Below are 72089 nucleotides of genomic sequence, written 5' to 3' on the forward strand. Positions count from 1 at the left end.
AACAGAGGGATACCGAGAGGGGAAAAACTGGGGGACAGAGGTATATATAGAGAGAGCACACTGGCGAACAGATGAATATAGAGAGAGCACACACTGGGGAACAGAGGGATATAGAGAGAGAACACACTGGGGAACCATAGAGAGAACACACTGGGGAACAAAGGAATATATAGAGAGGACACACTTGGGAACAGAGGGATATACAGAGAGAGCACACTGGGGAACAGAGGGATATATAGAGAGCGCACACTGGGGAATCATAGAGAGAACACACTGGGGAACAAAGGAATATATAGAGAGGACACACTGGGGAACAGAGGGATATATAGAGAGGACACACTTGGGAACAGAGGGATATACAGAGAGAGGGCACTGGCGAACAGATGAATATAGAGAGAGCACACACTGGGGAACAGAGGGATATAGAGAGAGAACACACTGGGGAACCATAGAGAGAACACACTGGGGAACAAAGGAATATATAGAGAGGACACACTTGGGAACAGAGGGATATACAGAGAGAGCACACTGGGGAACAGAGGGATATATAGAGAGCGCACACTGGGGAACCTCATTCTGCACTGTATGTTCTATGAAACAGAGGGATATGGAGAGACGACACAGTGGGGGACAGAGATATTTTAAGAGCGAGATCATTGTTCTGGAAAATACAGAATGTGTCATTTGAAACATAGAGGTCTGCCAACATCTGATCGGGGAGAGTGCAGGGAAAGATCCCACAAGAGGTTGGTGGCAGCTGAAGGGCACAGAAACTGTGGGCAGCAATTTCAGTCTATCAGAATGGTTATTACAACCTGCAGCAGGAAAAAGGCAAAAGAAAAAAGTTTTAAAAAATCTCTTTGTGTTGTTGGAAAATTGTGATGGACTGCCCCTTTAAGACCCGAAGTCCGATCCTTATCAGAGGTCCCGATCAGAACAGCTGAAACAAAGAAACCAGCGTGGACTTCAGACTCCTCCCCTTTTTCTCCCCACGAGGCAAGAGGCAGAACAAAGACACCAGAGGCAGAACACCAGCGGCACCCGAAGAAGCAAGAAGGACAGCAAGAGCCACAGCAGCCGGAAAAGAGAAAACTGCACCAGGAGAGAAGACCAGGAGGCTTGAAAGTGAAAGAGAGAGAGAGAGAGAGAGTCTGAAGGCCTCACCAACCAACCAGACAACATCAAAAAGTAAATAATGTTTTTAATTTAATGAGATAGAAAGAGTATGTTAATAATAAAATAATTTAACCTGAAAAAGTGGTTATTAGCTTACTTCACTTCCTTAAGAACGCAGGACCCGTGACATCGATGCCATTAAGGGGTAAGTAAGTAAAATTCTTCAGTGAAGGTAGGAGTTATACCGGGGGATAACTTGAAAGGAGAGTTTGACCCGAATAGCACTCTCAGAGGCCTGTACTGGAGTAAGGGAGGAAGTTCCCTGTTCGCGGTTTTTAGAATAGTGGCCCGTAAGGTTCGTTGGTATAAAGGGAATTCTAAAAACATATAGGTGAATTTAAAAAACATGGCGCCCAGCGTGGAGGCCTAGAATATTAGAAGTTTCTAGGTAAAGCGAGGCTAGAATATTAGAAGTTTCTAGTTAAGCGGAGTAGGGGCTAGAATATTAGAAGTTTCTAGTTCCCAAGAAAAGCCTAGAATATTAGAAGTTTCTAGGTAAAGCGAGGCTAGAATATTAGAAGTTTCTAGGTAAAGCGAGGCTAGAATATTAGAAGTTTCTAGGTAAAGCGAGGCTAGAATATTAGAAGTTTCTAGTTAAGCAGAGTAGGGGCTAAAGAATAAATCATCCTCAGAGTAAGGCGGATTGTGCGGACATTTTCTGGAAAATAGGGACGCTTATATTCAGAAACCAATAATCAATTGACCCTTAACTAGAGCAGGAAGATAGTGCCTTGGTCAGCCTTGGATAGGGCCCAGAAAGGGTACTTATCCTTAATTTCAGAGTGCACCTGAAAGGGACAACCAGGAACAGAACTAAAAATCCGAAAATGGCAATTAGGGTAATTCTCATGCCCTGGGATACGGTCAAGAGAAATGTAGAAATGAAAAGGGAATGGAAGAAATTAAAAGAGCAAAAGAAATCCTGGACAGGAGATATGTATCCAGACGGAGATATCTCCCTCTTTGTTAGAGTGCCAAAAGCCCTGCAATATACAGATTCAGTCCGGGTCCTTAAAGCACTTTGTCAGTTTGCATTTGAAAAGCGAGCTGAATCACTAATCGTATTTGGACACAGACAGAAGCATGCAGCTGCTCAAGTGGGCAAAGTGTGTTCCAAACTGATTAAAATCATTGACGGAGTAAACAGGACAGAAATAATACAGATCCATAGTAAACACAAAATTAACTCTGAAGTGGTAGGCAAATATATAAAACAACTGCAGAAAAATGAACCATTAGAAATGGAAAGTGACGAGGAATCAGGCCTAGAATCAGATAGCCGAGAGAATTCGGACTCCTGTGAAAATTTCCCAACGGGATACAATTTTCCATACCCAGATCCAAGTCTGTTTCAGGAAGAAAATTGGCCTCAGCAATCTGCCACACATAAGAAAGAAGCGTTTATCGATCATTTCGTTGAACCACAAGAAAGTGAAGAGGAACAAGGCATAGTTGGGATTATGGCGCCTCCTGTGATGGGACAGGAAGAATTATCATCCTCATCCGAGAATGAGGAAATAGTCAAACCAAAGAGAGGAATAGGGAATAGAAAAAATTCTAAACCATTAGAAATAGGGGATTATAGCGATCACTGGAAACACCAACAACCTTCCACTTATCAACCAGTAAATAAGGATGTACCGTATTATATGTATAATCCAGAAGCAGAAATGGTACACCATAGAGATCAGGAAGGATGGGAAAGAGAGGTTACAGCTAGGGGACTTAAAATAGGAGAAATATTAGGCGGAAGTCAACAAATTGATTCTTCGAAATTACTAGAATTACCAAACGTTACCCCCAAAGCTAAAATTTGGCAAATGAGCAAAGGGTATGACAGTTTCGGAAGAGCCATGAGTAGGGTAAGGAACAGCACAGAAACACAAGGCCAGATAATAGCAGCACTAAGACCACAGGAAAGGATACAGAATCGTCCAAGACCCCAAAAAACTGCTCCTACTCCAATGGATAGGGCAAGTTATGCTCCACGAGATAGCCAGGTACCAAGTGCAAGGTTTGAAGAATATATAGAATCGGTGGAAGAGTTTGCACAACATGGTACCCCCTATTTTGAGGAAGAACCGGTACGACGACGGATACATTTCTCCGAATATAGGGACCCAGATAGAGGTGCCCCTTTGAGAACACCATGCCCCAGAAGTGAGAAAATAGTTCAGTCATTTACACCAGGTCCAGAGGAAGGACAGGGAGGCATGGTACCGTATAAAATAGTAGCAGCCGTAATGAAGACAGCAGGCCCAAAGAAACATGGGGAGAGTAGAATTGAGTATTCACAGAGGTTAAAACAGTTAGCGAAGAAAATGGGGGCATCAGGAGAATCCACCAAATTGATTGATTTACATACAGTGGGAGAAATAGTTACAGGCGAAGTCGCAGATTTAATAAATGAGTTAGATTTGGGAAATGAGAGAGCTAATTTAATGAAAGAGATGACAGAGGCAGCATATGCAGGGGAACACCTCACACCATATATCGACCGAATATATGAGGTTAATAAGGAAGAGGGGGTCGATGTAGTCAGATTCCTGAGGGAATTAGGACCCAAGATTCCAGGAGGAAAAAGCCTCTCAATAATACTGTTAACGACCTCTAGAAGAGAAATAGGAAGAGAACTGGTTAAATTTGATTTGGCAGGCAAAGCATTTAAGGATAAACACACAAAAGGGGAACAAAAAAGAGCAGCTGCCCAAAATAATGTTTCAACACAAAATGCTCAGATTAGACCACCAAACCGACAGATACCTGACAAATCGGAACAAAATCCAGCACAACCAGCAATGCCACAACATGGGTATAATTTGCGGTCACAAGGGCCACCTCCACCACAAAATCTAGATTATTTACCAAGGGGACAATTCCTAGCCCTCAGTCGGGAGGAAAGAGACAGATTCATTGAGGATAGGAGAAGAAGAGCAGCTGGTCAGGGGAGGATTGAGCAAGGTAGATATCAACCACCAGAAGGGTATCCGGGACGCTCGCGAGGGGGATTCCGAGGAGGAGGCAGAGGAGGCCCCGGTATATATGGACAGGATTCGGCTTCTCCCCTTAAACAGGCTATACAAAATCTAACAACAGAAACAGACAAAGGAGAATTAGTAGTAGTATACAAGGGGGAAAGATGTATAGTGGACACAGGGGCTGAGATATCAATGATAAGGGAAGAAGCTGGAAATCCGACAGGAAAGAAATACATAGTAGAAGGAGCATTAGGGAATAAGGATATTAGACCAGAAGTTAGATTGGGAGAATTACTGGCAATATCAGGAACTGATAATCTGATGGCAGGGAAAGATTTAATAAAAATAGATACTGGAAAAATAAGGATATTAAAACCAATTGATAACATGGAGGAAATAAGGAAACAGAAAGAGAAAAGTATTTTAAATGACGAAGCTTGGAAGAAGATGGAAGAAGTACTGATGGGAGCAAACCTAGCGATAGGTAAGAATGACACAGGTTTGCTTAGCCAGCAATTTCAACACACAATTCACGGGGGACAACACAGACCTCAAAAACAGTATCCTTTGCCTAGAGGAGCTAAGAGTGAGCTGGAGATAATAATCAAGGAATTGGAGCAGCAGGGGATTATTCAAGGGGTCACATATGCCTCAACAAATAGTCCACTTCAGGTAGTAAGAAAACCAGATGGCACATTTAGAATGGTAACAAATTACAAAGCTTTAAATAAAGTCACAAAGAAGGACAAGAGATATTTAATAAATCCACAAGCTACCTTAGAGCAAGTCGCGGGAAAAACTTACTTAACTAGTATAGATTGGCGAATGGATTCTGGAGTGTTCCATTAGACCCAGACAGCAGGGAGAAAACAGCATTCACCTTTGGAACTAAGCATTATGTATATTGTAGACTTCCACAGGGATATGTTAATTCTCCAAATCACTTTCAGGCAATAATCAGGGAGCTGATTCAAGATGATTTGGCCTTAGTATATATCGATGATATATTAATTGGAGATGACGATCAGGACATACATGTGGAAAGAGTGGCCAGGATCATTAAGACACTTGGTGAAGCAGGCTTTAAAATAGGGCTAAAGAAATGTCAAATTGGGAGAAGCGAAGTCAACTATTTGGGTTATTCAGTATCGAAGGAAGGTAGAGAGGCCAGTATTGAAATGAGGAAGAAGATAGCTGAAATTACTGCGCCGGTTTCGAAAAAAGGGGTTCAAAAAATAATGGGAATGTTGGGATATCTAAGGCCAGTAGTGAAGGACTTCAGTCTCTATGCTAAAGCCATTTATCAAACCTTGAAAGGGGATTTTATTTGGACCCGCGAGGCCCAGAGAGGGTTAGATCAGTTAAAGGCAGCAATTGCGATATCGGGGTCATTAGTTGGGAGACAAGAAGAGGATGATTTAAGCATTAAATTAGACATATATAAAAATGGATATGGTATGGTACTTGCTAATCTTAGCAATCAGACACCTATCAAACATCTGACAGGAAACTGGTCGAGAGCTGAACAAAAGTTTTCAAACATCGAGAAATGTCTAGCAGCTATAACAAAGAGAATAGCAGAGATAGAAAACTTGTCGGGTGGTAAGAAAATTTATGTCACCACTGAGTTTTTGGAGTTAAAGGAGCTAACCAAGAGACAGATTTGCCAGCAAGGCGCGAATACAGCTCGATGGGAAAGATGGGAAACCATTCTTCTAAACCCTGACTTAATGTTTGTTCATAATATTCAAAAGGGACAGAAACTTGATGAGCCAGTTAGTAAAACGGAGTTGGTGAATGCTTGGGTATTATATACTGATGGTAGTAAAGTCAAGAAGGACGAAGAACAAGCCAGATGGGCATTCATTTTAAAAAATTCAGGAAACATAGTAGTGGAGGAACAGGGAGTAATCATTGGATCAGCTCAGACAGCTGAGGTAGAGGGAGTATTGCAAGGGCTAAAGGAGTGTCACCAGCGAAAGCTGCAGGAAGTTACCGTTGTAACCGATAGCTTTTTCGTGCAGCAAGGATTGGAGAAAGATTTGGAGTTTTGGAAACTAAACGGTTGGACGAACGGTAGAAATAAACTACTGGAACAGAAAGAACAGTGGGAAGAGATAGATAAAATTTTAGCCGATATGGAGATCCAGACAATTCATCAAAAAGCACACACAAAAGGAATTGGGGAACTGTGTAAGGGGAATCAGGAAGTGGATGAATTAGCCAGACTTAGGACAATAATCTTGGGGACTCTTGGGAACTCAGCAGCCGACCATCAAATGATAATTAAGCAAGTACATGAAGCCACAGGACATGGGGGTCATGTTGTAGTCTCAAGGGAGTTGAAGAAGTTGGGACTTAAAATAGCCTATTGGAGACAACATTTAACTGCAGTAAGGAGAAAATGTGAGAGATGTATGGCCTGTGGAGGACAGAGAGGAAATAAAACATATGGGAGCATAAAAACTGAGAAACCAATGCAGGAATGGTCATTAGATTATGCAGGACCACTTTTTCCCAGAAGCAGCAAAGGTAATTTGTATTTTTTAGTCAAAGCTGATAGCTGCACGGGAGAAATTGACCTTAGAGCAACCAGCAAAGCAAATGGAGCCACAACCAAAAGGGTATTGGCAGAAATGATGACCTCCAGAGGTAGACCAGAATCGATCCGAATGGACAACGCGCCACACTTTAGAAACAATACTGTTATTAACTTTTGTGCTGACAGAGGAATAACAATCAATTGGGCCGTGAAATATGCACCTGAGAGTAATGGAATGGCTGAGAGGTCTGTAAGAAAAGTAAAGGATTGGATCATAAAGAATCAGAATAATAAAGGCTGGGATAAAGACATTGAAAGAATAGTATTTGATCTTAATAGCAACCTTGGAACCTCTGTCCCCCAGGGACAAGGAGACCCAAGTGAATCTGGGAATTATCAAGTAGGAGACGAAGTTTGGGTGAAGTTACCAACTAAGACTGCGGGGAAAATCATTCGCGAGACTGTAAAATGTAAAGACAAGATTGTTCAGATTCTGGGTACACATACAATTGAATTAGAGAAGCATGGTGTCTGGAGCAAAAGAAATTGTGTCACGCTTGAAACACACGACCCAGTGAGCATCAGAGGAGTTTGAGATTCTTCGAATCTCACTCAGGGGTGCAATGACAGAAGGAGGCTTGACTACATCAAGGATATGGAATATAAACCAGTTCAAAAATGATGGCAAAAGGAATCCGGAAGTCCTGGAGAGGGCACTTCTGGGATAATCCGAATTAAAGAATAGGGCCCTCTCCACCCTTGATCTGTTCATTTGCTTTTTCAGGTGGAAAAAATTAATAACAAACCAGGTCGCAAGAAGGAAGAGAACTACACTCCAATAACAAACCAGTTCGCGAGAAGGAAGAGAACTACACTCCAGAGAAGAATCTGTTCGACAGGATTGGGGGGAAACTAATGATATAATTGGCTACAAATTTGAGGGAATTAAATGCAAATTAGAATATCAAATTATAACTGGACAGTGAAACCCCCGGTCAGACATCTCTAACTGGACATTAGTTGATGGATGATCTGTGGTCTCCATGGGGTATGTACTACGCAGTGGAATCATTAAGGTCTCGGCAGCAGATAGCAGCGACTGACGAGGAACCCCAATATGATCAATGATAATAGGTTAAGAATTTCAGTAGCTTGATACTACGGCGGGAAAATTGTTACCAATGCAACAAAACAATATTGCATTGAAGAGCTATAATCGTTGATAAGAAAATTTTTTATTTTCATGTAAATTGATAGGGACTGTTGTATATATATGAGAAGGGGGGTATGTGTGTCGTTAAATAACTTGATCCGCATTTCTAAACTGTGAATGTTTTAATAGAGGGTTAGTTAGTATGTAATAATGATTGTTCCAAAAGCCAAGAAGCGATGTTTCGATATTGATATTAAATTGTTAACAGTTGAAAATATGTAAAGTGTAACACACAGTCTATTGGTTAGGTAATGTATAAGGTGTTAAGATAAGATAAAAATTTTACTATGTATAGAACAATAAGGAGAATTTGTTTGGGAAGAGAAAAAAAAAAAAGAGACGGTTCAATGCGGTTTTGTAAATGCTGAAATGAAAAATATACACGTTGTCAGAAAGATGTTCTCTCATGTAAACCAGGGGTTGGCAGACTTACATGATTCACGACAATGTTAGACATTAATGGGGAAGTTAGGAATACAAGCAGGATCAATTGAACATTTTAAATTAATAAGACTAGGGGATCAGTGGGGGGTAAAAGATATCACAATTACCACATTCCAATCAGAAATGGAAAACAAGACTCGTATTGACACTGGTCTATGATAGGCATACAAATGACAATGATCAGGGATGTAGGTTAGTACAATTGGATGGGGGGACAATAAACCAAATTATAGTAATGTTTCAAATGTCAAGACGGGGTGTTCTGGAAAATACAGAATGTGTCATTTGAAACATAGAGGTCTGCCAACATCTGATCGGGGAGAGTGCAGGGAAAGATCCCACAAGAGGTTGGTGGCAGCTGAAGGGCACAGAAACTGTGGGCAGCAATTTCAGTCTATCAGAATGGTTATTACAACCTGCAGCAGGAAAAAGGCAAAAGAAAAAAGTTTTAAAAAATCTCTTTGTGTTGTTGGAAAATTGTGATGGACTGCCCCTTTAAGACCCGAAGTCCGATCCTTATCAGAGGTCCCGATCAGAACAGCTGAAACAAAGAAACCAGCGTGGACTTCAGACTCCTCCCCTTTTTCTCCCCAAGAGGCAGAACAAAGACACCAGAGGCAGAACACCAGCGGCACCCGAAGAAGCAAGAAGGACAGCAAGAGCCACAGCAGCCGGAAAAGAGAAAACTGCACCAGGAGAGAAGACCAGGAGGCTTGAAAGTGAAAGAGAGAGAGAGAGAGAGAGTCTGAAGGCCTCACCAACCAACCAGACAACATCAAAAAGTAAATAATGTTTTTAATTTAATGAGATAGAAAGAGTATGTTAATAATAAAATAATTTAACCTGAAAAAGTGGTTATTAGCTTACTTCACTTCCTTAAAAACGCAGGACCCGTGACATCGATGCCATTAAGGGGTAAGTAAGTAAAATTCTTCAGTGAAGGTAGGAGTTATACCGGGGGATAACTTGAAAGGAGAGTTTGACCCGAATAGCACTCTCAGAGGCCTGTACTGGAGTAAGGGAGGAAGTTCCCTGTTCGCGGTTTTTAGAATAGTGGCCCGTAAGGTTCGTTGGTATAAAGGGAATTCTAAAAACATATAGGTGAATTTAAAAAACATCATACTGGGAACAGAGGTATGTAGAGAGATGACAAAGCCTGGAACAGAGGGATTTAGAGAAAGGTCACACTGGGAAAAGAGGGATATAGAGAGAGGACACACTGCGGAAGAGAGGGATATAGAGAGAGGACACACTGGGGAAGAGAGTGAAATAGAGAGAGGATACACTGTGGAACAGAGGGATATAGAGAGAGAGACACACTGGGGAACAGGGGGATATAGAGAGAGGACACACTGGGGAAGAGAGGGATATAGAGAGAGGACACACTGCGGAACAGAGGGATATAGAGAGAGGATACGCTGGGGAAGAGAGTGAAATAGAGAGAGGACACACTGCGGAACAGAGGGTTAGAGAGCGAGGACACACTGAAGAACAAAGGGATATAGAGAGAGGACACACTGGGAAGCAGAGGGATATAGACAGAGGACACACTGGGGAACAGAGGGATAGAGAGCGAGGACACACTGCGGAATAGAGTGAACTGTTCCCCACTGTGGGGATAGTGGGTACAGGATGAGAGGATGGGGACAATCGGGAAGGGAGGGGGGAGTGGGGACAGTGGGGAAGGGAAGAGGGGGTGGGGACAATCGGGAAGGGAGGGGGGAGTGGGGACAGTGGGGAAGGGAGGAGGGGGTGGGGACAGTGGAGAAGGGAGGAGGGGGTGGGGAAGGGAGGAGGGGGTGGGGAAAGGAGGAGGGGGTGGGGACAGTGGGGAAGGGAGGAGGAGGTGGGGACAGTGGGGAAGGGAGGAGGGCGTGGGGGAGGGAGGAGGGGGTTGGGAAGGGAGGAGGGGGTGGGGAAGGGAGGAGGGAGTGGGGGCAGTGGGGAAGGGAGGAGGGGGCGGGGACAGTGGGGAAGGGGTGGGGAAGGGAGGAGGGGGTGGGGACAGTGGGGAAGGGAGGAGAGGGTGGGGAAGGGAGGAGAGGGTGGGGAAGGGAGGAGGGGGTGAGGATGGGAGGAGGGGGTGAGGATGGGAGGAGGGGGTGGGGAAGGGAGGAGGGGGTGGGGGATCTTTATACAATCCTGAGTCTCTCGTTCTGTGTCCCAGTCTCTCTTCAGGAACAGAATTTCTCAAAGTCAGTAGCGTTGATGTGGGGCAGAGCCCATTTCTCACAGATAAAAGAATGAGGTCTTCCACATGAGTCATCATTCCAGCCGAATGTATCGGGGCTGGTACGTTCACTGATTGTGGCACAGTCTTCGTTATTGGAATCATCTGGTTGGCCTTCAATCCAATCAAAAGAACTGGAGAATACAGGAACATATTATCCATTAAAATCCCACTCAAATGCTGCACAATGTGTGAAAAGAAATCTGACAACCTAGTACCAATCCCAAACTAATCCCACTGCCCAGCTCAATCCCCTAGCCCAGTACCAATCCCAAACTAATCCGACTGCCCGGCTCAATCCCCTAGCCCAGTACCAATCCCAAACTAATCCCACTGCCCAGCTCACTCCCCTAGCCCAGTACCAATCCCAAACTAATCCGACTGCCCAGCTCAATGCCCTAGCCCAGTACCAATCCCAAACTAATCCCACTGCCCAGCTCACACCCCGAGCCCAGTACCAATCCCAAACTAATCCCACTGCCCAACTCACTCCCCCAGCCCAGTACCAATCCCAATCTAATCCCACTGCCCAGCACAATCCCCTAGCCCAGTACCAGTCCCAAACTAATCCCACTGCCCAGCTCAATCCCCTAGCCCAGTACCAATCCCAAACTAATCCGACTGCCCAGCTCACTCACCCAGCCCAGTACCAATCCCAAACTAATCCCACTGCCCAGCTCACTCCCCTAGCCCAGTACCAATCCCAAACTAATCCCACTGCCCAGCTCAATCCCCTAGCCCAGGACCAATCCCAAACTAATCCCACTGCCTAGCTCACTCCCCTAGCCCAGTACCAATCCCAAACTAATCCCACTGCCCAGCTCAATCCCCTAGCCCAGTACCAATCCCAAACTAATCCCACTGCCCAGCTCACTCACCTAGCTCAGTACCAATCCCAAACTAATCCCACTGCCCAGCTCAATCCCCTAGCCCAGTACCAATCCCAAACTAATACCACTGCCCAGCTCACTCCCCTAGCCCAGTACCAGTCCCAAACTAATCCCACTGTCCAGCTCAATGCCCGAGCCCAGTACCAATCCCAAACCAAACCCACTGCCCAACTCACTCCCCTAGCCCAGTACCAATCCCAATCTAATCCCACTGCCCAGCACAATCCCCTAGCCCAGTACCAGTCCCAAACTAATCCCACTGCCCAGCTCAATCCCCTAGCCCAGTACCATTCCCAAACTAATCCGACTGCCCAGCTCACTCACCCAGCCCAGTACCAATCCCAAACTAATCCCACTGCCCAGCTCACTCCCCTAGCCCAGTACCAATCCCAAACTAATCCCACTGCCCAGCTCAATCCCCTAGCCCAGGACCAATCCCAAACTAATCCCACTGCCTAGCTCACTCCCCTAGCCTAGTACCAATTCCAAACTAATCCCACTGTCCAGCTCAATGCCCTAGCCCAGTACCAATCCCAAACTAATCCCACTGCCAGGCTCAATCCCCTAGCTCAGTATCAATCCCAAACTAATTCCACTGCCCAGCTCAATCCCCTAGCCCAGTACCAATCCCAAACTAATCCAACTGCCCAGCTCAATGCCCTAGCTCAGTACCAATCCCAAACTAATCCCACTGCCCAGCTCACTCACCTAGCCCAGTACCAATCCCAAACTATTCCCACTGCCCAGCTCAATGCCCTAGCCCAGTATCAATCCCAAATTTATCCCACTGCCCAGCTCAATGCCCGAGCCCAGTATCAATCCCAAACTAATCCCACTGCCCAGCTCAATCCCCTAGCCCAGTACCAATCCCAAACTAATCCCACTGCCCAGCTCAATCCCCTAGCCCAGTACCAATCCAAAACTAATCAAAGTGCCCAGCTCACGCCCCATAGCCCTGTATCAATCCCAAACTAATCCCACTGCCCAGCTCAATGCCCTAGCCCAGTATCAATCCCAAACTAATCCCACTGCCCAGCACAATGCCCGAGCCCAGTATCAATCGCAAACTAATCCCACTGCCCAGCTCACTCCCCTAGCCCAGTACCAAAAGCAAATTAATCCCACTGCCCAGCTCAATCCCCTAGCCCAGTACCAATCCAAAACTAATCAAACTGCCCAGCTCACGCCCCATAGCCCTGTATCAATCCCAAACTATTCCCACTGCCCAGCTCAATCCCACAGCCCAGTATCTGTCATAATATACATCTATGTATATAATGGAGTGCAGACAGGCAGTGATTGACACACAGGATGACCACTAAGCACACAGAACAGAGTAGCCAATCACCAGACAGGACATGACCACTATAAAGCCAGAGGGCACTAGTTTCCCCGCCCTCTCGGGACCCAGCCTCTGAGACAGTTGTAGTTCGTGAGCAGAGCCAGTGCAAACACCATGTGGTAGTCAGTAAGTCTGGTCAGGCTAGTGTCAGCTCTCCAGTCAAGTCAGCATAGTGTCAACCCACTGTTGAACATGTATAATAGATTAGATGTTAAATAAAATTGTTTTGCATCTCAGCAAGTGTTGGAAGTCTGTCTCTCGCTACCCAGCATCAAGTGCAGTCCACATCGACCCAGCCTGCCCAACACATCAGTATCAATCCCAAACTAATCCTACTGCTCAGATCACGTCCCATAGCCCTCTACCAATCCCAAACTCATCACAATGTCCCACTTTCTTCCCATTGCCATGTATTAATCCCAAATTTATCCCACTGCCCAGCTCAGTTCCCATAGTCCAGCACCGATCCCAAACTACTCCCACTGCCCAGCTCACTTCCCATAGCCCTGTATCAATCCCAAACTAATCCCACCGTCCTGCTCTCTCTCCACAGCCCTGTATCAATCCCAAACTAATCCCACTGTCCCACACTCTCCCTATAGCCCTGTTCTAATCCCAAACAAATCCCACTGTCCCACTTTCTCCATAGCCCTGTATCAAACCCAAACTAATCCCAATGCCCTGGTCACTCCCCATAGCCCTGTATCAATCCCAACCTAATCCCACTGCCCAGCTAACTTCCCATAGCCCAGTACCTATCCCAAACTAATCCCACTGTCCCGCACTCTCTCCACAGCCCAGTATCAATCCCAAACTAATCCCAATGTCCCGCTCTCTCCCCATAGCCCTGTGACAATCCTGAACTAATCCCACTGTCCCACACTCTCCCCATAGCCCTGTATCAATGCCAAATTAATCCCACTGTCCCACACTCTCCCCACAGCCCTGTATCAATCCCAAATTAATCCCACTGTCCCGATCTCTCCCCATAGCACTGTATCAATCCCAAACTAATCCCACTGTTCTGTTCTCTTCCCATAGCCTTGTATCAATTCCAAACTAATCCCACTGCCCAACTCAATCCCCTAGCCCAGTACCAATCCAAAACTAATCCAACTGCCCAGCTCAATCCCCTAGCCCAGTACCAATCCCAAACTAATCCCACTGCCCAGCTCAATCCCCTAGCCCAGTACCAATCCCAAACTAATCCCACTGCCCATCTCAATCCCCTAGCCCAGTACCAATCCCAAACTAATCCCACTGCCCAGCTCAATCCTCCTCGCCCAGTACCAATCCCAAACTAATCCCACTGCCCAGCTCAATCCCCTAGCTCAATACCAATCCCAAACTAATCCCACTGCCCAGCTCAATCCCCTAGCCCAGTACCAATCCCAAACTAATCTAAGTGCCCAGCTCAATCCCCTAGCCCAGTACCAATCCCAAACTAATCCCATTGCCCAGCCCAAACCCCTCGCCCAGTACCAATCCCAAACTACTCTGACTGCCCAGCTCAATCCCCTAGCTCAGTACCAAACGCAAACTAATCCCACTACCCAGCTCAATCCCCTAGCCCAGTAGCAATCCTAAACTAATCCCACTGCCCAGCTCAATGCCCTAGCCCAGTAGCAATCCTAAACTAATCCCACTGCCCAGCTCAATCCCCTAGCCCAGTACCAATCCCAAACTAATCCCACTGCCCAGCTCAATCCCCTAGCCCAGTACCAATCCAAAACTAATCAAACTGCCCAGCTCACGCCCCATAGCCCTGTATCAATCCCAAACTAATCCCACTGCCCAGCTCAATGCCCTAGCCCAGTATCAATCCCAAACTAATCCCACTGCCCAGCACAATGCCCGAGCCCAGTATCAATCGCAAACTAATCCCACTGCCCAGCTCAATCCCCTAGCCCAGTACCAATCCCAAACTAATCCCACTGCCCAGCTCAATCCCCTAGCCCAGTACCAATCCCAAACTAATCCCACTGCCCAGCTCAATCCCCTAGCCCAGTACCAATCCCAAACTAATCCCACTGCCCAGCTCAACCCCTAGCTCAGTATCAATCCAAAACTAATCCCACTGCCCAGCTCAATCCCCTAGCCCAGTACCAATCCCAAACTAATCCCACTGCCCAGTTCACGCCCCATAGCCCTGTATCAATCCCAAACTATTCCCACTGCCCAGCTCAATCCCACAGCCCAGTATCTGTCATAATATACATCTATGTATATAATGGAGTGCAGACAGGCAGTGATTGACACACAGGATGACCACTAAGCACACAGAACAGAGTAGCCAATCACCAGACAGGACATGACCACTATAAAGCCAGAGGGCACTAGTTTCCCCGCCCTCTCGGGACCCAGCCTCTGAGACACTCGGAGTTCGTGAGCAGAGCCAGTGCAAACACCATGTGGTAGTCAGTAAATCTGGTCAGGCTAGTGTCAGCTCTCCAGTCAAGTCAGCATAGTGTCAACCCACTGTTGAACATGTATAATAGATTAGATGTTAAATAAAATTGTGTTGCATCTCATCAAGTGTTGGAAGTCTGTCTCTCGCTACCCTGCATCAAGTGCAGTCCACATCGACCCAGCCTGCCCAACACATCAGTATCAATCCCAAACTAATCCTACTGCTCAGATCACGTCCCATAGCCCTCTACCAATCCCAAACTAAGCCCACTGGCAGCTCAATTCCCATAGCCCTGAACAAATCCTAAACTAATCAAACTGCCCAGCTCACTCCCCATAACCCTGTATCAATCCCTAACTAATCACACTGCCCCACTCTTTCCCCATAGCCCTGTATCAATCTTAAACTAATCCAACTGCCCAGCTCAATCCCCTAGCCCAGTACCAATCCCAAACTAATCCCACTGCCCAGCTCAATCCCCTAGCCCAGTACCAATCCCAAACTAATCCCACTGCCCAGCTCAATCCCCTAGCACAGTACCAATCCCAAACTAATCCCACTGCCCAGCTCAATCCCCTAGCCCAGTACCAATCCCAAACTAATCCGACTGCCCAGCTCAATCCCCTAGCTCAGTACCAAACGCAAACTAATCCCACTGCCCAGCTCAATCCCCTAGCCCAGTAGCAATCCTAAACTAATCCCACTGCCCAGCTCACTCCCCTAGCCCAGTACCAATCCTAAACTAATCCCACTGCCCAGCTCACTCCCCTAGACCAGTACCAATCCCAAAGTAATCCCACTGCCCAGCTCAATCCCCTAGCCCAGTACCAATCCCAAACTAATCCCACTGCCCAGCTCAATCCCCTAGCCCAGTACCAATCCCAAACTAATCCCACTGCCCAATTCAATCACCTAGCCCAGTACCAATCCCAAACTAATCCCACTGCCCACCTCACTCACCCAGCTCAGTACCAATCCCAAACTAATCCCACTGCCCTGCTCAATCCCCTAGCCCAGTACCAATCCCAAACTATTCCCACTGCCCAGCTCACTCACCTAGCTCAGTACCAATCCCAAACTAATCCCACAGTCCAGCTCACGCCCCATAGCCCTGTATCATTCTGAAATTCATCACACTTGCCCAGCTCACATCCCATAGCCCAGTTTCAATCCCAAACTAATCCCACTGCCCAGCTCAATCCCCTAGCCCAGTATCAATCCCAAACTAATCCCACTGCCCAGCTCACTCCCCTAGCCCAGTACCAATCCCAAACTAATCCCACTGCCCAGCTCACTCCCCTAGCCCAGTACCAATCCCAAACTAATCCCACTGCCCAGCTCACTCCCCTAGCCCAGTACCAATCCCAAACTAATCCCACTGCCCAGCTCAATCCCATAGCCCAGTACCAATCCCAAACTAATCCCACTGCCCAGCTCAATCCCCTAGCCCAGTACAAATTCCAAACTAATCCGACTACCCAGCTCAATCCCCTAGCCCAGTACCAATCCCAAACTAATCCCACTGCCCAGCTCACTCCCCTAGCCCAGTACCAATCCCAAATTTATCCCACTGCCCAGCTCACTACCCTAGCCCAGTACCAATCCCAAACTAATCACACTGCCCAGCTCAATCCCATAGCACAGTACCAATCCCAAACTAATCCCACTGCCCAGCTCACACCCCGAGCCCAGTACCAATCCCAAACTAATCCCACTGCCCAGCTCAATCCCCTAGCCCAGTACCAATCCCAAACTAATCCCACTGCCCAGCTCACTCCCCAAGCCCAGTACCAATCCTAAACAAATCCCACTGCCCAGCTCAATCCCATAGCCCAGTACCAATCCCAAACTAATCCCACTGCCCAGCTCACACCCCGAGCCCAGTACCAATCCCAAACTAATCCCACTGCCCAGCTCAATCCCCTAGCCCAGTACCAATCCCAAACTAATCCCACTGCCCATCTCAATCCCCTACCCCAGTACCAATCCCAAACTAATCCCACTGCCCAGCTCAATCCCCTCGCCCAGTACCAATCCCAAACTAATCCCACTGCCCAGCTCAATCCCCTAGCTCAATACCAATCCCAAACTAATCCCACTGCCCAGCTCACTCCCCTAGACCAGTACCAATCCCAAACTAATCCCTCTGCCCAGCTCAATCCCCTAGCCCAGTACCAATCCCAAACTAATCTCACTGCCCAGCTCATTCCCCTAGCCCAGTACCAATCCCAAACTAATCCCACTGCCCAGCTCAATCCCCTAGCCCAGTACCAATCCCAAACTAATCCCACTGCCCAATTCAATCACCAAGCCCTGTACCAATCCCAAACTAATCCCACTGCCCACCTCACTCACCCAGCTCAGTACCAATCCCAAACTAATCCCACTGCCCTGCTCAATCCCCTAGCCCAGTACCAATCCCAAACTATTCCCACTGCCCAGCTCACTCACCTAGCTCAGTACCAATCCCAAACTAATCCCACAGTCCAGCTCACGCCCCATAGCCCTGTATCATTCTGAAATTCATCACACTTGCCCAGCTCAATCCCCTAGCCCAGTACCAATACCAAACTAATCCCACTGCCCAGCTCACTCCCCTAGACCTGTACCAATCCCAAATTAATCCCACTGCCCAGCTCACTACCCTAGCCCAGTACCAATCCCAAACTAATCCCACTGCCCAGCTCACTCCCCTAGCCCAGTAACAATCCCAAACTAATCCGACTGCCCGGCTCAATCCCCTAGCCCAGTACCAATCCCAAACTAATCCCACTGCCCAGCTCACTCCCCAAGCCCAGTACCAATCCCAAACTAATCCCACTGCCCAACTCACTCCCCTAGCCCAGTACCAATCCTAAACAAATCCCACAGCCCAGCTCACTCCCCTAGCCCAGTACCAATCCCAAACTAATCCCACTGCCCAACTCACTCCCTTAGCCCAGTACCAATCCCAAACTAATCCCACTGCCCAGCTCAATCCCCTAGCCCAGTACCAATCCCAAACTAATCCCACTGCCCAGCTCAATCCCCTAGCCCAGTACCAATCCCAAACTAATCCGACTGCCCAGCTCACTCACCTAGCCCAGTACCAATCCCAAACTAATAGCACTGCCCAGCTCACTCCCCTAGCCCAGTACGAATCCCAAACTAATCCCACTGCCCAGCTCAATCCCCTAGCCCAGGACCAATCCCAAACTAATCCCACTGCCTAGCTCACTCCCCTAGCCTAGTACCAATTCCAAACTAATCCCACTGTCCAGCTCAATGCCATAGCCCAGTATCAATCCCAAACTAGTCCCACTGCCCAGCTCAATCCCCTAGCTCAGTATCAATCCCAAACTAATCCCACTGCCCAGCTCAATCCCCTAGCCCAGTACCAATCCCAAACTAATCCAACTGCCCAGCTCAATCCCCTAGCTCAGTACCAATCCCAAACTAACCCCTCTGCCCAGCTCACTCACCTAGCCCAGTACCAATCCCAAACTATTCCCACTGCCCAGCTCAATGCCCTAGCCCAGTATCAATCCCAAACTAATCCCAATGCCCAGCTCAATGCCCGAGCCCAGTATCAATCCCAAACTAATCCCACTGCCCAGCTCAATCCCCTAGCCCAGTACCAATCCCAAACTAATCCCACTGCCTAGCTCACTCCCCTAGCCCAGTACCAATCCCAAACTAATCCCACTGCCCAGCTCAACCCCTAGCTCAGTACCAAAAGCAAACTAATCCCACTGCCCAGCTCAATCCCCTAGCTCATTATCAATCCCAAACTAATCCCACTGCCCAGCTCAATCCCCTAGCCCAGTACCAATCCCAAACTAATCCAAATGCCCAGCTCAATCCCCTAGCCCAGTACCAATCCCAAACTAATCCCACTGCCCAGCTCAAACCCCTAGCCCAGTTCCAATCCCAAACTAATCCCACTGCCCAGCTCAATCCCCTAGCCCAGTACCAATCCCAAACTAATCTGACTGCCCAGCTCAATCCCCTAGCTCAGTACCAAACGCAAACTAATCCCACTGCCCAGCTCAATCCCCTAGCCCAGTACCAATCCCAAACTGATCCCACTGCCCAGCTCACTCCCCTGGCCCAGTACCAATCCCAAACTAATCCGACTGCCCGGCTCAATCCCCTAGCCCAGTACCAATCCCAAACTAATCCCACTGCCCAGCTCAATGCCCTAGCCCAGTACCAATCCCAAACTAATCCCACTGCCCAGCTCACTCCCCAACATCAGTACCAATCCTAAACAAATCCCACTGCCCAGCTCAATCCCCTAGCCCAGTACCAATCCCAAACTAATCCCACTGCCCAGCTCACACCCCGAGCCCAGTACCAATCCCAAACTAATCCGACTGCCCAACTCACTCCCCTAGCCCAGTACCAATCCCAAACTAATCCCACTGCCCAGCTCACTCCCCTAGCCCAGTACCAATCCCAAACTAATCCCACTGCCCAGCTCAATCCCCTAGCCCAGGACCAATCCCAAACTAATCCCACTGCCTAGCTCACTCCCCTAGCCTAGTACCAATTCCAAACTAATCCCACTGTCCAGCTCAATGCCCTAGGCCAGTATCAATCCCAAACTAATCCCACTGCCCAGCTCAATCCCCTAGCTCCGTATCAATCCCAAATTAATCCCACTGCCCAGCTCAATCCCCTAGCCCAGTACCAATCCCAAACTAATCCGACTGTCCAGCTCAATCCCCTAGCTCAGTACCAAACGCAAACTAATCCCACTGCCCAGCTCACTCACCTAGATCAGTACCAATCCCAAACTAATCCCACTGTCCAGCTCACTTCCCATAGCCCTGTATCATTCTGAAATTCATCACACTTGCCCAGCTCACTTCCCATAGCCCAGTATCAATCCCAAACTATTCCCACTGCCCAGCTCAATCCCCTAGCCCAGTATCAATCCCAAACTAATCCCACTGCCCAGCTCACTCCCCTAGCCCAGTACCAATCCCAAACTAATCCCACTGCCCAGCTCACTCCCCTAGCCCAGTACCAATCCCAAACTAATCCCCCTGCCCAGCTCAATCCCATAGCCCAGTACCAATCCCAAACTAATCCCACTGCCCAGCTCACTCCCCTAGCCCTGTACCAATCCCAAATTTATCCCACTGCCCAGCTCACTACCCTAGCCCAGTACCAATCCCAAACTAATCCCACTGCCCAGCTCAATCCCATAGCCCAGTACCAATCCCAAACTAATCCCACTGCCCAGCTCACTCCCTAGCCCTGTACCAATCCCAAATTTATCCCACTGCCCAGCTCACTACCCTAGCCCAGTACCAATCCCAAACTAATCCCACTGCCCAGCTCAATCCCCTAGCTCAGTATCAATCCCAAACTAATCCCACTGCCCAGCTCAGTCCCCTAGCCCAGTACCAATCCCAAACTAATCCGACTGCCCAGCTCACTCACCTTGCCCAGTACCAATCCCAAACTAATCCCACTGCCCCGCTCACTCCCCTAGCCCAGTACCAATCCCAAACTAATCCCACTGTCCAGCTCAATGCCCTAGCCCAGTACCAATCCCAAACTAATCCCACTGCCCAGCTCAATCCCCTAGCTCAGTATTAATCCCAAACTAATCCCACTGCCCAGCTCAATCCCCTAGCCCAGTACCAATCCCAAACTAATCCAACTGCCCAGCTCAATCCCCTAGCTCAGTACCAATCCCAAACTAATCCCACTGCCCAGCTCACTCACCTAGCCCAGTACCAATCCCAAACTATCCCCACTGCCCAGCTCAATGCCCTAGCCCAGTATCAATCCCAAACTAATCCCACTGCCCAGCTCAATGCCCGAGCCCAGTACCAATCCCAAACTCCTCCCACTGCCCAGCTCAATCCCCTAGCTCAGTACCAAAAACAAACTAATCCCACTGCCCAGCTCAATCCCCTAGCCCAGTACCAATCCCAAACTAATCCCACTGCCCAGCTCACGCCCCATAGCCCAGTACCAATCCCAAACTAATCCCACTGCCCAGTTTAATCCCCATGCCCAGTACCAATCCTAAACTAATCCCACTGCCCAGCTCACTCCCCTAGCCCAGTACCAATCCCAAACTAATCCCACTGTCCTGCTCACGCCCCATAGCCCTGTATCATTCTGAAACTCATCACACTTGCCCAGCTCACTTCCCATAGCCCTGGACTAATCCCAAATTAATCCCAGTGCCTCACTCTCTTCCCATAGCCCAGTATCAATCCCAAACTAATCCCACTGCCCAGCTCAATCCCCTAGCCCAGTACCAATCCCAAACTAATCCCACTGCCCAGCTCACTCCCCTAGCCCAGTACCAATCCCAAACTAATCCCACTGCCCAGCTCAATCTCCTAGCCCAGTACCAATCACAAACTAATCCCACTGCCCAGCTCAATCCCCTAGCCCAGTACCAATCCCAAACTAATCCCACTGCCCAGCTCACTCCCCTAGCCCTGTACCAATCCCAAATTTATCCCACTGCCCAGCTCACTACCCTAGCCCAGTACCAATGCCAAACTAATCCCACTGCCCAGCTCACTCCCCTAGCCCAGTACCAATCCCAAACTAATCCCACTGTCCAGCTCACGCCCCATAGCCTTGTATCATTCAGAAACTCATCACACTTGCCCAGCTCACTTCCCAAAGCCCAGGACCAATCCCAATTTAATCCCAGTGCCCCACTCTCTTCCCATAGCCCAGTATCAATCTCAAACTAATCCCACTGCCCAGCTCACTCCCCTAGCCCTGTACCAATCCCAAATTTACCCCACTGCCCAGCTCACTACCCTAGCCCAGTACCAATCCCAAACTAATCCCACTGCCCAGCTCAAACCCCTAGCCCAGTACCAATCCCAAACTAATCCCACTGCCCAGCTCACGCCCCATAGCCCTGTATCATTCTGAAACTCATCACACTTGCCCAGCTCACTTCCCATAGCCCTGGACCAATCCCAAATTAATCCCAGTGCCCCACTCTCTTCCCATAGCCCAGTATCAATCTCAAACTAATCCCACCGCCCAGCTCACTCCCCTAGCCCAGTACCAATCCCAAACTAATCCGACTGCCCAGCTCAATCCGCTAGCCCAGTACCAATCCCAAACTAATCCCACTGCCCAGCTCACTCCCCTAGCCCAGTACCAATCCCAAACTAATCCCACTGTCCAGCTCACGCCCCATAGCCCTGTATCATTCTGAAACTCATCACACTTGCCCAGCTCACTTCCCATAGCCCTGGACCAATCCCAAATCAATCCCAGTGCCCCACTCTCTTCCCATAGCCCAGTATCAATCTCAAACTAATCCCACTGCCCAGCTCACTCCCCTAGCCCAGTACCAATCCCAAACTAATCCCACCGCCCAGCTCACTCCCCTAGCCCAGTACCAATCCCAAACTAATCCCACTGCCCAGCTCAATCCCTTAGCCCAGTACCAATCCCAAACTAATCCCACTGCCCAGCTCACTCCCCTAGCCCAGTACCAATCCCAAACTAATCCCACTGCCCAGCTCAATGCCTTAGCCCAGTACCAATCCCAAACTAATCCCACTGCCCAGCTCACTCCCCTAGCCCAGTACCAATCCCAAACTAATCAAACTGCCCAGCTCAAACCCCTAGCCCAGTACCAATCCCAAACTAATGAAACTGCCCAGCTCACGCCTCGTAGCCCTGTATCAATCCCAAACTAATCCCACTGCCCAGCTCAATCCCCTAGCCCAGTACCAATCCCAAACTAATCCCACTGCCCAGTTCAATCCCCTAGCCCAGTACCAATCCCAAACCAAACCCACTGCCCAGCTCACTCCCCTAGCCCAGTATCAATCCCAAACTAATCCCACTGCCCAGCTCACGCCCCATAGCCCTGTATCAATCCCAAACGAATCCCACTGCCCAGCTCACGCCCCATAGCCCTGTATCAATCCGAAACTCATCACACTGGCCTAGCTCACTTCCCATAGCCCTGGACCTGTCCCAAACTAATCCCAGTGCCCCACTCTCTTCCCATAGCCCAGTACCAATCCCAAACTAATCTCACTGTCGAGTTCACTTCCCGTAGCCCAGGACCAATCCCAAACTAATCCCAGCGCCCCACTCTCATTCCATAGCCCAGTATCAATCACAAACTATTCCCACTGCCCAGCTCACTTCCCATAGCCCAGTATCTGTCATAATATACATCTATGTATATGATGGTGCACAGACAGGCAGTGATTGACACACAGGATGACCACTAAGCACACAGAACAGAGTAGCCAATCACCAGACAGGACATGACCACTATAAAGCCAGAGGGCACTAGTTTCCCCGCCCTCTCGGGACCCAGCCTCTGAGACAGTCGTAGTTCGTGAGCAGAGCCAGTGCAAACACCATGTGGTAGTCAGTAAGTCTGGTCAGGCTAGTGTCAGCTCTCCAGTCAAGTCAGCATAGTGTCAACCCACTGTTGAACATGTATAATAGATTAGATGTTAAATAAAATTGTGTTGCATCTCATCAAGTGTTGGAAGTCTGTCTCTCGCTACCCTGCATCAAGTGCAGTCCACATCGACCCAGCCTGCCCAACACATCAGTATCAATCCCAAACTAATCCCACTGCTCAGATCACGTCCCATAGCCCTCCACCAATCCCAAACTAAGCCCACTGGCAGCTCAATTCCCATAGCCCTGAACCAATCCTAAACTAATCAAACTGCCCAGCTCACTCCCCATAACCCTGTATCAATCCCTAACTAATCACACTGCCCCACTCTTTCCCCATAGCCCTGTATCAATCTTAAACTAATCCCACTGCCCAGCTCACTTTCCAGAGCCCAGCACCAATCCAAAACTAATCCCACTGCCCAGCTCACATCCCATAGCCCTGTATCAATCCCAAACTAATCCTACTGCCCCGCTCTCTCCCCATACCCCTGTATCAATCCCAAACTAATCACAATGTCCCACTTTCTTCCCATTGCCATGTATTAATCCCAAATTTATCCCACTGCCCAGCTCAATTCCCATAGTCCAGCACCGATCCCAAACTAATCCCACTGCCCAGCACACTTCCCATAGCCCTGTATCAATCCCAAACTAATCCCACCGTCCTGCTCTCTCTCCATAGCCCTGTATCAATCCCAAACTAATCCCACTGTCCTACACTCTCCCTATAGCCCTGTTCTAATCCCAAACAAATCCCACTGTCCCACTTTCTCCATAGCCCTGTATCAATCCCAAACTAATCCCACTGCCCTGGTCACTCCCCATAGCCCTGTATCAATCCCAAACTAATCCCACTGCCCAGCTCACTTCCCATAGCCCAGTACCAATCCCAAACTAATCCCACTGTCCCGCTCTCTCTCCACAGCCCTGTGACAATCCTGAACTAATCCCACTGTCCCACACTCTCCCCATAGCCCTGTATCAATGCCAAATTAATCCCACTGTCCCACACTCTCCCCATAGCCCTGTATCAATCCCAAATTAATCCCACTGTCCCAATCTCTCTCCATAGCACTGTATCAATCCTAAACTAAGCCCACTGTTCTGTTCTCTTCCTATAGCCTTGTATCAATTCCAAACTAATCCCACAGTCCTGCCCTCTCCCCAGAGCCCTGTATCAATTCCAAACTCAACCCACTGCCCCGTTCTCTTCTCATAGCCCTGTATCAATGCCAAACTAATCACCCAGTCCCGCTCTCTCCCCACAGCCCTGTATCAATCCCAAACTACACACTCTCACCCGTTCTCTCACCTCACTGTGCTCCCATCCACCCATTTCCATTTATCTTCCTCAGCTCGATCCGTTAGTCCAATCCAATAATCGTCTTTCTTTTCCTTGATGAATCTGACGATAGAATTCTGCAGCAGAAATAAAAATGGAATTTGAGCTGTTTTTGCTGTAAACTCAATTCACACACACACAGCTCGGTATCTATACATTTACACTGTACCTATCCCTGTGTCATTCCTGTCCTCAGAGGATTTGATGGGGACAGTGTAGAGGGAGTTTTACTCTGTATCTAACCCCGTGCTGTATCTATCCTGGGAGTGTTTGATGGGGACAGTGTAGAGGGAGCTTTACTCTGTATCTAACCCCGTGCTGTACCTGTCCTGGGAGGTTTTGGTGGGGACAGTGTAGAGGGAGGTTTACTCTGTATCTAACCCCGTGCTGCACCTGTCATGGGAGTGTTTGATGGGGACTGTGTAGAGGGAGGTTTACTCTGTATCTAACCCCGTGCTGTACCTCTCCTGGAAGTGTTTGATGGGGACAGTGTAGAGGGAGCTTTACTCTGTATCTAACCCCGTGCTGTAACTGTCCTCGGACTGTTTGATGGGGCAGTTTAGTGGGAGCTTTATTCTGTATTTAACCCTGGCTGTACCTGGACTGGGAGTGTTTGATGGGGACAGTGTAGAGGGAGCTTTACTCTGTATCTAACCCCGTGCTGTACCTGTCCTGGGAGTGTTTGGTGGGGACAGATGAGAGGGAACTTTAAACTTTACCTAACACCTTGCTGTACCTGTCTTGGGAATGTTTGATGTGGACAGTGTAGAGGGAGCTTTATTCTATATCAAATCCATCTTGTATCTGTCCTGAGAGTGTTTGATGGGAACAGCATATATGGAGATTTAGTTTGTATCTAACCCCATGCTGTACCGGTCCTGAGAGTGTTTGATGGGGACAGTGTAAAGGGAACTTTACTCTCTATCTAACCCTGTGCTGTACGTGTCCTGGGAATGTTTGATGGGGATAGTGTAGATGAAGCTTTACCTTTTATCTCACCCCATGCTGTACCTATCCTGGGAATGTTTGATGGCGACAGTGTAGAGAGAGCTTTAGTCTGTATCTAGCCAGTGCTGTACCTGTCCTGGGAGTGTTTGATGTGGACAGTGTAGTTACCCTGTATATAACCCGTGCTGTACATGTCTTGGGAGTGTTTGATGGGGACAGTGTAGAGGGAGCTTTACTCCATATCTAACCCTATGGTGAACCTATCCTGGGAGTGTTCGATGGGGACAGTGTAGAGGGAGCTTTTGTCTCTATCTAACACCTGTTATGTTATGCTGTTTCATTGACATAAGTTGCCATTGACCACAGTCGACGTTGAAAGACACTCCAGTCCTTGAAGTAAGTTGAAAGGATTTATTCAGTAACACCAACCAGATAAATGAGTTCGACACTCTCCTGATCTAACTCCAGTAACTCAGTCATAATGACTAACTGTGCAACTGGGATCTGGGCCACATGTGTTTACCCAGCCTGAGATCTAAACTATTCTGGTGCTAATCCTACAGTCGCTGCCAGGAGTGAGAGGGAGGCTCCAGTGTGTGTCTGGTTTTATAATGAGCTGTGTAGTGCCCCCTAGTGGTCGTGCCACAGCTGGGGTTCTGATTAAACCCTTAGTTTCATGTCAGTCTACGTATCATTACATCTCCCCCTTTTTGTTTTACATTACAGGTGTGGAACTGGGGAAATTGTGTGACAGAGCTGGATATAATGATATGATATGTATAATTTTGTATATACAGAGCAAACAGCTTGTCCTTGATGACCTCCTGAGAGGTGGCGGTGGAGACGTTGTTGGCTTGATCGTCGTGTGTGTCTCACGACCAGTGGAAACGTCGGTCAGGGTGTTTTGAGGGATTGTCTCAACAAACGGCAGTGAAAGGGTGATCAGTGGTGGCCGTATTTTCCGAAGTGCCCTTCGATTTCTGCGGGCGATGGTACCATCAGCCGTTTGTATCACATATTATCTTGGTGCAACTTGTCGAATTACAACTGCTGGAGCAGACCAGCCACCATTAGATATTCTGATTCTGACGGTGTCTGCTGGAGATAGCGTGTCCAGATCGGTTGCATGTTTGTCATTGTGATGCTTCTGACCATCACAAAGCCATCGCATCTTTCATATCACCAGTAGGAGATCTGGATTAGGCAGTTGTAGGGCCGGAAGCGTTGTTCGCAGGTCCCTCTTCATCAGCAGTTGAGCGGGTCACATGTCAGATGCTAAGGGAGCAGCACGATACGAGAGTAGTGCTAGATGAATGTCAGATGCGGGATCCAAGGCTTTGTTGATGAGCTGTTTGACTATCTGCACCCCCTTTTCCACCTTGCCGTTGGACTGCAGGTAGTGCGGACTAGAGGTGACGCGCTTGAAATTGTAGCATTTTGCAAACGTGGTCCATTCTCGACTGTGAAAGCATGGTCCATTGTCAGTCATGACCGTGTTTGGGGTGCCATGATAAGAGAAGGTCTGTATGCATGCTTTGATCACGGTTTGTGAGGTGAGGTCAGACAGCTTCAGTACTTCAGGGAAGTTCGAGTAGTGGTCTATGAGTAGTACGTAGTCACGACCATTGGAGTGGAAGAGGTCAATGCCTATCTTAGACCATGGAGAGGTTTCCACGTTGTGTGGTTGCAGAGCCTCCTTACACTGCGCTGGTTGGAACTTCTGGCAAGTCTCACAGCTCAAGACCATGTCCGTGATGTCCTGATTGATGCCAGGCCAGTACATGGCTTGTCGAGCCCTTCGTCTACATTTTTCTATGCCCAGGTTGCCTTCATGGATCTGACGAAGTACCGTGGGCCTGAGAAGCAGCGGAATCAGTATTTGGTCACCGTTGATCACTGCCAGGTCGTCTTTGATGTTGTAGAATTGCGGGCATTTCCCTTTCGGCCACCCATGGTTTAGGTTGTGAATTATTCGTTGCAGCAAGGGATCTGCGCCCATCCCAGCTCTGATGGGAATTATCTTTTCGTCCATTGCAGGAAGGTTGTCTGCGTGCATTTGTACCTGGGCTTCAATTTGTCGGATCATCACTAGTGGTTCACTTGGTGAAGTGACTGAGCGAGACAACGCGTTGGCAATGATGAGATCCTTGCCAGGCGTGTATATAAGATTGAATAAATACCTTCTAAGTTTGAGTAGAATGTTAGAGGAGTCATGTCATTGAGGTTCTTCTGTATGATGTGTACCAGAGGTCTGTGGTTTGTTTGAACGGTGAATGTTGGTAGGCCGTAGACGTAATCATGAAATTTCAAAATGCCTGTGAGAAGGCCGAGACACTCCTTTTCAATTTGAGCGTACCGAGTCTCTGTCGGTGTCATTGCACGTGATGCATTGGGACCCATGACGAGGTGTCATCTTTCTGCAGCAACACTGCTCCAATGCCACCCTGACTGGTGTCAGTCAAAATCTTGGTTTCACGATCAGGGTCATAGAATGCTAAAACGGGTGCAGTGGTGAGCTTTGCCTTCAACTCCAACCATTCGTTCTGATATTCTGTCTTCCATTCGAAAGAGGTGGACTTCTTATTAAGCTGTCGTAGAGACGTGATGTGTTTGGCCAAATTTGGGATAAATTTGCCGATAAAATTCCCCATTCCAAGGAAGCAAAGTACCGCATTCTTGTCCTCGGGGACCTTCATCGCTTCACTGGCCTTTATCTTGTCCTTGTTAGGCCACCGCGTTCCAATATCTGGTCACCCAGGAATTTTAGTGTGGACATTCCAAGGCTGTATTTGGATCTATTTAACTTGAGGCCATGCTCGTGTATGCATCTGAATACCCTCTTCAGTGGCGACACATGTCCTCTGGAATCAAGGACCAGATGATAACATCATCCATGCAGACACAAACTCCATCTATCCCATCAGCCCTGTGCTGTCCCTGTCCTGGGAGTGTTTGATGGGGACAGTGTAGAGGGAGATTCTCTTTCTAACTCATACTGATAGATACTGGCATCATTCTCACCTGCTCCTCTGGTGTATTTATGATGACGAGGTGTGAGTTTTGGAATTCACATTCTTGTTTTGAGTTGTTCCAGTCTCTTTTTTCCGTTGACAATTTATAGCATTTTGGGTTCTGATGTTTCCAACCTCTTGGACAGGGAGACCCTGAGAAATAATAACAACTTCAATCAGTGAAATACATTAGAACAGGAGGAGATCTATTCAGCCCCTCTCAAACCAGTTACACAGGAACAATTGGAGGCCATTCAATCCCTCTTGAGCCTGTTACACAGGACCAGGAGGTGCTCATTCAGCCCCGCTCATGCCCGTTACACAGGTACAAGTGGAGGCCATTCAACCCCTCTTAAGCCTGTTACACAGGACCAAGAGAAGGCCCATTCAGCCCCTCTCAAGCCTGTTACACTCGACCAGGAGGAGGGCCATTCTGCTCTTCTCAAGCCTGTTACACAGGAACAGGAGGAGGCCCATTCAGCCTCTCCTCAGCTTCTTACACAGAAACAGGAGAATGCTGATCAGCACCCATTGAGCTGTTACTCAGGAACAGGAGGAGGCACATTCACCTCTTCTCAAGCCTGTTACACAGGAACAGGAGGAGCCCCTTCAGCCCCTCTTGAGCCTGTTACAGAAGGCCAAGTGGAGGCCCATTCAGCTCTTCTTGAGTCTGTTACACAGGAGCAGGAGGAGGCCATTCAGCCCCTCTCGATCTTTTTACACAGGAACAGGATGCCCATTCAGCTCTTCTCGAGCCTCTTACACAGGAGCAAGAGGCAGCCGAGTGATTTTACTGGGCAGAGAGTTGCTGATTCCCGCTCCCCTTCGTGTGAAAAAGATTTTTCAGACATCGCCTCTGAACATCCTTTCTCGAATTTTAAACATCTTCTCCCATTCTGGATTCCCTTCTGTGGTGAAATGTAAACATGCATATCTGTATATATCTGTATATAACTGTACAAATATATGAAGCTGTTCATCAGTGCATGTAATCACAGGTATGACCTCCTGCCAGTGGGTGGCGCCAGACATGCATCATGTGACTGATGTGACTGGGCAGTTGGTAGTAGGGCATATATTAGGACAGTCACACTTAAGAGTAGCTTCCTAGGAACTGGAATAACTTTGTTTGTATATAGATCTGTTAGTTACGTGTTTGACAATAAACCATCATTCTGGTTGAACACATATATGTTCTGTGTGATTCTTCATCATCGGGAGAACCATGGAACACAACATAGTACCAGAAGTGCTGAATAACTAAAGGTAATGTCAGACAAGACGAGACTAATAGAATTAGAACAAAACACTTCTCCGTCAACCTGGTGATGTACAGCTTTTTCTGACTGATCGCAACATAATAATAATCTTTATTATTGTCACAAGTAGGCTTTCATTAAGTTGCAGCAATGAAGTTACTGTGAAAAGCCCCTAGTCGCCACATTCCGGCACCTCTTCGGGTACACTGAGGGAGAGTTCAGAGTGTCCAAATTACCTAACAGCACATATTTCGGGACTTGTGGGAGGATACCGGAGCACCCGGAGGAAACCCATACAGACACACGGACAACGTGCAGACAGAAAGTGACCCAAGCCCGGAATCAAACCTGGGACCCTGGCACTGTGAAGCAATAGTTAACCACTGTGCTACCATGGCGCCCATCGACATATGATGATGATGTATGAGAGGGAAGATTTAAATGCACCCCACCAACTTCAAGTCTCGGGTATGTGGTAGTCACCACTGAAGTATATATTGTATATATAGGATGTTGACATATGTGCTTTACGGTAAGGCCCCTGTACTACAGGTACAGGGGTTGATCCCTGCCTGCTGTATCCGCCCAGTAGTCGGAGTATAAATATGTGTTCTCCCCGTACAGCAGCCATTTCATCAGCTGGTGCAGGAGATCACACATCTCCGTGTAATAAAGCCGCGATTACTCTCTACTCTGGTCTTTGTGTAATTGATAGTGCATCAACTTATTACACTGAGATTTTCAGAGATGGACCTCCGCATCAAGCCGGATCGCCTGCAGCTGCATCCTCAAGCAGACAATGCCAAAAAGGACTTTGAACATTGGCTAGCCTGTTTTGAAGCGTACATCGCGTCTGCGCCAGATGAAATTCCAGAAGCACAGAAGCTCCAGATCCTTTCCACGCGGCTGAGCTCCAACGTATTTCCACTCGTCCAGGACGCACCGACCTACGCAGAGGCCATGGCGCTCCTGAAGGAAAACTACGCTCAGCGGACTAATACACTCTACGCCACCTCCCCACGCAGTGTCAACTTCCTGTGAGTCAGTGGAAGATTTCTGGCGCACCCCACTCCCCCTAGTTAGAGACTGTGACTGTCAGGCCGTTTCAGACATGGAAAACTCGAATTTGCTAATGAGAGATGCATTTGTTATGGGCATAGGGTCTGACTACGTCCGCCAGCGCTTCTTAGAGGGAGCCAGGTTCGACCTCGGGGCGACCAAAAAACTAGCACTCTCACTTACAGTCGCATCAAGCAACATTCAGGCCTATGCCCCCGACCGCGTCCCACCCCCCTGTGCATCGTGGATCCCGCAGACAGCCGTCCCATCATGGACCCCATCAGCGACCGCCCTCAGCCAATCCCACGCCTGTGCTGCGCGGCAGCCAACCAACCCCGGGCGGCCCAAATGCTACTTCTGTGGGCAGTCAACACCCCCGCCAGCGCTGGCCTGCGGGGAGAGGCCCCCTGCATGGCCTGTCACAAGAAGGCAAGAAGGGACATTTTTCTGCATGTTCCAGGCCCGCTCAATCGCCGCTATTGTCCCGGCACCGCCCCACGTGGAGCCAGTGGGCTCCTTGGACCATGTGCGGCCAGTGGATGCCGCCATCTTGTTCAACTCGGAACACGTGCGGCCCGTGGGCGCCGCCATCTTGTTCCTCCGAGGATCAACGGGCGCCGCCATCTTGCTTTCCCCACGACACATGCGGCCCATGGCCGCTGCCATCTTACCCGACTCAGGACCCATGTCCGACGGGCACCTCATCCGGCCGCTCATCGCCTGCAACCGCAGACGACCAGCCGCATCTCGCCTCGGTCACGATTGACCAGTCTCAACTAAAGTGAAGGTCATGGGGCACGAGATCTCCTGCCTTCTGGACTCCGGGAGCACTGAGAGCTTCATTCACCCCGATACGGTAAGGCATTGCTCCCTCGCGGTACACCCGCTAACCAGAGAATCTCCCTGGCCCCCGGGTCCCACTCAGTGGCAATCCGTTGGTACTGCATCACCACGCTCACAGTCCAGGGTGTGGAGTTCAGCGGCTTTCGCCTCTACCTCCTCCCCAACCTCTGCGCTGCCCTGCTCCTCGGCCTGGACTTCTAGTGCAACCTCCAGAGCCTAACCCTGAAATTCAGCAGGCCCCTACCACCCCTTAATCTGTGCGGCCTCTCGACCCTTAAGGTCGACCCACCTTCCCTTTTTGAAACCTATCCCCGGATTGCAAATCCATCGCCACCTGGAGCAGACGGTACAGCGCCCAGGACAGGACCTTCATGAAATGAAAAATGAAAATGAAAATCGTTTATTGTCACGAGTAGGCTTCAATGAAGTTACTGTGAAAAGCCCCTAGTCGCCACATTCCGGCGCCTGTCTGGGGAGGCTGGTACGCGAACGTCATCAGGTCTGAAGTCCAGCAGCTGCTTCGGGAAAGCATAATTGAGGCCAGCAACAGCCCCTGGAGAGCCCAAGTGGTAGTGGTAAAAACTGGGTAGAAAAACAGGATGGTCGTTGACTACAGTCAGACCATCAATCGGTACATGCAGCTCGACGCGTACCCCCTCCCACGCATATCTGATATGGTCAATCAGGTTGCACAGTACCGGATCTTCTGGACAGTGAACCTGAAATCTGCCTACCACCAGCTCCCCATCCGCAAGGCAGACTGCCCATACACTGCGTTCGAGGCAGACGGCCGCCTTTACCACTTTCTTAGGGTTCCCTTCGGCGTCACCAACGGGGTCTCGGTCTTCGAACGGGAGATGGAATGTTTGACCGGTACGGGCTGCGGGCCACTTTCCTGTACCTGGACAATGTCATCATCTGCGGCCACGATCAGCAGGACCATGATGCCAACGTCATGTCTCCACACTGCCACTCTCCTCAACCTCACGTATAACAAGGAGAAGTGCGTGTTCGGCACGAACCGATTAGCCATCTTCGGCTATATGGTCCAGAATGGAGTTCTGGGGCTCAACCCCGATCGCATGCACCCCCTCATGGAACTCCCCCTCCCACACTGCCCCAAGACCCTCAAACGATGCCTGGAGTTCTTTTCGCATTATGCCCAGTGGGTCCCAAACTATGCGAACAAGGCCTGCCCACCCATTCAATCCTCTGATGGCCAAGGCTCACCTGGCCTTTAACCGTATCAAGACTGACATCGTCAAGGCCGAGATGCATGCGGTCGACGAGACGTTACCATTCCGAGTCAAGAGTGATGCATCAGACATCGCTCTGGATGCCACCCTCGGCCAGGCAGGCAGGCCCGTGGCATTCTTTTCCCGCTCTCTCCATGCCTCCAAAATTCGGCACTCCGTTGAAAAAGAGGCCCAAGCCATCGTTGAAGCTGTGCGGCATTGGAGGCATTACCTGGCCGGCAGGAGATTCACTCTCCTCACTGACCAATGGTCGGTTGCCTTCATGTTTAATAACACACAGTGGGGCAAGATCAAAAACGAAAAGATCTTGAGGTGGAGGATCGAGCTCTCCACCTACAACTGAGAGATTTTGTATCGCCCCGGTGAGCTCAACGAGCCCCCAATGCCCTATCCCGAGGTACATGTGCCAGTGCACACCTAGACCGACTCCGTACCCTGCACGACAACCACTGTCACCCAGGGGTCGCACGTTTTTACCATTTCATCAAGGCCCGTAACCTGCTCTACTCCATTGAGGAAGTCAGGGCTATCACCAGAGACTGCCAGGTCTGAGCGGAGTGTAAACTGAACTTCTACCGGCTAGACCGTGCGTGCCTGGTGAAGGCCTCCCGCCCATTTGAACGCCTCAGCGTGGACTTCAAAGGGCCCCTCCCCTCCACCGACCGCAACACGTACTTTATCAGTGTGACCGATGACTACTCCAGATTCCCCATCGCCATCCCATGCCCCGATATGGTGTCTGCCACCATCATCAACGTCCTCAACACCATCTTCACTCTGTTCGGCTTCCCCGCCTATGTCCACAGCGACCGGAGATCCTCATTTATGAGCGATGAGCTGTGCCAGTATCTGCTCAACAGGGGCATTGCCTCGAGCAAGACGATCAGCTACAACCCCAGGGGAAACGGGCAGGTGGAGAGGGAGAATAGGACGGTCTGGAGGGTCGTCCAGAAATCTCCTGGCCTCTTGCTGGCAGGAGGTCCTCCCCGACGCACTTCACTCCATTCGGTCGCTTCTGTGCACCGCAACTAATGAAACCCCCCATGAACGTCTCTTTGCCTTCCCTAGGAAGTCCACCTCTGGGGTTTCGTTCCCGACATGGCTGGCAGCTCCAGGACCCGTTCTCCTCCATAGAGATTTTCGACTCCACAAGGCGGACCCGTTGGTTGAGAGGGTACAGCTACTTAACGCCAACCCGCAATAGGCCTACGTAGCATACTCACACTCGGGGATGAAGAGGATTTCGACATGCTCCCTGAGTCACCGAAGACCAAGTCACCACCGGAGTCGCCACCAGCACTGCGGCGCTCTCGACGTCAGATCAAGGCACCGGACCGCCTGAATTTTTAATATTATCCGTACTTTTAAAACCCCACCCCGGGCTCCATTTATTAACAGGGGGTGAATGTGGTAGTCACCACTAATGTGTATATTGTATATAAAGGATGTTGACATAGGTGCTTTACGGTAAGGCCCCTGTACTACAGGTACGGGGTAGATCCCTGCCTGCTGGCTCCGCCCAGTAGGCGGAGTATAAATATGTGTGCTCCCCAAACAGCAGCCATTTCATCAGCTGCTGTAGGAGGCCACACATCTCAGTTTAATAAAGCCTCGATAACATCCTACTCTCATCTTTGTGTAATTGATCGTGCATCAGGGTAACATTGAAAAAACCCAGCAGTTTTCCCCCTATGGCTTAACCCTTGGCCTCCAGGCACAGCCTGATGAAAGGCGCATTGCGTTGCTGCTCACAATAGCAGGTCCACAAGCACTTGAACTTTATATTTCCTTTGTTTTTGATAGCGAAAAAGGAAGCAGGAGTTACAATGAGGTGATTCATAGCTTTGATCGACACTGCTCTCCGAGAAAGAATTAGATTTTTGAAAGATACCTGTTCCTTACCCGTACCAAAAAAGGTAATTAATAGTTTGATAACTTTGCGATGGGTTTGAAGTTGAAGGCCTAGTTGTGCAATTTTGAAAATTTGAAGTCTGCAATGATCTGTAACCAAATTGTTTTTGGGACATCAGATGATAGACTTCGAGAGTGAATGTTGAGAGAAGACAACCTCTCATTCGACACTGCCATCAGGATCTGTCAGGCAAATAAGTTACCTGCACAGCGGATCGGTACCATCAGCTCAAAATGCCGCCAATCTCGGAGAAGATGCTGGTGCCACAAGCACTGTGACACAGTTCAAAAAGAAATGTGGTCTCGATGCAGGTGGCCATTTTGGGCTACAGGCCAGATCTGCCATTGTGTGCCAGAAACATGGTAACAGACACTTGCCGCAGCGATGTCCTGCATTTAAGAAAGTTTGTCACAAGTGTGGCAGAACAGGTCTTTTGCCCCGCGATGTGCCGTTGGTCAGTAAGTTGGCCGTACAGAAGTGAAAAAGTGCGAACATGGTGTGGCCATCTAAAATACCACCCACAAAGATCAATGGGAAAAATGGCCAAGCCTGAGCACAGACAGGCTGCAGCCTGCAAATAGACAAAAGCTGCAGCTCAAACTTATCGTAATGACTTAGGCCAGGCCTTTAAGATTGGCCAATTAGAATATGTGTTCCCTGATTAGTGGCCCAATCAGGGAATCCCTTTCTCTGTAAATAACAGGGAGTGTCAGGTCCTCTGCACTCCCGGTGTAGACAGCAAACTGAAAGCACCTGGTTGTTTGGCTGTTGTTTTGTAAATGAAAGGAATTCTGGAGACGGAATTTCTGCTTCCCTGAACTTATTACAGTGGTGATGAGGAAAACGGAACAACCTGAAGGAACCTGCTCATTAGCAGCTGCCACACATTGAGGGTAAGCCACTGACAGGCAAAATGCCTTTATTTGGGAAGTTGGATTCTTTTCACCCTGCAGTGGAAGACTGGGCCCAATATGTAGAGCAGATGAAGTACTTCTTTCGAGAAAATGATACAGTTCTGGGTGAAAAGCAATGGTTCATTCTGCTGATCGCGTTTGGGCCAGCAGCTTTTGCCATTAGTAGTTTCACTTTCCCGGAGGCACCGGACATGAAAACTTTGCAGGAATTGACGGACTTAGTAAAAGCGTACTATGACCCTAATCCACCTCTGATGCTGCGAAGGTACCGGTTTTACTCAGCATTCTGAGATACTGGGGAGTCAGTTACAAACTTTTAACAAGGTTAAGGCAATTAGCTGAGGCTTGCGAAGTTGGCCTGATGCTAAATGAGATGCTCCGAGACCGGTTGGTGTGCGGAATAAATAATTTAGCAATACAGAAATGTCTGTTAGCAGAGGCCGAGCTGGATTGCAAACAAGCATTGCAGCTGGCTTTGTGAAACTGAGTTAAAGGACTACCAATGGGGGATAGGCAACTGCATAGCCACCCTCAGGAAAGACTCGGGGCCTAAGGAAGCCAGACCCACTCGCAGAACCGCTCCCAAGCAAGAGACAATTAGGCCAGACAGACGGCAGCCCCTGCAGCCTTTCGCCCGGCAAGTTATTGTATCTGTCGCCAGAGAGGAGAAATAGAAGCCCCAAACCAACATCTTAGAGAAGGACGCGTGGGCCGGGGTACAGGAGAATGCACATCCTAGAAGCCCCACCTACCTCCGACAAGGAACAACTAAACTGTGCAGCGATGGTTAAATCAAAACACAGTAAATTAACCATAAGGTTGAATGGATATCCCACATTAATGGAAGTCAACACTGGAGCAGCCGTATCAGTGATAGGGGAAACAATATTTAATAAAATTCGCACTGAACTCCAACCCTTATCTCTAACCAGCACCTCGACAAAGCTGAGCACATCCACAGGGGAACCTCTGAGAGTGTTGGGCACAAGGCATGTACCTGTGGCTTATGGAGAGCAACTGGTTAGACTGCCTTTAATGATAGTGAAAGGTGTGGGGCCAAGCTTATTGGGACGAAACTGGCTAAAAGAGATCCAGCCGGATTGGGTAAACATTTTCCAGCTGGAAAATTATTGCCTGAGCGAACTCCTGCACAGATACACAGAGATTTTCTAAGAGGGGCTTGGACCAAGAAAGGGAGCAAAAGTTACATTACATGTAGATCCAGAAGCAGTCCCAAAATTCTACAAAGCCCGACAGGTACCCTTCGCATTAAGGCAGGAAGTCGAAATGGAAATGAAATGATTGGAACGTGAGGGAATAATAAAACCAATCCAGTTGCAGAACGGGCGGCACGGGTGCCTAACCTTAAGCCGGATGATTCGGTCCGCCTTTGTGGCAATTTCAAACAAACGATTAATCGCTACTCACAACTGGACAAATACACAATTCCCCGGCTTTAAGACTCTTATTCTCAAAGCTGGATATGAGCCACGCATATCTACAGCTGAAGCTTGACGAAGAGTCCCAAAAATTCTCAACGACAAACACCCTGAAGGGCCTTTTTCAGTACACAATATTACACTTTGGGGTATTGTCAGCCTTTGCGATATTCCAGAGGACAATGGAGAATATACTACAGGTCGCTATTTACCTGGACGACGTCCTCATTACAGGAAAAACAAGGGCAGAGCACATGAAAAACCTGGAGGAAGTCCTGAAGAGGTTTTCAGCAACAGGTGTGCACCTAAAAAGGGAGAAATGTGTTTTTCTAGCACCACAAGTAACTTATCTGGGCTACAAGGTTGACAAGTCAAGGCTACACCCTTTGGAGGATCAGGTGAGGGTGATTAAAGATTCCCCGGCCCACACCAAAATCCAGGAGTTAAGATCATTTTTAGGACTGGTGACATACTACGGAAATGTCATACAGAACAAGGCTTCCATCCTGGGCCCCCTACACCAATTACTAAAAAAGGGACAAGCCTCGGAATGGTCTGCCCGCCAAGACAAGGCTTTCAAGAAGATAAAACAACAGCTCTCCTCAGAAAATATCTTGGCATACTACGGCCCCAGGAAAGAGTTGGTGCTCACTTGTGATGCATCTCCATATGGCGTTGGACAGTTCTGGCGCACAGGGCAAAACGGCCAGGAACGGCCTGTTGCATTTGCTTCCAGGACATTAGTAGCAGCAGAGCAAAGTACACCCAACTTGAAAAAGGAGGACTCGCTGTGATCTTTGCGGTGAAGAAATTTCACCAGTACTTATATGGGCGGAAGTTCACAATAATCACAGACCACAAGCCGTTGCTGGGTTTGCTGAAAGACAAAACAGTGCCACCAATACCTTCGGCCCAGATCCAACGCTGGGCCCTACTACGGGCAACGTACCAATATCAACTGGATCATCGGCCAGGAACCCGGGTGGCAAACACCAAGCAGGCTGCCATTACCGGACACCCCGCCATTGGTACCCAGAATAGAAGAAACGGTGATGACACTACATTTCCTGGACAACCTTCCAGTGCCGCACAAAACATTTGTTTGTGGACACTAAAGGGACCTGGTTTTAGCAAAAATAAAACACATGGTGCTGATGGGGAAGATGGAAAGACCAGTCCAGGGAGAATTTCACCCCAACTGGAGCAGAAGAGAGCAGATCACTGTGGAAGAGGGAATACTGCAGTGGGGGGGCATGAGTAATAGTTCCAAGTCGAGCTATCATCATTGGCACACTGGAGAGATGCTGGCCAGGAGCTATGTCTGGTGGCCGGGCCTGGACACAGACAGAGCGGCATTGGTAGGTCGGTGCCAACAAGGGCAGAGGTTGCCCCCGGCAGCCCCGCTGCACCCATGGGAATGGCCGGGTAGACCATGGTCGCAACTTCATGTTGATTTTGCAGGCCCGTTTATGGGTTCAATGTTTTTTGTGATTGTAGATGCCTATTCCAAGTGGCTGGATGTCCACAAAATGAACTCGGAAAAACAGCAACCATTGAAAAACTTACCACCTCGTTTGCAACACATGGTATCCGGGAGGTGTAGCTTCAGGTAATGGATCGGTTTTCACCAGCCAGGACTTCGCAAAATTCATGAGGTCAAACGGCATTCGATCGGTGGGGACTAAATTGTTACCCTGGCTGTTCGATTATAGGCCAACCCCAAACACCTCAATGGGAATAGGACCGGTGGAACTACTCATGGGCAGACTAATTCGGACTAGGCTCAGTCTACTGTTCCCAAATTTAGGCAGAAGAGTAGAGCGCCACCAAGATGCCCAATGCAGGGGCCACGACAACACTCGCCGAGAATTGCAGTTCAACACGGGTGAAAAGGTAAGGGTCAGAAATTATGCCAATGGCCCCACATGAGCAGCATGAACAGTCAAGGCCAGGACAGGGCCTGTGTCGTATGAGATATGTGTAGGAGAACATGTAGTTTAAAAAAAGCACCTGGACCAGGTGTGGGCCTCAGATTCGTTTCCACACCCAGAGCTGACTCAGACCAGCATGCCAAGGACTGTGGAGAGCCCTCCCTGACAAACGATTCACGCCGCTCCGGCATCACTGGTGAGGATATCGGATTTGGATATGGACACTATAGATGACGCCGCGGCTGTCCCCTTGCCGCCGGAGGAAGGAGGTGAAACAACCCTCAGGCGCTCTCATCGGAAACGACGGGCGCCTAGCCATTATACCCCCCCTCGGAGGCCAAAGTGGAGCAGCCGGACCTGGCGCAGAAACTAAGCCGGAGACCCATGAGTCACGAGGACCATGGAACTCCTCAGACTTTGTGGGGGAGGGGTGTAATGACTTAGGCCAGGCCTTTGAGATTGGCCAATTAGAATATGAGTTCCCTGATTTGTGGCCCAATCAGGGAACCCCTTTCTGTGTATATAACAGAGTGTTAGATCCTTTGCACTCCCAGTGTAGACAGCAAACTGAATGTATCTGGTTGTTCGGCTGTCGGTTTTGTCAACAAAAGGAATTTCTGGTGAAGGGGCTTCTGTCTCCGTGAACTTATTACACTTATGCAGAAACTAACATAGGAAAAAGGTTATTAAAAGGCCACCCTGGGAAAATGGGCTCCACATAGAACATACAGTGCAGAAGGAGGCCAATCGGCCCATCAAATCTGCACCAACCCAGTTCAGCCCTCACTTCCACCCTATCCCCGTAACCCAATAACCCCTCCTAACCTTTTTAGTCACTAAGGGCAATTTATCATGGCTATTCCACCTAACCTGCACGTCTTTGGACTGTGGGATGAAACCGGAGTACCCAGAGGAAACACACGCACACACGGGGAGAACGTGCAGACTCCACACAGACAGTAACCCAGCGGGGAATCGAACCTGGGTTCCTGGAGCTGTGAAGCCACAGTGCTATCCACTTGTGCTACCGTGCTGCCCAGACATACCAAGACCATAACCCAAATTATAAAGGCAGAATTAGAGGACAGGGACCAACAGCAGAACAGCAGCTTATATGGGCAGCGGATGATCGAACAATTAAACGAGAATTTAGGACCGGTCTATAAGGGACAGGTTCCATTATGGATCAGCGATGAGCAGGTGGAGCACTTATTTGTAGGGAAAAAACAACCAAAATTATGTGGCTACCAGATGAGGCAATTGCCAAAGGTGTGGTTTAATGATGGCTGCAGGGGGTCCCTGGGGAAAGCTGTAGGCATGATGTTAGAAATTCGAATCATCACGGATGACCGGACTCGACTTAGGGTATTTGAGGTAGAAAACGTAGGAGTAATTAACGATGACGTCTGGATAGGATATGACAGGACTTTACCATACACAGTGGAGAAGGAAGGGAGGCTCATAGAGTGATGTCAGCAAACTGACAAGATAATTGCATGTCCACTCGGACACAACAACTCGTGATGAAGCTCCAGCGGTATGTCTTTAACCTAATCTACACACCAGGCACGTTTCCCTGGGTTTCTAGGGCGATGACTCTTCTTTCATTCTCACTCCACAGTATAAATATTTCCCACTTTCTCTGTCTTATAGCTTTGACAAAGGGTCATCTGGACTCGAAACGTTAGCTCTTTTCTCTCCCTACAGATGCTTCCAGACCTGCTGAGATTTTCCAGCATTTTCTCTTTGGTTTCAGATTCTATCAGCCGCAGTAATTTGCTTTTATCCAGAAGACTGCGGAGATTTGATCGGTGTAATAACCCCCACAAGGACCACGGGGAAATCAATGTTAATCTCCCCGTGGAACCTGTTGACTACGAGCCCCTCAGATAGGGGAAGGGGGCCACCCAGCTGGAGCACTTTGCGACTACACATTGGGCGACAGGGTAAGATAGTGGTTAGCACTGTTGCTTCACAGCATCAGGGACCCGGGTTCGATTCCCAGCTTTGATAACTGTCTGTGCGGAGTCTGCACGTTCTCCCCTTGTCTGTGTTGGTTTCCTCCGGATGCTCCGGTTTCCTCCCACGAGTCCCGAAAAACCAGCTGTGAGGTGAATTGAACATTCTGAATTCTCCCTCCGTGTACCTGAACAGGCACCGGAGTGTGGGAACAAGGGAATTTTCACAGTAACTTCATTGCAGTGCTAATGCAAGCCTACTTGTGACACAAATAAAGATTATTATTATTAAAAACTGTCCCAAAGCAGGGCCTGGTGTGGCTGGTTGTCCCAGTGAGCACTGGATTGGGAAGAGAGTTACTTCCATGGCAGAATATTGTAGACAGTTCAATCCATCCTTGTTCCATTACCACTGGCTTCCTCTTGTTACAAAATTGAGATGTTCAAGTGGGCTGGACACAGTAAATGGGGAAAAACTGTTCCTGCTCGTTAAAAGATCCGAAATGAGAGGGCACAGATTTGAAGTGATTTACAGAAGAAACATGTGTGATGTGAGAAAGCACTTTCGAGCGGTTCGAGTCTGGAATGCATGGCCTGGGAGTGTGGTGGAGGGAGGTTCAATCGAGACATTCGAGAGAACGTTAGATGATTACTTGAGTTGAAACAATGTGCAGCGTTACACCCTCACAATCTGCACAGTGAGATCGACCAGTGGAACTGAATTGGGGCAGTTAATGTCTGACTTTTCAACATGAGCAGATCCCCAGGCAACTGCCTGTGCTGTCGACCATCAAACTGGACGCAGCAGGATGACCTCCGACCCCTGTCAGACCTGCCAACTGCCAGAACCTCGGAACCCGTACCTCCCGACTGAATCATTCTACACGCCTCCTCCTGTCATACCAGCCTCACTCTGAGAAAGACATTCAACAATCAGCCAACCTCCCCTCCCCCTCGAAACAAACATTTCCAGTTGACTCATGATTCTGGACTCTGGACACGTGTAAATCTGACATTTGTGTTTTATTGCAGTGGTGCCCAGAACCCTGTTCCTTTTTCCACAACTCCCATTTATTGTGTGTGTGTAAAATGGGGTTGTGGTGAATTATAAATACTAATAATCCACACTGTATTGTACAACATGTGTTGAGTCTGTATATTGTATTGGATCACATGTAGTTGCGCGGCTCTACCCATAGGGGGAGATGAGGAGCTTTTACTGGGCTCCACCCTTGGCTCCGCCCATGGCTCCACCCATGGCTCCTCCCCTTAACCAGATGTATAAAGGTTGATGCTGAGAGCCTGCCTGCTAGTTCACCTGGAGTTCATCTCGGCACAGGCAGGCTCTGTTGTAACACGATTAAAACCACTGTTCACTTCTAACCACGTGTCGCGTGAATTGATGGTCTCATCAATTTAATTGTCTTAAGAAACAGTAAGGAACGACTATGGAATCAGCCCTCAAACCTGATCGACTGGAACTCGACCCACAGGATGCAGAGGCGAAATAAATCTTTTCACACTGGCTCCGATGTTTTAAGGCCTACCTGGCTGAAGCAAGCACCAATGAAACGACGGAGGAGCAGAAACTCAGCCTTCTGCACGCAAGGGTGAGCCATCGTGTATCTACTCAGTTAAATTGTACCGGCTCATATACAGAGGTCCTGGCCCTACTCGACAGAATGTACGTGAGGCCCGTCAATGAGGTCTACGCATGCCACGTTTTTACTACTCGCCGCCAGTGCCCCACAGAATCGCTAGAAGATTTTCTAAGAGACTTAAAAGCCTTGTCCCAGGACTGTAATTACCAGGCTGTAAATGCTGCAGAACATAGGGAACTTGATGTCCGCGATGTAATTGTTGCAGGCTTCAGATCCAATTACATGCGCCAGCGACTGCTTGAGAAGGCGGCCCAAAATTTAGAAGACACTGTTGAACTCCTACTACTATGGACGCTTCGTTTCGCAGCCTCCCCTCGTTCCCTGCGGACTCCACGACCCCGTCATGGGCCCCATACCAGCGACTGCCCCAGGTCTACGCCGCGCGGCCACCCAGCCACTATGCTGCCCAGCCTGCCACTTTTGTGGCCAGCCCCAGCACCTGCGGCAGCACTGCCCGGCCCGCAACGCGACCTGCAGCAGCTGCGGTCACAAAGGACACTATGCCAGAGTGTGTCTGGCGATGAAAGCCCCAGCCTCTAACCCTCCCATGGCTCAAAGCACTCGTTCTCTGAATTCGCAGGCCCTCAGGCCCCGTAACGCTGCGGCCTTTACCTCGACTCCGCCCCCACCCACCACGTGCAACCCATGGGGGCCGTCATCTTGGCGAACCCCCACCACGTGGTTGACCACGTGCGACTCATGTGGGCTGCCATATTGGACGCCATCTTCCTCGCCGCCCGCCACGTGCGGCGATCCACGGGAGCAGCCATCTTGGGCTCCATCCTCTCCAAATTCAGAAAGTCTGATCGAAGACTGCGACCTCAGCGGGCATTCAGAACGGGGCCACCCCAACACAGCGGACCGAGCCGCCGACTACCTGCAACTCGGCGCAGTCACGTTGGACCAGTCGCGTCCAAAACACCTCCGCAGCTCGATGACGACCGTTCAAGTAAACGGGTACAGTACTCCGTCCCTCTTCGACTCCGGGAGCACCGAGAGCTTCGTACACCCAGATCTGGTAAGACGCTGTTCGCTCCCTGTTTTTCCTGCACGGCAAACTATCTCCCTCGCTTAGGGCTCCCACTCTGTTCACATCCAAGGGCGTACCGTCGCGACCCTAACGATCCAAGGTGTTAGTTACTCTAATTTTCAACTATACGTCCTGCCCGAACTCTACGCCCCACTCTTACTGGGACTCGATTTTCAGTGCAACCTCAAGAGTCTCACCCTCAGCTTCGGCGGACCCCTACCCCCACTCACCATTTGCAGCCTAGCCACGCTGCGAATCTCCCCCCTCCTCTCTTTGCCAATCTCACTCCGGACTGTGAACCCATAGCCACTCGCAGCAGGCGGTACAGCCTACAGGACAGGGTGTTTATCAGAACCGAGGTCTGGAGGCTCCTACGTGATGGGATCATAGAGGCCAGTAACAGTCCCAGGAGAGCTCAGGTGGTGGTCGTCAAGACCGGGGAAAGATTCCGCATGGTCGTGGACTATAGTCAGACCATTAATTGGTTTACGCTCCTCGGTGCGTACCCCCTCCCCAGGATTGCAGACATGGTGAATCAGATCGCCAGTATCGTATTTTCTCCACGGTGGATCTGAAGCCTGCATACCACCAGCTCCCAATCCGCCCGGAGGACCGTCACTACACGGCGTTCGAGGCCGATGGCCGCCTCTTCCATTTCCTCCGGGTTCCCTTTGGCATCACGAATGGGGTCTCGGTGTTCCAACGAGCAATGGACCAAATGGTGGACCAGTACGGGCTGCGGGCCACGTTTCCGTACTTGGATAACGTCACCATCTGCGGCTATGACCAGCAGGACCACGATGCCAACCTCCATCGATTTCTCCAGACGGCCCAGAAACTCAACCTCACTTACAACATGGAAAAATGTGTTTTCTGCACAACCAGGCTAGCCATCCTCGGCTATGTCGTGGAAAACGGAGTCCTGGGCCCCGATCCAGACTGTATGCGCCCCCTCTTAGAACTCCCTCTCCCTTATTGTCCCAGGGCCCTCAAAAGGTGCCTGGGATTCTTTTCATACTATGCCCAGTGGGTCCCTCAATATGTGGACAAAGCCCGCCCACTATTTAAGGCCACACTTTTCCCCCTGTCGGCTGAGGCTCGGCAGGCCATCAACTGCATCAAGGAGGACATCGCCAAGGCGGCCATGCAGGCGGTGGATGAATCCGTCCCTTTCAGGTAGAGAGCGATGCCTCAGAGGTAGCTCTTGCAGCCACATTAAATCAGGCAGGGAGACCAGTCGCATTTTTCTCCCGAACCCTCTCCGCTTCGGAACTTCGACACTCCTCGTTCGAAAAAGAAGCACAAGCCATTGTGGAGGCTATACGTCACTGGAGACACTACCTCGCAGGTAGGAGGTTCACCCTCATCACCGACCAAAGATCGGTTGCCTTCATGTTTGACAACTTGCAAAGGGGCAAAATTAAAAATGATAAAATTTTGAGGTGGAGGATCGAGCTCTCCACCTACAAATACGATATTATGTATCGACCGGGGAAGTTCAACAAGCCCCCAGATGCACGTGCGCCAGCACGCAGAGCGACCGCCTGAAAGCCATCCACAATGATCTCTGCCACCCGGGGGTCACCCGGCTGGCCCACTACATTAAAGCCCGAAATCTGCCTTTCTCCACCGAGGAGGTAAAAGCCGTCACCAGGGACTGCCCGATCTGCGCGGAGTGCAAACCGCACTTCTACAGACCAGACAGGGCCCACCTGGTCAAGGCCCTTCTAGGCCCTTTGAACGCCTCGCTATTGATTTCAAAGGGCCACTCCCCTCGACTAACCGGAATGTGTACTTCCTGAATGTCATCGACGAGTTCTCCCGATTTCCTTTTGCTATCCCGTGCCCCGATATGACCTCCCACAAAGTCATTAGGGCCCTGCATAGTATCCTCCCATTGGCAGGAAGTCCTCCCAGATGCGCTCCATACTATTTGGTCCCTCTTATGTTCCGCCACCAACCAAACCCCTCACGAGCGGCTCTTTATTTCTTCCAGGGGTACAATCACGGGGGCTTCACTCCCGGCATGGTTGAAGACACCGGGCCCAGTACTCCTCCAGAAGCACGTCAGGGCACACAAAACTGACCCACTCGTAGAAAAAGTGCTTCTACTACACTCGAACCCCCAATACGCCTTCATAGAGTACCCTGACGGCCGTCAGGACACCATATCCCTCCGGGGCCTAGCGCCTGCAGGATCAAACCCCACCACTACTACCGCCGAGGTACCCCTCACACTACACCCCACACAACGCGCCGCGGCGCATGCCCCCACGCCTACCAATTTGCTACACATGTTCCGCGCGCCCGCACCCGCAAGCTTCCAGTGCCCCCACTCCCCAGTCGAACCAGACGGGTGCGAAGCTCGGACAGAATCACCCCCGGAGTCCGCCATCGTACCCCAACCGACCGTGATCATTCAGCCACCAGAAGGGGCTGCAACCCCGGTGCTCCGCCGATCACAACGAATAACTCGACCACCAGCAAACTCAATCTGTAAACCATCACCCCCGCAGGACTTGATTTTTTTTACAGGGGGTGAATGTGGTGAATTATAAATACTAATAATCCACACTGTATTGTACAACTTGTGTTGATGCTGTATATTGTACTGGATCACGTGTAGTTGCGCGGCTCTACCCATAGGGGGAGATGAGGAGCTTGAACTGGGCTCCACCCTTGGCTCCGCCTATGGCTCCACCCATGGCTCCTCCCCTTAACCGGATGTATAAAGGTTGATGCTCAGAGCCTGCCTGCCAGTTCATCTGGAGTTCATCTCGTCACAGGCAGGTTCTGTTGGAAGACGATTAAAACCACTGTTCACTTCTAACCACGTGTCGCGTGAATTGATGGTCTCATCAGGGGTGGAATGTGTGAAACCCCTCTCGCCCTTGTGTGTATAAAAATAAATTAAACCTTTCATTTTCAGCTTGCCTTGAGTGTGCTGTGCAAGTTATTAACAGAGTATTGGAACCTTTAGGAGGAACTTCTTCACCCAAAGGGTTGTGAATCTATGGAATTCCTTGCCCATTGAAGCAGTTGAGGCTCCTTCATTACATGTTTTTAAGGTAAAGATAGATAGTTTTTTGAAGAATAAAGGGATTAAGGGTTATGGTGTTCGGGCCGGAAAGTGGAGCTGAGTCCACAAAAGATCAGCCATGATCTAATTGAATGGCGGAGCAGGCACAAGGGGCCAGATGGCCTACTCCTGCTCCTAATTCTTATGTTCTTATGTTCTTTCCAAATTATGGGTTGGGGAAAATATGTTACCATTTGTAAAAGGGGAATAAGAATTTAAATGCCTTCCTCATTGTGGAAGTTACGACTAATGGAAATGTCAATTATCCAGCATCAATCCTCAACCTGCTGATCTCTCCGAATGTAAACACTTTTGGATTTTTGATACTGGACTTTGGACTGGCAAGAAACAGTAATTATTTTCACTGTGGTCTTTATCCTGTATCTCTTACATTCTCTATTCACCCCCTCCCCCATCCGCTGTCTTTTATTCTGTTAGCCGAGAAGCAGGCAAATTTGCAACCCTCCTCCAGTGTTGGAGTGTGCCCAAATAAACTAACCCTCTGAGTTCATCCTGTTTCAGGATTCCGATGGGATGATTGCCAGGAAATTAGAACACCCCAAAAATGTTGAGGTTGCCCTTATGAAGGAGGGAAGCAAAAACACATTTATCTTCACGGGTGGCTGCTCAGAGACAATATTAGGGCTGTTACGAATTTTTGAAAAAAAGGTCTCTACGTAACAGCTTTGCGAGGCAGTTGGGGGAAACAGGGTGTCCGGAATCCCAGAAAGGGACAAACTGTGGGAAAGGGGGAACTTTTAGCTTGTACGCACCTGATAAGATTCGGAAGGTATTGCAGAGCGTGTTTGCCCTCTCGCTGGTTCGGGCCAGGGTCGCGGACACATTCTGGAACTTTCCCTCCAGCATCGTCTGGTTCCACAAAGACTCAGCAAATGTCCTGTTCAACTGGCGTTCGATTGCATTTTGACATGCGTCTAACTTCTGGTTCGATAGCAGAACTGAGGGATGGAGAAAGAGGAAGAGAGGAGAATGTGGGATATATCAGAGTGTCAGAATGAGGGGTGTGGGGTATATCAGAGAGTTACAGTGAGGGGTGTGGGTTATATCAGAGTGTTACAGTGAGGGGTGTGGGTTATATCAGAGAGTTACAGTGAGGGGTGTGGGTTATATCAGAGTGTTACAGTGAGGGGTGTGGGTTATATTAGTGTTACAGTGAGGGGTGTGGGTGTATCAGAGTGTTACAGTGAGGGGTGTGGGATATATCAGAGTGTTACAGTGAGGGGTGTGGGTATATCAGAGTGTTACAGTGAGGGGTGTGGTATATATCAGAGTGTTACAGTGAGGGGTGTGGGTTATATCAGAGAGTTACAGTGAGGGGTGTGGTATATATCAGAGTGTTACAGTGAGGGGTGTGGGTTATATTAGTGTTACAGTGAGGGGTGTGGATGTATCAGAGTGTTACAGTGAGGGGTGTGGGATATATCAGAGTGTTACAGTGAGGGGTGTAGGATATATCAGAGTGTTACAGTGAGGGGTGTAGGATATATCAGAGTGTTACAGTGAGGGGTGTGGGTGTATCAGAGTGTTACAATGAGGGGTGTGGATATATCAGAGTGTTACAGTGAAGGATAACGTGGTATATATCAAAATGTTACAGTGAAGGGTGTGGGACATATCTGAGTGTTACAGTGAAGGGTGTGAGATATATCATAGTGTTACTGTCCCTAAGACATGAAATAAATCATAAAATGTTGAAATCTAACTGCTTTTTGCATATTCATTCTTTGAATCCTGCCAACAAATGGCAGCTACATGTGATATGATTCAAACATTTTTGCGGTATCTTCTGCTAATTCCCAATATGTTTTACTCAACAAAATCAATTCCCTCATTCTTGTTGGTGTTGAGCAACCTCAGCCCGCTGTGTCCCCATCAACTTTAAACTAATTCTGTGAATCCTGTTTCAGCTGACTCATCCAACCTGAACAATAAATCATCCGTGAAGGTGTCCTCACTGGGCTCTGAGATTCTGGACTCTGTTATTCACGTCAACTGATATCCATATCTGTGGTAACTTGTTAAAAAGGTGTCAAATCTCCTCTCTCCTACCTTTCTATCATCAGTTTGTGTGGGTGTATAACGCTCTGAGAATCTATCCCGGGTTTGAATGTTTGAGTAAACTATAGCTCTAATACTGCCCTAAAGAGAGTTTGCTGCAAATCACTTTAACATAACAAACAGAAGGGCAGCATGATGGTGCAGTGGTTAGCACTGCTGCCTATGGCACTGAGGACATGGGTTCGACCAAGGCCCCAAGTCATGTGGAGTTTGCACATTCTCCCGTGTCTGCATGAGTTTGCCCCCCACAACCCAAAGATGTGCAGGTTAGGTGGATTTGCCGCGCTAAATTGACCCTTAATTGGAAAGAAATAATTGGGTACTCTAAATTTAAAACAAAATAACAGACAGATTGTTTTGCAAACACGTCACAGCTTATTTCAAAGATTAAAATACCTCTGCTTCCTGACAGAGAGAGGGTAAATAAAGGAGTTCAGTTCTGCTTCCCCTCCCCTGTCTGTCACAGTTACAGTGTGAGGCTCATTTTCCTACCATGGACTCTCAGACCGATAGCAATTGCCAAAGTGAAGATGAAGACATTGACGGCGACCAGGCCGAGATGTATCGAAGTTATTGAGCATCTTCCTCCAGCTGTTTCCTGTCTGGTTTTACCTGGAATAGAGAAGTTGAGAATGTTCGGAATCTTGTGTAATTTCATGGAATCATCATAGAATCCCTTCAGTGCAGAAGGAGGCCATTCAGCCTATTGAGTCTGTACCAACCCTCCAAAAGAGCATCCTACCTAAGCCCACACCCCCTATCCTATCCCCATGGCCCAGTAACCCTACCTAACCTTTGGGCACTAAGGGACAATTTAGCACGGCCAATCCAGCTAACCTGTCCAACTTTGGACGGTGGGAGGAAACCGGAGCACCCGGAAAAAACCCACAGAGACACGGGGAGAACGTGTAAACTCCACACAGACAGCCACCCACGGCCGGAAATGAACCCGGGTCCCTAGCGCTGCGAGACAGCAGTGTGAACTACTGTGCCGTCAATGTTGACAGTTCTACATCTCTTAGAGAGGGAGATAAACAGCAATTAGTTTTTTTCTTTATTAGTTAATGGGATGTGGGCGTCACTGGCTGAGCCAGCATTTATTGTCCAACCCTGAGGGTGTTTTTAGAGTCAGCCACATGGCTGGATCTGAAGTCACATGTAAGCCAGACCGGGTAAGGATGACAAGGGGCTGGTTTAGCACAGGGCTAAATAGCTGGCTTTGAAAGCAGACCAAGGCAGGCCAGTAGGGAGGGTTCAATTCCCGTACCAGCCTCCCCGAACAGGCGCTGGAATGTGGCGACTAGGGGCTTTTCACAGTCACTTCATTTGAAGCTTACTTGTGACAATAAGCGATTTTCATTTCCTTCCCTAAAGGATATTACTGGGGTTTTAATTCGAGATTTTATATTGAATTCAAATTCCACCATCTTGCCCTAGTGGGCTTTGAACTCAGAGCAGTATCCCAGGTCACTGGATTACCATTCCAGTGACAATAGCAAAATACCACTGCATCCCCACCATCTACCCCTCCCAGGAAGGGTTTAGCACAGGGATAGATACAGTGTAAAGCTCCCTCTACACTGTCCCCATCAAACACTCCCAGGACAGGTACAGCAGAGGGTTAGATTCAGAGTAAAGCTCACTTTACACTGTCCCCATCAAACACTCCCAGGACAGGGACAGCACAGGGTTAGATACAGAGTAAAGCTCCCTCTACGCTGTCCCCATCAAACACTCCCAGGACAGGTACAGCACGGGGTTAGATACAGAGTAGAGCTTCCTCTTCACTGTCCCCATCAAACACTCCCAGGACAGGTACAGCAGAGGGTTAGATTCAGAGTACAGCTCCCTCTACACTGTCCCCATCAAACACTCCCAGGAGAGGTAGAGCACAGGGTTAGATACAGAGTAAAACTCCCTCTGCACTGATCCCATCAAACACTCCCAGGACAGGTACAGCACGGGGTGAGATACAGAGTAAAGCTCCCTCTACACTGTCCCCATTAAACACGCCCAGGACAGGTATGGCACAGGGTTAGATACACAGTAAAGCCCCCTCTACAATGTCCCCATCAAACACGTACAGAAAAGATACATCACAGGGTTAGACAAAGAGATACACTGTCCCCATTAAACTCTCTTTCTACCTGTCCTTGTTTCTCTTCCTCCCTCTCTTCCTGTCTGTGTCTCTTTGTCTCTCTATCTCGGCCTCTCTGTGTCTGTCTTTCTATCTGTCTCTCTCTCTGACACACTCCTCTGTTCAGCTCCTGTTTCCTTCACTCTTACCTCTAACTAGTGTGGTGATTGTAGATCTGACTAGATGCAATACAACTGAGCAAGCACTAGAGGGATCATGGGAGAGCTATATATACACAGGGACAGGAAGTGACGAGACACTTCACGGAAGGCAGAACTCGTAGCAGGACACAGGACAGGCAGGCAGCATTTGAGGTAGCCGGAAGTTTAGCTCTGAAGACAGAACAAATTCACAATAAAGCATCTCCTCCAACTTTGAGACTACGAGCTTTATTAAGACACGAGGAACAACACATGGTACCAGGTGTGGCTTCAGACGCTTACTACAGGACAACTCAGCTGCAGATACAGAAAGAACAAAATGGCATGGAAATCTCCTACTGGACATTGGACTTGGGAAGACATCGCTTATTCAAGGATGTGGCTTGGAACCCCACCTCAGCTGGACACGACCGGCAATGTAAGAAATGTCTGGAAAATATTTCAACAAATGTTTGATTTTTATATCATAGTTAATGATGTAGCAGCAGCCTCAGATGAAATCAGAGACTGAGTGATGCAAAACTCTACAAAAAGAAAAGGTTCAGTCAAGAAATCGCGAGTGAAAAGTACAGATCAAAAAGAAGAAATAACCTGAATTTTTAACAAAGCCAAAATGCTGAAATCCAGTCCAGATCGAAAGGAAAAGGTAACTTACAACTTGCAGAAAGAAAAAACACTGAAATCCACGATAAAATGAATTCGGAGCACATTTTACAGTCTCTGGCAGACAAAGAACAAAAAACTGCGTTTGCGCATGCGCAGGAAACGGAAGTCGCGCATGCGCAATTACAAACACCCGTTTTACATTCTTTTATTTATTTTTCATTTTCATTCTTTTACATTTTACATTCCAGTTTTAAAAAGGTCTTGTTGCTGATCGTTATGCGCATGCACAAGCTGCACATGCGCAGTCTCAAAACGTTTTGGTCGCGGATCGTGATGCGCATGTGCAAGCCGCGCATGCGCAGTGGACACAAAACCGCACAGTAAAGGAATGCCGATTTGCGCATGCGCAATTCATTCCTATGCATGATGTCACGAGCGTCATGACATCTGAGCATCCGGACCACGCCTACTTAAAAGGGAAATGCCCGATAATTGAAAACAAGATACTTAAAGCCGTAAAACCAAACTTTCTTGGCTCAGAAGACAAAAAAACACCTGAACTTAAACCAGCAGTTGAAAACAACTCGCACAACACCCTGGAAAAAGCAGTCTGCACCACCCAAAGTGAAGAGAACAAAAAGAAATCCGAAACAAAAAAAGATGATTTGTTTTTTGAAGAATACTACTCAGACATGGCTGAGTTATTCGGATATGCTGATCACAGCATCAGCGACACAGTCGCAAAGCTCAACATGAATCTACCCATGGTAGATGAATCCAACCAAGATGATTTGGTTTTCGAAGAATACTACTCAGACATGGCTGAGTTACTCGGATATGCTGATCACAGCATCAGCGATACGGTCGCAAATCTCAACACGAATCTACTCGTGGTAGATGAATCCAGCAGCATGGTGCCATGGCAGATTGTCGATACATTGGATGACGGCAATACCCAAGACGAAGACAGGGTATTTTCTTCACAGAGAGCACAGAAAGACTCCACAGAGAGAGCGATGACAGGCTCCACAGTGAGAGTGATGAAAGGGAAGCAAGAAAACACTCCCTGGCGAACACCATGCATGAACAAGACCATGAAGGTCAACCCGCCGTATCTGAGCAACCGCAAGCAGACTATGAAAGTCTACCAAGCTCGCATAATCAAAAAGAAGACAATGTACATCTACCCACTGCATGCGAAAACAGTGACAAGGTGATCACACTCGACATACAGGAGGTACAGGATCACAGCGAGACTGACAGTTCTCAGCTTGTCTGTACAGAAGCACAGAGTAGGGCCACCCAAGAGTCCAGAGAGACCACGCCAATAGAAACCATGCAGATCTTGACTCCAGAAGAGGAGCACCAAGAGTCCAGTGAGACCACATCAATGGAAACCATGCAGATTTTGACTCCAGAAGAGGAGCGCCAAGAGTCCAGTGAGACCACGTCAATTGAAATCGTGAAGAATTTGACTCCAGAAGAGGAGCACAAAGGAAGCAAAGACGAGGAATCAATACCACCACAAATGACTGATGTCACCAGCATCAATGCAACATCAGATCAGTCTCACCATTCTCGAGACGTAACATTCAATGCAACAGATTCCACAAAGGACACTCGCACCAATCACTGTGACAATGACTCAAATTATCCACACGGGACACTCATTGAGCACAACAAGAAAAACAAAAGCCAAATGAAGCACAGCAGAAACGAGAACAACAACAGCAAGAACAAAAGCAATATGAAGCGCGACAAGAACAACAAAAATCGCAAGAAGCACTACAGAAACAAGAACAACAACAGCACCAACAAAAACTACAAGCACAACGAAAAAAACTACAAGAAGAACAACAAAACCAACAAGAAGCATAACAAAGATAGCGACAACAATAAAGACAGAAACGAAAAAAACAGCAACAAGAACAGCAATGAAAACAACAAAGACAGGAACAACAGAAACAACAGCAATGAAACAACGACTTGTACAAAATGGTACAACTCTGCACATGAAGGACAATGCCACAGCGCACTGCAAAACAATGACAAGACTACAAGCATGCCATGGGATGACAACGAATCGCACAAACTCACATCTGTCCAGAACAAGCAAGCACACCAGCTTTCAAGGCAGATGACACACTAAATCGATACCACAAGCACAGAAAAAAGTCCATGTCAGTCAACATCAGTGGTTCGACTATGCAAACACCTCGGGATGACGCATTGGTTACTTAAAATAACAGGAACACCGACAACATTCACCACGTCAACAACAACAAAAGAAAAAACTCAGTGAACAAATTCATCAAATTTGGATTCGTAAATGATTTTATTAAGAGTGGACTCATAAATATAAATTGGCTTTGTAAAATATGCAATAGGACCATCACTTGTATAGATACACATATTTCCAATTAAGGGGCAATTTAGCATGGCCAATCCACCTACAGTGCACACCTTTGGGTTGCGGGGGCGAAACCCACGCAGACACGGGGAGAATGTGCAAATTCCACACGGACAGTGACCCAGAGCCGGGATCGAACCTGGGACTTCGGCGCCGTGAGGCAGCAATGCTACTCACTGTGCCACCGTGCTGCCGGACCTATGCCTAGCCTGACCAGTCTTGCAGTGTGTCAGTCAGTGTGTGTCTGCACCATTATATACTGATGTGTATATTATGACAACACCATCTTTCAATCTTTATCTCTCTGACTCTCTCTGTCTCTGTTTCTCTCACACCGTCTTTCAAACTCTCTCTCTGTCTCTCTCTATGTCTCCCTTTCTCAGTCCCTCTCTCGCCCTCTTTCTTTCTCTCAATCTCTTTCTCATTGCCTCTCGTCTCTCCCTCTCCTTGTCTGTGTCTCTCTCTGTCTCTGCCTATTTCTCTACCTCTCTCTGTCTCTCCATCTCTCTCTATCTGTCTCTCTCTAAAACTCCTTGTCTCTCTCTCTCTCCCTGTTTTTCTCCCCCTGTCTCTCTTGCGATACCCTTCTCGCGCTCTTTCTCTGTCTCTCTCTCTCTCTCTCCCACTCTCTGTCTCTATCTCTGTCTCTCTCTTTCTCCTCTCTCCCCTCTCTGTTATTCCCTGTATCCTCGCTTTTTTTCTCTCTCTGTCTATGCCTCCAGGTTTGTCTTACCTGGACTGGGTGTTGTGTCTTTGCTGATGTTTCTCATATTGATGTAGGTGCTGTCCTGCTCCATGGTATGTGTCTGAGGGTCTCTCTCTCTCTGTCTCTCTGCTCCGTTTCTGTGTTGTCACTATCTGTCTCTCTCAGGTGTGTCCCACTTTTACCTCTGACTCGATGCAAGTGTGAGAACTTCCTCAAATCTATTTGTGCCTCTGTGTTCATTCTCACACAGACCCTGTGATATAAAAGTCTGTGGTTGTTCTGACTCTGTGTCTAGCAGTTACTCAGCAACAATCTCTCACACCATCTTTCACACTCCATTGGGTGGAGGTGCGAAAGGAGCCATTGTGGTGAATGCATTACTGCAATAACCACCATGTGGGCTGTTTAGAATAGGGCTAAATCGCTGGCTTTGAAAGCAGACAAAGCAGGCCAGCAGCACGGTTCGATTCCCGTACCACCCTCCCCGAACAGGCGCCGGAATGTGGCAACTAGGGGCTTTTCACATTGGCTTCATTTGAAGCCTACTCGTGACAATAAGCGATTTTCATTTCATTTCATGTGTATCTGTACTACGCTGTTGCCCTAGTGGGCTCCACCTATGGGCCATTGTATGGTATTACCCATAATGTAACATGTTGGGGCCTGTGTGGGCTACGCCCCCGGCTCCTCCACTTGAGGGGAGGTATAAAGAGCAGTCGGTCTGTAGGCGGCTCTTAGTGTTAGATCAGTCACAGGCAGGCACTGTTCTAGTTGATTAAAGCCACAGGTTACTTCTACTCCCATTTTGTGTTAATTGATGGTCGCATCAATTTAATCAACTACAACACCACAATGGAATCGTCCATCAAACCTGCCCGACAGGAACTCGAAACGCAGGCCGCGGAGGCGAAAGATATTTTTTCGCACTGGCTCCGCTGTTTCAAGGCCTACCTCGCCGCCTCCTCCACGCCTTCCGTCACCGACGAACAGAAGCTGAGTCTCCTCCACTCTCGGGTGAACCATCGAATCTCTGTTCAACTCGAGGAAGCCTCCTCCTACACAGACACCCTCATGATGCTAGAGCGCCTCTACGTAAGGCCCGTGAACGAGGTATACACGCGGCATCTCCACTCGCCGCCAGAGTCCCGGGGAATCGCTGGATTACCTACGCTACCTCAAAGTCCTTGCACGAAGCTGCAATTACCAGGCTGTTACGGCCACTCAACATATGGACCTCGCCATCCGGGACACCTACGTGGCTGGAGTCAGGTTCAACTACGTGAGACAGCGCCTACTCGAGAAAGGTGCCCTAGACCAGGAAGAGATGCTAAAATTAGCCTCCTCCTCTCTGGAAGTAACGTTCTAAAGTCTTAACGCATTCCCGTCCGATCACGTGACCCCCCTCGTGGACCCCCGACCAAAGAATACCCCAGGCCTGTGCCGCGCGGCTACCCGCCCGCCATGGGGGGCTACCCTGTTATTTCTGCGGTCAGCCCCAACACCCCCGGCAGTGCTGCCCAGCCCGTAACGCGAACTGCAGCAACTGTGGAAGAAAAGGACATTTCGCTAAAGTTTGCCTGGCCAGGTCCAAAAACTCGAAGACGCAGGTCCGACCCTTGGACTCACAGACCCACAGATCCCCCAGTGTGGCAGCATGTCTGCCGACTCCGCTCCCTGCGGACGCTTCATCAGCCTCATGCTGTCCGTGGGGGCAGCCATCTTCCAGCCCAAACAGCATGTGCGACTCACGGGGGCCGCCATCTTGGCCATCCTCACACACGCGGCTCGCCGCCTGTGATCCATGGGGGCCGCCATCTTGGACGCCATCTTCCTCACTGCCCGAAACTTGCGGCCTACGGGGGCCGCAATCTTGGCCGTCATCTTCAACGCCGCCCGACACATGGAACCAACGAGGGCAGACATCTTGGAACCGCCCCAGCACCTCCGAACGTGCCAGCTACCCGCAACTCAGCGTGGTCACCCTTGACTAGTCGCGACACAAACACCTCCAGAGCTCCATGATGACCGTCCGGGTAAACCGGCACAAAACGCCTCATTTCTTCGACTCCGGGAGCACAGAGAGCTTCATTCATCTGGACATGGTAGGACACTGCTCGCTTCCAATCTTCCCGGTGCATCAAACCATCTCCCTCGTCTCCGGGTCGCACTCGGTGCAGTCCGGGGTTGCACTACTGCAACCCTCATAATACAGGGCGCCGACTACGCCAATTTTAAATTATATGTACTCCCCGATCTCCGCGCTCCTCTCCCATTGGGAAAGGATTTCCAACCTAACCTCAGGAGCCTCACCCAAAAGTTCGGCGGGCCCCTATCCCGACTCACCGTATGGAGCCTCGTGACCCTAAAGGTCGACCCTCCCCCGCTCTTCGCAAATCTCACCCCCGACTGCAAACCAGTCGCCACCAGAAGCAGGCGGTACAGCATCCAGGACAGGACTTTTATCAGGTCCGAGGTCCAGCGACTCTTGCGGGAGGAAATCATCGAGGCCAGCAATAGCCCCTGGAGAGCTCAGGTGGTGGTCGTCAGGACCGGGGAAAAGAACCGAATGGTTGTAGATTACAGCCAAACCATAAACCGGTACACGCACCTCGATGCGTACCCCTTCCCCGGTTTGCAGATATGGTAAACCAGATTGTGCACTACCGGGTGTTCTCCATGGTGGATCTGAAGTCTGTGTACCACCAGCTCCCAGTCCGCCCGGAGGACCGCCACTACACGGCTTTTGACGCAGACGGCCGCCTCTTCCACTTCCTCCAGGTCCCCTTTGGTGTCACGAACAGGGTCTCAGTCTTCCAAAAAATGATGGACCAAATGGTGGACCAGTACGAGCTGCGGGCCACATTTCCGTACTTGGACAATGTCACCATCTGAGGCCATGATCAGCAGGACCACGATGCCAACCTCCAGAGATTTCTCCAAACCGCCCGAACCCTTAACCTCACTTACAAGGAGTAATGCGTTTTCCGCACAACCAGACTAGCCATCCTCGGCTATGTCGTGTGTGGTGAATGTAACATGGTAATTCACACTGTATCTTTGTAAGCACAGTAGCGCTATCGGACCACTAGGGGAGTAGCTCTGGGAATGCTCAGGAGCTTGTACAGGACTCCACCCTTGGTTCCGCCCATGACTCCTCCCCCTTGTTCTGCTGTATAAATACCCTTGTCCAGAGTCAGCCTGCAGTACACCGAGAGTTCATCAACGGGTAAAGGGCTGGCTCTGTAGTAAGTAGATTAAAGTCTATATTCATATCGGAAAACAAGTGTCTGGTGAATTGATGGTTCCATCAATTTAATCTACTTAAGAACAGTCAAAATCGATCATGGAATCAGCCCTCAAGCCTGGACGCCTGGAACTCGACCTGCAGGATGCAGAGGCTAAAGAAATCTTCTCCCACTGGCTGCGGTGCTTTAAGGCCTACCTGGCAGAGGCGAGCTCAGCCGAAATGACAGAGGAACAGAAGTTAAGTCTACTGCACGCGAGGGTGAGCCACAGAATCTCTAAGCATCTAAACTCGGCCGGTTCATGTACTGCAGCGCTAGCGGTACTCCATAAGATATATGTAAGGCCCATTAACGAAGTTTACGCACGCCATGTGTTCACGACTCGCCGCCAGCGGCCTACAGAATCACTCGCCGAATTTTTAAGTGAACTCAATAATTTGTCAAATGACTGTAATTACCAAGCGGTTACTGCGGCTGAACACAGGGAACTTGCTGTACGCGATGTGTTTGTAGCGGGCCTCAGGTATAATTATGTGCGCCAACGACTGCTGGAAAAGGGGGCCCAAGACTTAGAAACAACTGCGGAAGCTGCGACCACGATGGAGGTCTCCTTCCGCAGCTTTAACTCGTTCCCCGCGGACCCCGCGACCCAATCATGGGCCCACGATCAGCGCCTCCCCCAGGCCTGCGCTACGCGGCCGCCCAGCCACCATGCTGTCGCAGCCAGCCACTATGCTGCTCCAGCCAGCCACTATGCTGCTCCAGCCAGCCACTATGCTGCTCCAGCCAGCCACTATGCTGCTCCAGCCTGCCACTATGCTGCTCCAGCCAGCCACTATGCTGCTCCAGCCAGCCACTATGCTGCTCCAGCCAGCCACTATGCTGCCCCAGCCAGCCACTATGCTGCTCCAGCCAGCCACTATGCTGCTCCAGCCAGCCACTATGCTGCCCCAGCCAGCCACTATGCTGCTCCAGCCTGCCACTATGCTGCTCCAGCCAGCCACTATGCTGCTCCAGCCTGCCATTTCTGTGGCCAGAGTCAGCACCCGTGGCAGCACTGCCCGGCCCGCAACGCGACCTGCAGCAGCTGCGGGCGGAAAGGCCACTACGCATTCCAGGTTGAGAGCGACGCCTCAGAGGTAGCTCTAGCAGCCACTTTAAATCAGGCAGGGAGGCCCGGTGCAGTTTTCTCCCGTACCCTCTCCGCTTCAGAACTCTGACACTCCTCAGTCGAGAAAGAAGCACAAGCCATTGTGGAGGCTATTCGTTACTGGAGGCACTACCTCGCAGATAGGAGGTTCACCATCATCACCGACCAAAGATCGGTTGCCTTCACGTTTAACAACTCGCAAAGGGGCAAAATTAAACACGATAAAATTCTGAGGTGGGGGATCGAACTCTCCCCCTACAATTACGACATTAAGTATCGACCCGGGAAGCTCAACGAGCCTCCGGATGCCCTATCACGCGGGACATGTGCCAGCGCGCAGATTGACCGATTGAAAGTCATCCACAATGACCTCTGCCACCTTGGGGTCACCAGGCTCGCCCGCTACAACAGAGCTCGAAACCTGCCTTTCTCCAACGAGGAGGTAAAAGCGGTCACCAGGGACTGCCCGATCTGTGCGGAGTGCAAACCGCACTTCAATAGACCAGACAGGGCCCACCTGGTCAAGGCTTCTAGGCCCTTTGAACGCCTCGCGATTGATTTAAAATGGCCACTCCCCTCAACTAACAAGAACGTTTACTTTCTAAACGTCGTAGATGAGTTCTCCCATTTGCTATCCTGTGCCCCGACATGACCTCCCACACAGTCATTAGGGCTCTGCATAGCATCTTCACCCAGCTACGCACACAGCGACCGGGGTTCATCCTTCATGAGCTACGAGCTGCGTCAGTACCTGCTCGACAAGGGCATTGCCTCGAGCAGGACTACCAGCTACAACCCCAGGGGGAACGGGCAGGTGGAGAGGGAGAACGCGACGGTCTGGAAGACTGTTCTACTGACCCTCCGGTCTAGAAAACTCCAAGTCTCCCAGTGGCAGGAAATCCTCCCAGACGCGCTCCACGCTATTAGGTCCCTTTTGTGCACAGCGACCAATCAGACCCCTCACGAGAGGCTCTTCATTTTTTCCAGGGGCACTACCACGGGGGTCTCAGTTCCGGCATGGCTGAGGACACCGGGCCCCGTACTCCGCAGGAAACACGTCAGGGCACACAAAACCGACCCCCTTGTTGAAACGGTGCGCCTGCTCCACTCCAACCCGCAATACGCATTCGTCGAGTTCCCTGACGGCCGTCAGGACACAGTATCCCTCCGGGATCTGGCACCCACCGGATCCAGCACCCCCTCTACCCCCACAGAAGGACCTCTCACCCTACACCCCATGCTGCCGCCCCCTTGCGCTCCCGAGCCCACGAGCTCACTCCACCAGTTCGGCGCACCCGCGCCGGCCAGCCCCCAGCGCGCCCAGTCCCCGGTCGAACCAGGAGAGTATGAAGCTCGGATACAACCCTCCCTGGAGTCCGCCATCATACCCCAGCACATAACACACATCCAGCCACCGCAAGAGGCTGCAACCCCGGTGCTCCACAAATCACAGCGGACAGGTCGATCACCGGACAGACTGACTTTGTAAACCACCACCCACACCGGACTTGATTTTTTTTGCAGGGGGTGAATGTGGTGAATGTAACATGGTAATTCACACTGTATCTTTGTAAGCGCAGTAGCGTTATCTGACCACTAGGGGGAGTAGCTCTGGGAATGCTCAAGAGCTTTTACAGGGCTCCACCCTTGGCTCCGCCCACAACTCCTCCCCCTTGTGCTGCTGTATAAATACCCTTGTCCAGAGTCAGCCTGCAGTTCACCGAGAGTTCATCAATGGGTAACAGGCTGGCTCTGTAGTAAGTAGATTACAGCCAATATTCATATCAGAATACACTTGTCTGGGGAATTGATGGTTCCATCATCATGGAAGACGGGGTTCCAGGACCCGACCCCAACTGTATGCGCCCCCTCCTCCAACTCCCCCTTCCCCACTGCCCCAAGCCCCTGAAAAGGTGCCTCGGGTTATTTTCATATTACGCCCAGTGGGTCCCCAACTATGCGGACAAAGCCTGCCCACTAACCAAGGCCACCATCTTCCCACTGGTGGCTGAGGCCCACCAGGCCTTTAGCTGCATCAAGGCGGACGTCGTCAAAGCCACAATGCGCGCGGTGGACGAGTCCGTCCCCTTCCAGGTGGAGAGCGACGCATCAGAGGTCGCCCGCGCCACCTCCGAAATTCAACACTCCTCAGTCGAGAAGGAGGCCCAAGCCATCATGGAAGCCGTACGGCACTGGAGGCACTACCTCGCTGGTAGGAGGTTTACCCTCATCACCGACCAACAATCGATAGCTGCCTTCATATTCGATAATACGCTGAGGGGCAAGATCAAGAATGATAAGATCCAGAGGTGAAGGATCAAACTCTCCACCTATAATTACGATATAATGTATAGTCCTGGGAAGCTCAACAAACCCCCAGATACATCACAGGGTTAGATAAAGAGATACACTGTTCCCATTAAACTCTCTCTCTTCCTCTCCCTGTTTCTCTCCCTCTCTCTCTCCCGGTCTGTCTCTCTTTGTCTCTCTATCTCTGCCTCTCTGTGTCTGTCTTTCTATCTGTCCATCTCTCTGACAGATTCCTATGTTCCGCTCCTGTTTCCTTCACTCTTACCTCTAACTAACATCAGAATGAAAGGCTGAACTGAATCCTGGGGCATCAAGCCTCCCTGTGTGTCCCTCACCATCTCTCAAACTCTCTCTGTCTCTCACTCTCCATCATCTCTCTCTTTCTCTATCTCCTTCTCTCTCTCTCTCTCTCTCTCTCTCAGTCTCTCTCTCTCTACTTCTCTCACCCCTGATGTGTTGGGTACTCTGGATCTGTGGATACTGCGTTTACTTTCGTAGTGACATACACAGGCTACCAACACTTGAAATAGTACAACACTATTTTATTACGCTAGGAACTGTTGAACATACTATCGCTGTGGGTCGACACTATGTTAGATTATACTGAAGACCTATGCCTATCCTGACCAGTCTAAACTGTTTGCACATGGTGAAGGTCGGTGCTACTAGCTGTGAGCTCTGTCCTTCTCAGAGGCTGCATCCCGAATGAGCTGGAAAACTAGTGCCCTCTAGCTTTATAGTGAGAGTGCTCTAACTGGTGATTGGCTGTTGTATTGTGTGTGTTGATTGGTCATGCAGTGTGTCAGTCAGTGTGCGTCTGCACCATTATATACTGATGTGTATATTACACCACCTTTCAAACTTTATCTCTCTGACTCTCTGTCTCTGTTTCTCTCACTCCGTCTTTCAAACTCTCTCTCTGTCTCTCTCTATCTCTGTCTCCCTTTCTCAGTCCTTCTCTCGCTCTCTTTCTTTCTCTCAATTTCTTTCTCTCAATTTCTTTCTCATTGCCTGTCATCATCTCTCCCCCTCCCTGTCTGTGTCTCTCTCTGTCTCTGCCTATTTCTCTACCTCTCTCTGTTTCTCCATCTCCCTCTATCTGTCTCTCTCTAAAACTCCCTGTCTCTCTCTCTCTCCCTGTTTTTCTCCCCTGCCTCTTGCGATACCCCTCTCACTCTCTTTCTCTGTCACTCTTTCTCTCTCTCTCCCACTCTCTGTCTCTATCTCTGCCTCTCTCAACGGGGCCGAGGTGGAGATGGTTAGCAGTTTCAAGTTCCTAGGGATGCACATCACCAAAAATCTGTCCTGGACCACTCACATCGATGCCATCACCAAGAAAGCGCAAGAGCGCCTAAATTTCCTCAGGAAACTAAGAAATTCGGCATGTCCACATCAACCCTTACCAACTTTTACAGATGCACCATAGAAAGCATCCTATCGGGCTGCATCACAGCCTGGTATGGCAACTGCTCGGCCCAGGACCGCAAGGAACTTCAGAGAGTCGTGAATACCGCCCAGTCAATCACACAAACCTGGCTCCCATCCATGGACTCTATCTACACCTCCCGCTGCCTAGGGAAAGCGGGCAGCATAATCAAGGATCCCTCCCACCCGGCTTCCTCACTTTTCCAACTTCTTCCATCGGGCAGGAGATACAGAAGTCTGAGAACACGCACGAACAGACTCAAAAACAGCTTCTTCCCCACTGTCACCAGACTCCTAAACGACCCTCTTATTGACTGACCTCATTAACACTACACCCCGATATGCTTCATCTGATGCCAATGCTTATGTAGTTACATTGTATATCTTGTGTTGCCCTATTATTTATTTTCTTGTATTTTCTTTAATTTTGTTTAATTCCCTTTTCTTCCCATGTACTGAATGATTTGTTGAGCTGCTTGCAGAAAAATACTTTTCACTGTATCTCGGTACACGTGACAATAAACAAATCCAATCCAATCCAAATGGTAGGACACTGCTCGCTCCCAATCTTCCCGGCTCATCAAACCATCTCCCTTGCCTCCGGGTCGCACTCGGTGCAGATCCGGGGTTGCACTTCCGCAACCCTCACAATACAGGGTGCCGACTACTCCAATTTTAAATTATATGTACTCCCCAACCTCTGCGCTCCTCTCTTATTGCGACTGGATTTCCAATGTAACCTCAGGAGCCTAACTCTGAATTTCGGCGGGCCCCTATCCCGGCTCACCGTATGTAGCCTCGTGACCTCGTGACCCTAAAGGTCGACCATCCCCTGTTCTTCGCAAATCTCACCACCGACTGAAAACCAGTCGCCACCAGAAGCAGGCGGTACAGAAATCAGGACAGGACTTTTATCAGGTCCGAGGTCCAGCGACTCGTGCGGGAGGGGATCATCGAGGCCAGGAATAGCCACTGGAGAGCCCAGGTGGTGGTCGTCAGGACCGGGGAAAAGAACTGAATTGTTGTAGATTACAGCCAAACCATAAACCTCTGGTTCTTTTCCTACTACGCCCAGTGGGTCCCCAACTATGCGGACAAAGCCCGCCCACTAATCAAGGCCACCATCTTCCCACTGGCGACTGAGGCCTGCCAGGTCTTCAGCTTCATCAAGGCGGACGTCGCCAAAGCCGCAATGCACGCGGTGGCTGAGTCCGTCCCCTTCCAGATGGAGAGCGACTCATCAGAGGTCGCCCCTGCCGCGACCCTCGTTCAGGTAGGCAGACCGGTAGCGTTTTTTTCACGAACCCTCACCACCTCCGAAATTCGACACTCTTCAGACGAGAAGGAGGCCCAAGCCATCGTGGAAGCCGTACGGCACTGGAGGCACTACCTCACTGGTAGGAGGTTTACCCTCGTCACCGACCAACGATCGGTAGCCTTCATATTCGATAATACGCTGCGGGCATGATCAAGAACGAAAAGATCTTGAGGTGGAGGATCGAACTCTCCACCTATAATTACGACATAGTGTATAGTCCTGGGAAGCTCAACAAACCCCCAGATACATCATAGGGTTAGATAAAGAGATACACTGTCCCCATTAAACTCTCTTTCTACGTGTCCTTGTTTGTCTCCCTCTCTTTCTCCTTGTCTGTCTCCCTTTGTCCCTCTGTCTCTGCCGCTCTGTGTCTGGCTTTCTATCTGTCTCTCTCTCTGACAGGCTCCTCTGTTCCACTCCTGTTTCCTTCACTCTTACCTCTAACTAAGATCAGAATGAGAGGCTGAACTGAATCCTGGGGCATCAAGCCTCTCTGTGTGTCCCTCACCGCCTCTCAAACTCTCTCTGTCTCTCACTCTCCATCATATCTCTCTTCCTATATCTCCCTCACTCCCTGTCTCTCTTGGTCTCTCTCTCTCTACTTCTCTCACACCAGATCTCTGGATCTGTGGAGACTGTGTTTACCTTTGCAGTGACATACACAGGCTACCAATACTTGAAATAGTACAACACTATCTTATTAAGCCAAGAGCCGTTGAACATACTATCGCTGTGGGTCGACACAAAGTTAGATTAACTGAAGACTTCTGCCTATCCTGACCAGTCTAAACTGTTTGCACATGGTGAAGGTCTGTGCTACTAGCTGTGGGCTCTGTCTGTCTCAGAGGCTGCATCCCGAATGAGCTGGAAAACTAGTGCCCTCTGGCTTTCTAGTGAGTGTCCTTTAACTGGTGATTGGCTGCTGTGTTGTGTGTGCTGATTGGTCTTTCAGTGTGTCAGTGAGTGTGTGTCTGCACCATTATATACTGCTGTGTATATTATGACAACACCACCTTTCAAACTTTATCTCTCTGACTCTCTCTGTCTCTGTTTCTCTCACACCGTCTTTCAAACTCTCTCTGTGTCTCTCTCTATCTCTGTCTCCCTTTCTCAGTTCCTCTCTCACCCTCTTTCTTTCTCTCAATCTCTTTCTCATTGCCTCTCGTCTCTCCCTCTCCCTGTCTGTGTCTCCCTCTGTTTCTGTCCCCCTGTCTCTCTTGCTATACCCTTCTCTCGCTCTTTCTCTGTCTCTCTCCCTCTCTCGCACTCTCTGTCTCTATCTCGGCCTCTCTCTTTCACCTCTCTTCTCTCTCTGTCTCTCCCTGTCTTTCTCTACCCCTTTCCCTCGCGTTTTTTCTCTCGCTGTCTATGCCTCCAGGTTTGTCTTACCTGGACTGGGTGTTGTGTCTTTGCTGATGTTTCTCATGTTGATGTAGGTGCTGTCCTGCTCCCTGGTTTGTGTCTGAGGGTCTCTCTCTCTCTGTCTCTCTGCTCCGTTCCTGTGTTGTCACTATCTGTCTCTCTCAGGTGTGTCTCACTCTTTCCTCTGACTCGATGCCAGTGTGAGAACTTCCTCAGATCTATTTATGCCTCTTTGTTCCTTTTCGCACAGACACTTCCTGTGATATAAAAGTCTGTGGTTGTTCTGACTCTGTGTCCAGCAGTTACCCAGCAACAATCTCTCACTCCATCTTTCACACTCCATTGGTTTGGGGTGCGAAAGGAGCATTTGTGGTGAATGTATTACTGAAATAACCACCATGTGTATCTGTACTATGCTGTTGCCCTTGTGGGCTCCACCTATGGGCCATTGTATGGTATTACCCATAATGTAACATGTTGGGGCCTGTGTGGGCTCCGACCCTGGCTCCTCCACTTGAGGGAAGGTATAAAGAGCAGTTGGTCTGTAGGCGGCTCTTAGTGTTAGATCAGTCACAGGCAGGCACTGTTCTAGTTGATTAAAGCCACAGGTTACTTCTACTCCCATTTCGTGTGAATTGATGGTCGCATCAATTTAATCAACTACAATGCCATTATGGAATCGTCCATCAAACCTGCCCGACAGGAACTCGAAATGCAGGCCGCGGAGGCAAAAGAGATTTTTTCGCACTGGCTCCGCTGTTTCGATGCCTACCTCGCCGCCTCCTCCACGCCTTCCGTCACCAACGAAAAGAAGCTGAGTCTCCTCCACGCCCGGGTGAACCATCGAATCTCTGTTCAACTCGAGGAAGCCTCCTCCTACACAGACACCCTCATGATGCTAGAGCGCCTCTACGTAAGGCCCGTGAACGAGGTATACACGCGGCATCTCCACTCGCCGCCAGAGTCCCGCGGAATCGCTGGAAGATTACCTACGCGACCTCAAAGTCCTTGCACGAAGCTGCAATTACCAGGCTGTTACGGCCACTCAACATATGGACCTCGCCATCCGGGATACCTACGTGGCTGGAGTCAGGTTCAACTACGTGAGACAGCGCCTACTCGAGAAAGGTGCCCTAGACCAGGAAGAGATGCTAAAATTAGCCTCCTCCTCTCTGGAAGTAACGTTCTAAAGTCTTAACGCATTCCCGTCCGATCACGTGACCCCCTCGTGGACCCCCGACCAAAGAATACCCCAGGCCTGTGCCGCGCGGTTGCCGCCCACCATGTGGTACCCTGTTATTTCTGCGGCCAGCCCCAACACCCCCGGCAGCGCTGCCCAGCCCGTAACGCAAACTGCAGCGACTGTGGAAGAAAAGGACATTTCGCTAAAGTTTGCCTGGTCAGGTCCAAAAACTCTAAGTCGCAGGCCCGACCCTCGGACTCACAGACCCACAGATCCCGCAGTGTGGCAGCGTGTCTGCCGACTCCACTCCCTGCGGACGTGTCATCAGCCTCATGCTGTCCGTGGGGGCAGCCATCTTCCAGCCCAAACAGCATGTGTGACTCATGGGCGCCGCCATCTTGGCCATCCTCACACACGCGGCTCGCCACCGGTGATCCATGAGGGCCACCATCTTGGACGCCATCTTCCTCACCGCCCGAAACGTGCGACCGACGGGGGCTGCCATCTTGGCCGTCATCTTCAACGCCGCCCGACACATGGAACCAATGAGGGCAGCCATCTTGGAACCGCCCCATCACCTCCGACCGTGCCGGCTACCCGCAACTCAGCGCAGTCACCCTTGACCAGTCGCGACACAAACACCTCCGGAGCTCCATGATGACCGTCCGGGTAAACGGGCAGAAAACGATTCACCTCTTCGACTCTGGGTGCACAGAGAGCATCATTCATCTGGACATGGTAGGACACTGCTCGCTCCCAATCTTCCCGGCGCATCAACCAATCTCCCTCGCCTCCGGGTCGCACTCAGTGCAGATGCGGGTTTGCACTACCGCAACCCTCACAATACAGGGCGCCGACTACGCCAATTTTAAATTATATGTACTCCCCGACCTCTGCGCTCCTCTCCTATTGGGACTGGATTTCCAATGTAAACTCAGGAGCCTCACCCTGAAGTTCGGCGGGCCCCTATCCCGACTCACCGTATGTAGCCTCGTGACCCTAAAATTCGACCCTCCCCCGCTCTTCGCAAATCTCACCCCCAACTGCAAACCAGTCGCCACCAGAAGCAGGCGGTACAGCATCCAGGACAGGACTTTTATCAGGTCCGAGACCCAGCGACTCTTGCGGGAGGGAGTCATCGAGGCCAGCAATAGGCCCTGGAGAGCTCAGGTGGTGTTTGTCAGGACCGGGGAAAAGAACCGAACGGTTGTAGATTACAGCCAAACCATAAACCGGTACATGCACCTCAATGCGTACCCCCTTCCCTGGATCGCAGACATGGTAAACCAGATGGCACACTACCAGGTGTTCTCCATGGTGGATCTGAAGTCTGTGTGCCACCAGCTCCCAATCCACCCGGAATACCGCCACTACACGGTTTTTGAGGCAGATGGCCGCCTCTTCCACTTCCTCCAGGTCCCCTTGGCGTTACGAACGGGGTCTCAGTCTTCCAAAAGAACTATGGACCAAAAGGAGGACCAGTACGGGCTGCGGGCCACATTTCCGTACTTGGACAATGTCACCATCTGCGGCCATGATCAGCAGGACCACGATGCCAATCTCCAGAGATTTCTCCAAACCGCCCGAATCCTTAGCCTCACTTACAAGGAGTAATGCATTTTCCGCACAACCAGACTAGCCATCCTCGGCTATGTCGTGGAAAATGGCGTTCTAGGACCCGATCCTGACCGTATGCGCCCCCTCCTCCAACTCCCCCTTTCCCACTGCCCCAAGCCCCTGAAAAGGTGCCTCGGGTACTTTTTCTATAAAGCCCAGTGGGACCCCAACTATGCGGACAAAGCCCACCCACTAATCAAGGCCTCCACCTTACCACTGGCGGCAGAGGCCTGCCAGGCCTTCAGCTTCATCAAGGCGGACATTGCCAAAGCTGCAATGCGCGCGGTGGACGAGTCCGTCCCATTTCAGGTGGAGAGCGACGCATCAGAGGTCGCCCTCGCCGCGACCCTCAATCAGGTCGGCAGACCGGTAGCGTTTTTTTCACGAACCTTCACCACCTCCGAAATTCGACACTCTTCAGTCGAAAAGGAGGCCCAAGCTATCCCTCTCTGTCTCCCTGTCTCCCTATCTGCCTCTCTTTGTCTCTCTATCTCTGCCTCTCTGTGTCTGTCTTTCTATCTGTCTCTCTCTCTGACACACTCCTCTGTTCCGTTCCTGTTTCCTCTCTCACCCTCTTTCTTTCTCTCAATCTCTTTCTCATTGCCTGTCATTGTCTCTCCCTATCCCTGTCTGTGTCTCTCTCTGTCTCTGCCTATTTCTCTACCTCTCTCTGTCTCTCCATTTCTCTCTATCTGTCTCTCTCTAAAACTCCCTGTCTCTCTCTCTCTCCCTGTTTTTCTCCCCCTGTCTCTCTTGCGATACCCCTCTCGCGCTCTTTCTGTCTCTCTTTCTCTCTCTCTCCCACTCTCTCTCTCTATCTCTGCCTCTCTCTTTCTCCTCTCTCCCCTCTCTGTTTCTCCCTGTCTTTCTCTCCCCATTTCCCTCGCTTTTTCTCTCTCTCTGTCTCTGTCTCCAGGTTTGCCTTACCTGGACTGGGTGTTGGGTGAGCGCCTCAGTATTGATTTCAAAGGGCCCCTCCCCTTCTACAACCGTACCACATATTTCCTCAACATCACCGACGAGTTCTCCCGCTTCCCCTTTGCAATCCCCTGCCCCGACATGACCACGGCGACCGTATTTAAAGCCCTACAGAGCGTCTTCACCCTGTTTGGTTTCCCCACTTACGTCCACAGTGACTGGGGACCGTCGTTCATGAGCGACGAACTCCGTCAGTACCTGCTCGGTAAGGGCATTGCCTCGAGCAGGACTACCAGTTATAACCCCAGGGGAAATGGGCAGGTGGAGAGGGAGAAAGCAACGGTCTTCCAGACCGTCCTCCTCGCCCTATGATCTAGGAATCTCCCGGTCTCCTACTGGCAGGAGATCCTTCCCGACGCATTCCACTCTATTAGGTCCCTATATTGCACGGCCACAAACAAGGCCGCTCATGACCGCCTATTTGTTTTCCCCAGGAAATCCACCTCAGGGGCCTCACCTCCGCCCTGGCTGAAGACATCGGGGCCCATCCTGCTCTGCAAGGACGTCAGGAGCCATAAATCAGACCCCTTGGTCGAGAGGGTCCGGCTCCTACACTCCAACCCCCAGTACGCATACATCGAACACCTCGACGCCCGACAGGATACGGTCTCCCTCCAGGACCTGACACTCGCAGGTTCCACTACCACCGCCACCCCATCTTACCCCGCCCAACCTACGCTGACCAGCGCCCCCGCCCCTACCTCCCGCACCCCCTCCCACCGCCAGTCCCCCTTCACCGATCCACATGAATGAAACTCCAGAAGACACGCTCCCGGAGTCCACGTCTATACCTGCACCATCGACTTCACTACCGATGCCAGCACGGATGGGTTCGACGCCCGGGCCAGCGACAATACCAGAGCTTCGGCGATCATAGCGCACAAGCCGTGCACCGGACAGGATGAATTTATGAACCCGTCACACCCGCCGGACTTCATTTTTTAACAGGGGATGAATGTGGTGAATGTATTACTGTAATAATCCACCATGTGTTCAGCTATACTACGCTGTTGCCCTTGTGGGCTCCACCTATGGGCCATTGTATGGTATTACCCATAATGTAACATGTTGGGGCCTGTGTGGGCTCCGCCTCTGGCTCCTCCCCTTGAGGGGAGGTATAAAGAGCAGTCGCCCTGCAGGCAGCTCCCACTAACAGTCGCAGGCAGACACTGTTCTAGTTGATTAAAGCCACAGTTTACTTCTACTTCCATTTCGTGTGAATTGATGGTCGCATCAGCCATACCCTGAGGCCCTCCCCCCCACCCCCCCACCCCGCCACCTGGTGCTGCCAGTTCTGGAGGCCCGCTCTTGTCTCAACCAGTGTCTGCACGCTCGCGGCAATGAATCACAGGGAGTGGACCATCTCTGTCTGGGACTGCACCACATCAGCCAGTGACTGGGCCACCTAATTCTGGGACCGGGCCACCTCCCTCTGGGACCGGGCCACCTTCCTCTGGGACTGGGCCACCTTCCTCTGGGACTGGGCCACATCCCACTGGGACTGGGCCACCTCCCTCTGGGACTGGGCCATCTCTCTCTGGGACTGGGCCACCTCCCTCTTGGACTGGGCAACCTCCCACTGGGAATGGGCCACCCCGCCCACTGTCTGCGCCACGCTGGCTGGCGCCGCCGATGTTCCCAGCAATGGCCTGCTGGGACTGGGCCATGCTGAAGAGCACCACTGCAATGTCCAGGTGGCTCTGGCACATGGCTGTCTGTGAGAGGACAGCCCTGTCCTGGGCCTTGGCCCCTGCCTGCACTGAATGCCTCAGGCCTTGGACACGCTGATCCATAGCCCAAACCGTCGTCCCAATGCCTCCACTGCGGACGCCACCCATGCAGTGTCGGCCTGGGTGGCACACATGACCGGCACCGTCCTCTGCTCCTGCACACGGATGGAGTCCTCCACCTGCACCTAGAGGTGCTGGGTGCCCGCCGTCATCCCCTCTTCTGGACCCTGGGTCTTTGACTGCTCCTGCACTGTGGCTGGGAGTGGATGTTTCAGGAGCCTGAGACCCTTCTGAACGTCAATGGTTCCTGGGGCTGGCCAGCCCTCCGACCGTCCAGCCCCTCAGCTGCTCCTACCTCCACCTGCTGTACCGGATGCGATGTGTGGTGTGTGA

At 49.9% G+C, this 72089-nt stretch overlaps 1 protein-coding gene across 1 annotated transcript; it reads right to left on the minus strand.

Moving 5' to 3' along the window:
* Positions 1-10527: 10527 nt before the first annotated feature.
* LOC119951026 (CD209 antigen-like protein E) lies at positions 10528-55469 on the minus strand. Its single transcript, XM_038774060.1, has 6 exons — positions 55406-55469; positions 49851-49970; positions 48053-48238; positions 28949-29091; positions 24950-25056; positions 10528-10717 (listed from the first exon to the last, which is right to left on the minus strand). Exons 1-6 carry the CDS (start codon positions 55467-55469, stop codon positions 10528-10530), a joined length of 810 nt encoding a protein of 269 aa, XP_038629988.1.
* Between the last annotated feature and the right edge of the window lie 16620 nt (positions 55470-72089).

Source organism: Scyliorhinus canicula, chromosome 16 (assembly GCF_902713615.1).
Source record: "Scyliorhinus canicula chromosome 16, sScyCan1.1, whole genome shotgun sequence".
NCBI classification, from domain to species: domain Eukaryota; kingdom Metazoa; phylum Chordata; class Chondrichthyes; order Carcharhiniformes; family Scyliorhinidae; genus Scyliorhinus; species Scyliorhinus canicula.

What these genes read in the sequence shown, in the direction of transcription:
- LOC119951026 (XM_038774060.1), bottom strand. Translation starts at nt 55,469, where the DNA reads ATGGAGCAGGACAGCACCTACATCAATATGAGAAACATCAGCAAAGAC. An exon ending in TAAATACACCAGAGGAGCAG is followed by an intron (nt 25,057 to 28,948) that starts GTGAGAATGATG and finishes TTTCTGCTGCAG; the next exon opens with AATTCTATCGTCAGATTCAT. An exon ending in GTGGATGGGAGCACAGTGAG is followed by an intron (nt 10,718 to 24,949) that starts GTGAGAGAACGG and finishes TGTATTCTCCAG; the next exon opens with TTCTTTTGATTGGATTGAAG.